At 43.8% G+C, this 72,089-nt stretch overlaps 1 protein-coding gene across 2 annotated transcripts; it reads right to left on the reverse strand.

Annotated features, from left to right (window-relative positions):
- Window positions 1-27,439: 27,439 nt before the first annotated feature.
- Window positions 27,440-56,431, reverse strand: WNT5A (Wnt family member 5A). 2 transcript variants are annotated; one of them, XM_040407576.1, is made up of 5 exons: window positions 55,770-56,431; window positions 51,358-51,491; window positions 50,585-50,832; window positions 45,112-45,404; window positions 27,440-30,144 (listed from the first exon to the last, which is right to left on the reverse strand). In XM_040407576.1, the coding sequence occupies exons 1-5, from the start codon at window positions 55,776-55,778 to the stop codon at window positions 29,686-29,688; spliced, it is 1,143 nt and encodes a 380-aa protein (XP_040263510.1). In that variant the 5' UTR covers window positions 55,779-56,431; the 3' UTR covers window positions 27,440-29,685. The 2 variants fall into 2 exon arrangements, with proteins under 2 accessions (XP_040263510.1, XP_040263511.1); XM_040407577.1 differs by lacking the exon at window positions 55,770-56,431 and adding an exon at window positions 51,672-51,755.
- Window positions 56,432-72,089: the final 15,658 nt, after the last annotated feature.

Consider the following 72,089-nt stretch of genomic DNA (forward strand, 5'->3'; position numbering starts at 1 on the left):
ACGCTTCAAGTTAGAATATACTACGAACTGTGTACATGACTGCCCCCTGCTGCCTGGCAGCACCCGATCTTTTACAGGGGGCTGTGATCAGCACAATTAACCCTTCAGGTGCCGCACCTGAAGGGGTTAATTGTGCGTATTATAGCCCCCTGTAAGAGATCAGGGGCTGCCAGGCAGCAGGGGGCAGACCCCCCTCCCTCCCCAGTTTGAATATCATTGGTGGCCAGTGCGGCCCCCCCCCAGGCCCCCCCTCTATTGTAATATCATTGGTGGCCAGTGTGCGGCCTCCGGCGGCCCCCCTCCCTCCCTTTATTGTAATATCATTGGTGCCAGTGTGCGGCCTCCGTCGCCCCCCCCTCCCTCCCTCCCTTTATTGTAATATCATTGGTGCGAGTGTGCGGCCTCCGTCGGGCCCCCCCCTCCCTCTATTGTAATAACATTGGTGGCCAGTGTGTGGCCTCCCCTCTCCCCCACCCCCCCCCCCCCCCCCCCGCCCGATCATTGGTGGCAGCGGAGAGTTCCGATCGGAGTCCCAGTTTATTCGCTGGGGCTCTGATCGGTAACCATGGCAACCAGGACGCTACTGCAGGCCTGGTTGCCATGGTTACTTAGCAATATTACAATATTAGAAGCATCATACTTACCTGCTGCGCTGTCTGTGACCGGCCGGGAGCTCCTCCTACTGGTAAGTGACAGGTCTGTGCAACGCATTGCTTAATGATCTGTCACTTACCAGTAGGAGGAGCTCCCGGCCGGTCACAGACAGCACAGCAGGTAAGTATGATGCTTCTGATATTGTAATATTGCTAAGTAACCATGGCAACCAGGCCTGCAATAGCGTCCTGGTTGCCATGGTTACCGATCGGAGCCCCAGCGAATAAACTGGGACTCCGATCGGAACTCTCCGCTGCCACCAATGATCGGGCGGGGGGGGAGGGGAGGCCGTACGCTGGCCACCAATGATATTACAATAAAGGAAGGAAGGGGGGGGGGCGACGGAGGCCGCACACTGGCCACCAATGATATTACAATAGAGGGAGGGGGGGCGGGGGAGCCGCACACTGGCCACCAATGATATTCAAACTGGGGAGGGAGGGGGGTCTGCCCCCTGCTGCCTGGCAGCCCCTGATCTCTTATAGGAGGCTATGATATGCACAATTAACCCCTGAGGGGTTAATTGTGCGGATCACAGCCCCCTGTAAGAGATCGGGTGCTGCCAAGCAGCAGGCGGCAGTCATGTACACAGTTCGTAGTATATTCTAACTAGAAGCGTCCCCATCACTATGAGAACGCCTCTGTGTTAGAATATACTGTCGGATATGAGTTTTCACGAGTTTTCATCTCTGAAAAAGCTTTTATGCAGACGGATCTTCGGATCCGTCTGTATGAAAGTAACCTACGGCCACGGATCACGGACGCGGATGCCAATCTTGTGTGCATCCGTGTTCTTTCACGGACCCATTGACTTGAATGGGTCCGTGAACCATTGTCCGTCAAAAAAATAGGACAGGTCATATTTTTCTGACGGACAGGAAACACGGATCACGGATGCGGCTGCAAAACGGTGCATTTTCCGATTTTTCCACGGACCCATTGAAAGTCAATGGGCCCGCGAAAAAAAAACGGAAAACGGCACAACGGCCACGGATGCACACAACGGTCGTGTGCATGAGGCCTTATAAAAAGATATTATATACAGAGACACTATAGAAAACGGACGGAGTAGCTTCCGAGCCTCATCTAAGAGTCCATTCACACGTCCGCAACATGTTTTGCGGATCTGCGGATCCGAAAAACACGGACAACGGCAATGTGCGTTCCGCATTTTGTGGACCGCACATTGCCGGCACTAATAGAATATGCCTATTCTTGTCCGCGATTGCGGACAAGAATAGGACATGTTCTATTTTTTTCAGGAACGGAATTGCAGACCTGGAAGTGCGGGTCCTCAATTCCGTGTCCGGGCAGCACATTGTGCTGCCCCATAGAAATGAATGGGTCCGCAATTCGGTTCCGTAAAATGCGGAACAAAATTGCGGACGTGTGAATGGACCCTAAGAGAGCGATCTTGACTAGCCAAAGGAGTTGGGGTTGCATGGGAGGAGGAGGGGGTTGCAAAGAAGTTGCTGGGGAAGGGGGGAGCCCATTCAAAACTTTGCTGTGGGGCCCAGTCATTTCTAGTTTTGCCACTGCTATGGTTGTGGAGTTTATAGACGAGTTGCTCATTACACTCTTTCAGCCTTGGGTGGTTGGGTTTCACTGAAAGGTAGGAGCATACAGCAGCTGGCTCAAGAATCCACAGCACTGCAGGGAAATTCCTCTACAAACATACTGGTTCAACCCTGCGAGCTGCCTATAGGTGGGGCAGGGAGTGGGAGCTCATAGTGTCAAGTAGGATGGGCTGATAGCCAGTAGTCAATTTAGTGAGGGTCAACTTAGTGAGACCTCTAGTGGAGGTGAGGTCCCCATCCCTGGGCTGAGGACTGTTAGGCCTCATGCACACGACCGTTTTTTTTACGGTCCGCAAAAACAGGGTCCGTAGGTCCGTGATCCGTGACCGTTTTTTCGTCCGTGGGTCTTCCTTGATTTTTGGAGGATCCACGGACAGGATCCGTTTGACGTTGACACAATATGATGCAATTGCAAACGGATCCGTCCCCCATTGACTTTCAATTTAAAGTCAGGAGTCCCTTTTATACCATCGGATCGGAGTTTTCTCCAATCCGATGGTATATTTACTTGAAGCGTCCCCATCACCATGGGAATGCCTCTATGTTAGAATATACTGTCGGATATGAGTTAGATCGTGAAACTCAAATCCGACAGTATATTCTAACACAGAGGCGTTCCCATGGTGATGGGGACGCTTCAGGTTAGAATATACTAAAAGAACTGTGTACATGACTGCCCCCTGCTGCCTGGCAGGCGCTGCCAGGCAGCAGGGGGCAGACCCACCCCCTGTTTTTAACTCATTGGTGGCCAGTGCGGCCGGCCCCCCCCTCCCCCCTGTAGTTAACTCTTTGTTGTCCAGTGCGGCCGGCCCCCCTCCCTCCCCTGTAGTTAACTCTTTGTTGTCCAGTGTGGCCGGACCCCCTCCCTCCCCTGTAGTTAACTCGTTGGTGGCCAGTGGGCCCTCCCCCCTCCCTCCCCCCTCCCTCCCCCTCCTAATTAAAATCTCCCCCCCTATCATTGGTGGCAGCGGAAAGTACCGATCGGAGTCCCAGTTTAATCGCTGGGGCTCCGATCGATAACCATGGCAACCAGGACGCTACTGCAGTCCCGGTTGCCATGGTTACTTAGCAATTTGTAGAAGCATTATACTTACCTGCGAGCTGCGATGTCTGTGTCCGGCCGGGAGCTCCTCCTACTGGTAAGTGACAGATCATTAAGCAATGCGCCGCACAGACCTGTCAATTACCAGTAGGAGGAGCTCCCGGCCGGACACAGACATCGCAGCTCGCAGGTAAGTATAATGCTTCTACAAATTGCTAAGTAACCATGGCAACCGGGACTGCAGTAGCGTCCTGGTTGCCATGGTTACCTATCGGAGCCCCAGCGATTAAACTGGGACTCCGATCAGTACTCTCCCCTGCCACCAATCATAGGGGGGGGAGATTTTAATTAGGAGGGGGAGGGAGGGCCCACTGGCCACCAACGAGTTAACTACAGGGGAGGGAGGGGGGGCCGGTCGCACTGGACAACAAAGAGTTAACTACGGGGGAGGGAGGGCCCACTGGCCACCAACGAGTTAACTACAGGGGAGGGAGGGGGGGGCCAGCCGCACTGGACAACAAAGAGTTAACTACAGGGGAGGGAGGGGGAGCCCACTGGCCACCAACGAGTTAACTACAGGGGAGGGAGGGGGGGCCGGCCGCACTGGACAACAAAGAGTTAACTACAGGGGAGGGAGGGGGGCCCACTGGCCACCAATGTGTTAACTACAGGGGGGGGCTGCCCCCTGCTGCCTGGCAGCACCTGCCAGGCAGCAGGGGGCAGTCATGTACACAGTTCTTTTAGTATATTCTAACCTGAAGCGTCCCCATCACCATGGGAACGCCTCTGTGTTAGAATATACTGTCGGATCTGAGTTTTCACGAAGTGAAAACTCAGCTCTGAAAAAGCTTTTATGCAGACGGATCCGTCTGTATGAAAGTAACCTACGGCCACAGATCACGGACACGGATGCCAATCTTGTGTGCATCCGTGTTCTTTCACGGACCCATTGACTTGAATGGGTCCGTGAACCGTTGTCCCAAAAAAATAGGACAGGTCATATTTTTTTGACGGACAGGATACACGGATCACGGTCTAGGCTGCAAAACGGTGCATTTTCCGATTTTTCCACGGACCCATTGAAAGTCAAAAACGGAAACGGAAAACGGCACAACGGCCACGGATGCACACAACGGTCGTGTGCATGAGGCCTTAAGAAAATAATTTTGTGTTTGGCTGCTCTCCAGCTCTGCTATTTCTGCACAACAAGGATTAATGACTCCAATTAAATGACATTGTCTAACGGGACATCCCCTGTCTAACCAGAGGCCCAGATGACTATGGTTATGTCCTTTACCCATGCTTTACAGTGCAGCTCTTTTAATATTGGTGTCTATGTTTGAGCACAAGAACATCAGGATGATACTGTATTTAGGGTATATTTATAATAGCATGGCGGGGATTAAAAAAAAAATACAATAAACTAGGCTACTAAAAGAAAGTAGATGCCAAACATATTCTGTGGTAAATCTCGTTAAAAAGATTTTCTGGGTCTGCAAAATGGATTGCTTATGCTCAGGATAGGTCATCATTATCTAATCGGTGGGGGTCCGACACCTAGCACTCCCACAATCGGTCATTTGAAGCGCATCCAAACAGCATCACAGCATACAAACCACAGCGCCATACTTTATTTAGTGGCTGTACTTGGTATTGCAGCTCATTTTAGGTTCACTTGAATAGGACTGAGCTGCAACTAGGAAGAGGCCGTGGCACTCATCAAAGTGATGCTGCCTTGATCGGCGGGGTTGCCAGGAGTTATACCCCCACAAATCAGATACTGATGACATATCCTGAGGATAGGTCATCTGTATAGAAGACCCGGAAAGCCCATTTAAAACAGGGGGTATACCGAAGTTCCCCTTAACCACTTCCCATCTGGGCCCTTTGCCCCCTTCCTGACCAGGCCAAATTTTGCAAAACGGACATATCTCACTTTATGTGGTAATAACTTTGGAACGCCTTTATTTATCCAAGTCATTCAGAGATTGTTTTCTCGTGACACATTGTACTTCATGATAGTCATAAATTTGAGTCAAAATATTTCACCTTTATTTATGAAAAAATCCCAAATTTACCCAAAAATTTAAAAAAAATCGCAATTTTATAAATTTCAATTTCTCTGCTTTTAAAACAGAAAGTGATACCTCATAAAATATTTATTATTTAACATTCCCCATATGTCTACTTTATGTTAGCATCATTTTGGAAATGTCATTTTATTTTTTTAGGACGTTAGAAGGCTTAGAAGTTTAGAAGCAATTCTTCAAATTTTTAAGAAAATTGCCAAAACCCACTTTATAAGGACCAGTTCAGGTCTGAAGTCACTTTGTGGGGCCTACATAGTGGATACCCCCATAAATGACCCCATTGTAGAAACTACACCCCTCAAGGTATTCAAAACCGATTTTACAAACTTTGTTAACCCTTTAGGCGTTCCACAAGAATTAAAGGAAAATGGAGATCAAATTTTTACATTTCACTTTTTTGGCAGATTTTCCATTTTAATCAATTTTTTTCTCTAACACATCGATGGTTAACAGCCAAACAAAACTCAATATTTATTACCCAGATTCTGCGGTTTACAGAAACACCCCACATGTGGTCGTAAACTGCTGTATGGGCACACGGCAGGGCGCAGAAGGAAAGGAACTCCACATGGTTTTTAGATGCCATGTCCCATTTGAAGCCCCCTGATGCACCCTTACAGTAGAAACTCCCAAGAAGTGACCCCATTTTGGAAACTAGGGGATAAGGTGCCAGTTTTATTAGTACTATTTTTGGGTACATATGATTTTTTGATCATTCAATATAACACTTTATGGGGCAAGGTGACCAAAAAATTGGTTGTTTTAGCACAGTTTCTATTTATTTATTTTTACAGCGTTCACCTTAGGGGTTCAGTCAAGTGACATTTTTATAGAGCAGATTGTTACGGACGTTGTGATACCTAATATGTATACTTTTTCTCATTTATTAAAGTTTTACACAATAATAGCATTTTTGAAACCAAAAAATTATGTTTTAATGTGTTCATGTTCTGAGAGCTATAGTTTTTTTATTTTTTGAGAGATTTTCTTATGTAGGGGCTCATTTTTTGCGGGATGAGGTGACGGTTTTATTGGTACCATTTTGTGGGACATACGCGTTTTTGATCACTTGGTGTTGCACCTTTTGTGATGCAAGGTGACAAAAATTGCTTGTTTTGACACAGTTTTTTTTTTTTTTTTTTTACGGTGTTCACCCGAGGGGTTAGCTCATGTGATATTTTTATAGAGCTGGTTTTTACGGACGCGGCAATACCTAATATGTATACTTTTTTTTATTTGTTTCACTTTAACACAATAATAGCATTTTTGAAACCAAAAAAATGATGTTTTAGTGTCTCCATGTTCTAAGAGCTATAGTTTTTTTATTTTTTGAGAGATTCTCTTATGTAGGGGCTCATTTTTTGCGGGATGAGGTGACGGTTTTATTGGTACCATTTTGTGGGACATACGCGTTTTTGATCACTTGGTGTTGCACCTTTTGTGATGCAAGGTGACAAAAATTGCTTGTTTTGACACAGTTTTTTTTATTTATTTTTTACGGTGTTCATCCGAGGGGTTAGGTCATGTGATATTTTTATAGAGCTGGTTTTTACGGACGCGGCAATACTAAATATGTCTATTTTACTTTATTTTTTCTATTTTTAATTTTTTTTTTTTATTCCTAACTTGGGAACTTTTTTTTTTTTTACATGTGAAACTTTATTTTATTTTATTTTTTCAACCCTTTATTTTTTTTATTTTTTTTTACACTTTTCGTCCCCCATAAGGTCATACAAGACCTCTGGGGGACATTTGCTTCACTTTTTCTTTTTTTTTTCACAGTTGATTTCTCCTGTAACTGGGGCTGAGATAGTAGCCCCAGTTACAGGACAAATGCACCCCTATAGAGGCTGTACAGCAGCAATCCAGCGCTGTACAGCCTCACAGCAGGGCTGATCGAGGTCTCTGAGAGACCTCACACAGCCCCTGCACTCTCCGGTCACGGCGGTCACATGACCGCCGGGCCGGAACAGGAAGCGCACAGCGCTTCCTGCTCTGCAGACACAGCGCTCGGTGAGCGCTGTGTCTGCAGCGATCGTGAAGGCAGGGACACATGGGCACTGTCCCTGCCTTGTCTTAGGGTTGCCCTGCTGTCACTGACAGCAGGCAACCCGATCAGCAGCTGCACGATTAGCGTGCAGCTGCTATTTCTGACAGGACGTTTTAAAACGTGCTGTCAGAAATAGACGTCCACCCATAGGACGTTTATATCCTATGGGCGGACGTGAGGCGGTTAAAGGGGTTGTCCCACGAAAAATATTCTACAGTTTTCAAACCAGCACCTGGATCTGAGTTCTTTTGGAATTGCATGTAATAACATTTTTTGCATAACCTCTAAGGCTACTTTCACACCTGCGTTCGGTGCGGATCCGTCTGGTATCTGCACAGACGGATCTGCACCGATAATGCAAATGCTTGTATACGTTCAGAACGGATCCATCTGCATTATTCTTAAAAAAAAAAAGTCTAAGTCAAAACGGATCCGTCCTGACTTACATTGAAAGTCAATGGGGGACGGATCCGTTTTCAATTGCACCATATTGTGTCAGTGAAAACGGATCCGTCCCCATTGACTTACATTGTAAGTCAGGACGGATCCGTTTGGCTCCGCATCGTCAGGCGGACACCAAAACGCTGTGTCCGCCTCAAAAGCGGAACAGAGACCAAACGCAGCCAAACTGATGCATTCTGAACTGATCCTTATCCATTCAGAATGCATTGGGGCTGAACTGTTCCGTTTTGGGCCACTTGTGAGAGCCTTGAAACGGATCTCACAGGCGGACCCAGAAACGGCAGTGTGAAAGTAGCCTAACATAGTAACATAGTGCATAAGGCCGAAAAAAGACATTTGTCCATCCAGTTCTGCCTGTTATCCTGCAAGTTGATCCAGAGGAAGGCAAAAAAAACCCTGTGAGGTAGAAGCCAATTTTCCTCACTTTAGGGGAATAAAAAATTCCTTCCCGACTCCAATCAGGCAATCAGAATAACTCCCTGGATCAACGACCCCTCTCTAGTAGCCATAGCCTGTAATATTATTACACTCCAGAAACACATCCAGGCCCCTCTTGATATTCAATAAAATCTATCTGTATAGCGCCACCTGCTGTTTGTCTTTTTTTCTTATTTCTTTGTCCTGCTCACTGAGATGGCCGCACATGCTCAGTTTCATCCTTCAACTGCCTCCTGAGCTGTGATAGGGAGAGCGGAGACACGCCCCCTGAGCTGCAGCAGAAAGGACACTCCCATTGAGCTGCCAGCTTGATATAAATCTATCAGAGCGAGGAATGTGGAGATCTCTGGATTCATGTGAGGTACAGGGCTGGTTCTAGCTTTGTTAGAAAGAGGTTGTCATGTTCTATATGATGTCTGTTTTTTTGTTTTTTTTTACATAAGTCATGGGATAACCCTTTTAAGCTCCTGGAAACATGCAGACATAATGAGAGAAATACAAGAGGTGTCCAAACACTTGTAAAATGCACTTAAAATACAAATTAGATGATTAACCTATATCATTTTTGCTGGGGATCGAAACCCACTATCTCAGCTGTATTGAAATCAGATCCGCTGTTCATGCTTATAGAGCAAAGTGGAAAGAAACTGTAGAATCGTGTAAAACAAAACTTGGAAAAAAGATTGTTTGCGTTAAGTATTGCAGCAACCAATATAAAACGTTTTAGTAACTGTGGCAAGATGCTATAGGATGTAGGAGCCAAGAACATTCAAGCCTAAAAATGCCTATTACATTGTGATTTGTACTGTATATTATAGAACAGAATGCAGAAAGCCAATGTCTCCAAGACGGACAAGAATGTTTCACATCATCTAAATATCGCTTCACTGTGTGAAATAGCAGCATTTTTCTCCTGAATGATAGTACAGGCAAAGAATATTTACTAGGCTATAAGGAAGAAACATGACGCCCAAGGGGGGGCGGCAAACCAAAAAAGAATCACTTAACATTATAAATGGAATGCAGAAGAGTCTATTCTCAAAATTGTTCACATTCTCCATAAAGTGGAGATTCACCTTTGAACAGCTTATAGTTTTCATCCAGAGATACCAGGTACAGTATGTTGTGGAAAGCTCTTCTAGTCTGATTTACCTATAGCGCCCCCTTGTTATAGAACTAGGCATGGAGTAAATGTACCAGTATGCAAAGAACGATTCCTTACAAACTAATTGCTTCCCATAAGGATGGAAAGGTGTCCAGTCCCGAGGCTATACTACACAATTGGTATGAGGTTCTGGTCAGAGTCCTGACCTTAAAGGGGTTATCCGAGACTAAAAAATGTCCCCTATATGCCCGGGCCCCTCACACACAATATACTTACCATTACCAGGCTCCCCGCACTGCTCCTGGTCCCCACACCGCCGTAGCTGCTTCTCCCCGTGCATGGATGAAAACCTCTAGTGTCAAAGGGGAGCAGCAAATGGCAGGCAGTGATGGGAACGAGCCCTCCTAGCATCCCCGCTGCCCCCCCCCCCCCCGACACCAGATGTTTTCATCCACGCACGGGGAGAAGCAGCTGCTGTGGTGCGGGGACCAGGAGTGGCGCAGGGAGCGGGGAGCCAGGTAAGTATATTCATTGTGAGGGGTCCGGGCATATGGGGGACATTTATTAGTCTCAGATAACCCCTGTAAGGGCTTATGCATACGGCCGTTGCCTGGCAGTTCCATGGATTGGGGACCGCAATTTTCAGTCCCCAATGCAGATGGATGCAGACCCATTCAACTTATGCTTCCATGGGGTTCTGTGCCTCCAACAGCTAGGGCCCGTATATTGCGAACCCGCAATACGAGCCCGGCCAGTACATGTTCGTATGCATGAGCACTAAAGCGTACCTGAGTTTTCAAAAAGAGATTGCATAATGTTTGTGCTTCATTGTACAATCATAACTGTGAAGGAGCACGTCTTTTTTGGGCTTCCCTTTCTCTTTTTAAGCCTAATTATTCTCCTATTGAGCTGCACAGCTAGTTGCATTTCTCTCACAAGCAGGGGGCATCTCCTTTCTGTGGAATCTGCCAGCACTGTACTGCTGTAATGTTCTTTCCATTACTTCCCACTATGTTCGCTTTCAGCTCCGGAGCACACAAAACAGATAAGGAGGGGGAAACCATAATGTGATCTTCAGAAGCTGTGTAGAAGCAGTTCTTTTATCAGGCTCAGGATCTCAGCTTGCTCTGACATGTCCACACTTCTTCCCTGCCGTCTTCTGCGTCTCTGTTACTAGGGACCAATCTTTTTTGACACCAGGCAGTGGACTGCAAATTAGGTGGCGGTGGCCGTGCTTCCACACTGTAGGAAAATACGCTGGCCTCTTTCATGGCCAGGATCATGAGACTGCTCATAGGCTGCCTCTTTTTCCTATAGTGTGCATGCATGGCCACCGCTGCTGGAGTGCAGGGTGGTCATAACCCCTTGTATAATGTGATGGAAAAACGAATCCAGCCAGCAAAGGAAGCAATATGGACAATCACAATACATTAAGTGCCTTGTAATAACTTTCTCTACATGATAAATGCCATTTGCTGAAGAGCAACAACCCCTTTTAACCTCTAGTAGGATCTAGAAGCGTCGTTTCATGCCTCTGTGCCCCATTATCTGTAACACCTACAGTATGTGTCATGTATGATACTGGAGTGTCTTGTTATGTGACAGAGGAGATTTTGGACCCCTAAGGCAGGGATGTCAAACTTGTGACTCTCCAGCTGTTGCAAAGCTGCAACTCCCAGCATACCCTGATAGCAGTAGGCTGTCCGGGCATGAAGCTGGAGGGCCATGAGTTTGACATCCTTGCCCTAAGGCAGTGTTCCTCAACTCCAGTCCTCAGGGCCCACCTACCGGTCATGATTTGAGAATATCCCACAGAATGAACACCTGTGGTAAGTCCTGATTTATTGACTCTAATTATATCACCTGCTCAATACTAAGAAAATCCTGAAAACATGACCGGCAGGTGAGGAATAGTGTTGGGCGCGAATATTTGAATCGCAAATTTTAATTGAGAATATCGCCACTTCGAGAATTTGCGAAGATTTAGAATATTCTAGATTTTTTTTTCCCATCTGAACCCATGATCCCTCCCTGCTTCTTGCTTGTGGGCCAATGAGAAGGCTGCAGTGTCTTTGTCTGAGCTTAGCAACATCCCTAGCAACCAATAGGAAAGTTGCCTGCCCCTTACTATATAAGAACCAACCCCGCAGTCGTTTTTTGCAGTTCTGAGAGAGACAGCAGTGACATGGCTGTGCTCTGTGCTCTGCTGTGTAATTACATTAGATAGTTAGCTCATATATATAATGCAGATAGTGGGAGATGGTCAGTGTAGGTTAGATGGTGATATGGTGCAGCTGATAGGTTCTGCTGTCCATACATACATGCTGCAGACATAGTGCTGTGATGTCACATGTTCACAACAATACTTACTGCACCAATCAGTAATATGTAGTCAGACCGGCTAAAATGTGAAGTTTCACGTATTGCGCCAAAATATGGGTATCATTAATTGCTGTTTAGAGCAATCCCGAATATATTAGAGCACTCTATCTGCATATAAAGCTATTATAATGTTCTGCCATGCCAACCATTTTCTCCAGTCTCAGGAAACTTCTAGCAGCTTGGAAAAAGTAGCAAAAGTGACCCACGCAAGCCTGTATTGCGCGCGCAATACGCGCATATTGCATTTCCGATTTTCGTAATCAAGAAAATAATGGCGAAGTCTCTAATTCTTAAATTTAGGACAAATATTCGCGAAATATCGCGAATTCGAATATTGCCCCTGTCGCTCATCACTAGTGAGGAACACTACACTAAGGCCTCATGCACACGACCGTATGTATTTTGCGGTCCGCAAAAAACGTATCCGCAAAAAATACGGATGACAGTTTTTTTGTGGACCCATTGAAATGAATGATTCCGTATACGGTCCGCCCCAAAAAAACGGAACGGACACAGAAAGAAAAGAAAATGAGTTTGTGTGCATGAGCCCTAAGGCAGCTGTTGCAAAACTACAACTCCCAGCATGCCCAGACTGCCTACAGCTATCAGCCTACAGCTGGGCATGGGGGGAGTTGTAGTTTTACAAAAGCTGGAGAGCCGCAGGTTGGCCATCCCTGCCCTAAGAAATCAGTGTCCTGAAGAAACTCCAACCTCTGCACCCCCTAAAGCTACGCCCCTGGCAGGATCAATGCGCAGACTAAGGCCTCATGCACACGACCGTATATTCTTTCCGTGTCCGTTACATTTTTTTTTACCGAACCATTCATTTCAATGGGTCCGCAAAAAAAAAAACAGAATGTACTCCGTGTGCTTTCCGTTTCCGTATGTCCGTATTTCCGTTCCGCAAAAAAACAGAACATGTCCTATTATTGTCCGCATTACGGATAAGGATAGGACTGTTCTATCAGGAGCCGGCTGTTCCGTTTTGCAAAAAAAGGAATGCACACGGACGTCATCCGTATTTTTTTTTTTGCGGATACGCTTTTTTGCGGACCGCAAAATACATACGTTCGTGTGCATGAGCCCTAATAAAAATGCAATATTGCTCGTATACCAAGAGTATCTCCGTCACTAGCATCACTTTTAACCCTTCACTGATTTCTTTTTTCATCAATCAATGTAATTATTTAAAAAGAAACGCTGCGAAGGTTTTTCAGCAATAATCTGATCATTACGTCCATTATTTCACCCAAACGTAGCTGTGCTCGAATCTCACAGGTCATCTCCAGGAATCTAGTCTCTGGTGGACTGATCTGTGCTCCAGATGTACATTTTAGAGAGAGCGAGTTGCACAGGAACTGGACATAGAACAGACAGAGGGAACGTAGGAATATCCGCAGAATGGAAGTACGTATGTTCTCCCCAGCACTTTACATCAGACCGCTGGGATCTGGGAATGTCATTGGAAACAAGGGAGGGTTTTTTACACAGTCAGAAGCTAAGGCTGACAGCCTGCAGATCACCTTTTTGGCAAAGCTGTGAAGAGCAGGGTTTGATTTATTTCTCTGCTTGACAAATGCTCTCTTCTGTATATATATATATATTTCGTCCTGCTTATATCGCGCCATCATATTCTGCAGCGCTGTACAGAGGTTGTCATCCTACACATTGATTTGATATACTTTATAAAGTGTACCTTATATAGTTGTTTCTCATTTCTGTTTTCACTTCCATCTTGCTGCTGATTAGTCCTTTGTATTTGAAATCATGTCCTGGTCGATTGTATCTATAGGCTACATTCAGGCGACGGATCCGCAAAACACAGATATAGGCCGTGTGTGTTCCGCATTTTGCGTAACGCACAGGGCCAGCCCTGTATAGAACTGCCTATTCTTGTCCGTGATTGCGGACAAGAATAGGACATGTTCTATATTTCTGGCGGGGCCGTGGAATGGAACTACGGATGCAGACAGCACGCAGCATATTTTGCGGCCCCATTGAAATTAATGGGTCTGCACCCGTTCTGCAAAATTGCAGAACGGATGTGGACCCAGAAATACGGTCGTCTGAATGCACCCTTAAGCTGTGAATGAGCAGGTATCTGTGCAAAATACGTAAGAGAGACTTTGGACTTTTAATTCTGCACCCACTGTCTTCTTTTATGGATTTCCAGTAAAATATTACGGACTGTAGACGCTCCGGATTTACCTTTATTTCTTTTTGCTGCGTACACTTCCTTACCAGGCCAATAGTTCAGTTTTAGCTATGGGTTTATCTAAGGCCCCTTTCACACAAGCGAGTTTTCCGTGCGGGTGCAATGCGTCACGTGAATGCATAGCACCCGTACTGAATCCTGACCTATTCATTTCAATGTGTCTGTGAACAGTGTCAGTTCTGTGTTGCGTGAAAAACGCTGCGTGTTCTATATTCTGCGTTTTTCACGCAGCCCTGGCCCCATAGAAGTGAATGGGGCTTCAGTGAAAAACGCATTGCATCCGGAAGCAAGTGCGGATGCAATGCATTTTTCACTGATGGTTGCTAAGAGATGTTGTTTGTAAACCTTCCGTTTTTTATCACGCGTGTGAAAAACGGATCAAAACGCATTGCACTCGGCGGATAAAACTGAATAACTGAACGCAATCGCAGACAGAACTGACTGAACTTGCTTGCAAAATGGTGCGAGTTTCACTGAACGCTCCCTGAACGCATCCGGAGCCAATTCATCACGCTCGTGTGAAAGAGGCCTAACTGAAAATTACTAATTACTGAGCCAACCTACATGTATTATTGTATTTGATATCACTTTTCACAGGACACCTTAGAGGGTTAGGCCTCTTTCACACGGGCGTTGCGGGAAAATGTGCGGGTGCGTTGCGGGAACACCCGCGATTTTTCCACGCGAGTGCAAAACATTGTAATGCGTTTTGCACTCGCGTGATAAAAATCATGCATGTTTGGTACCCAAACCCGAACTTCTTCACAGAAGTTCGGGCTTGGGTTAGGTGTTCTGTAGATTGTATTATTTCCCCTTATAACATAGTTATAAGGGAAAATAATAGCATTCTGAATACAGAATGCATAGTAAAATAGCGCTGGAGGGGTTAAAAAAAAAAAAAAATTATTTAACTCACCTTAGTCCACTTGATCGCGTAGCCCGGCATCTCCTTCTGTCTCCTTTACCCAACAGGACCTGTGGTGAGCATTCATTACAGGTAAAGGACCTTTGGTGACGTCACTCCAGTCATCACATGATCCATCACATGATCTTTTACCATGGTGATGGATCATGTGATGACCAGAGTGACGTCACCACAGGTCCTTGACCTGTAATGAATGCTCACCACAGGTCCTGTTCAGTAAAGGAGACAGAAGGAGATGCCGGGCTGCGATCAAGTGGATTTAGGTGAGTTTTTTTAACCCCTCTAGCGCTATTTTACAATGCATTCTGTATTCAGAATGCTATTATTTTCCCTTATAACCATGTTATAAGGGAAAATAATAATGATCGGGTCTCCATCCCGATCGTCTCCTAGCACCGTGCGTGAAAATCGCACCGCATCCGCACTTGCTTGCGGATGCTTGCGATTTTCACGCAACCCCATTCACTTCTATAGGGCCTGCGTTGCGTGAAAAACGCAGAATATAGAGCATGCTGCGATTTTCACGCAACGCACAAGTGATGCGTGAAAATCACCGCTCATGTGAACAGCCCCATAGAAATGAATGGGTCGGTATTCAGTGCGAGTGCAATGCGTTCAACTCACGCATCGCATCCTCGTGGAATACTCGCCCATGTGAAAGGGGCCTTAGGGTTTCTTTTGTTCTATTAGATGACAAATGTAATATTTTTAAAATATATTTAAAGGGGTTGTCCGCTTTATTTATATTGATGACCTATAGGTCATCATTATCAGATTGCAGAGGGTCGGGCTCCCCCCGGCAATCAGCTGTTTGAAGAGAACACCGTGCGCCACGCGAGCGCTGCCTTCTCTTAATTGGTTACCTGCTCACTATCACAACCACAGCAGTGAGCAGGTGTAATTACATCTCAGACGTCCCATTCACTTCTATGGGACAGCACCTTCCATTCAAGTGAATACTGCAGAGCCGTCCCATAGAAGTGAATGGGACGGTTTCTTGTAATTACACCTGCAACAGCGAGCAGGTAAGCAGTGAACTGAAGGCAGTGCTTCTGTAGAGCGTTGCCATCTCTTCCAACACCTGATTGGCGGGGTATCAGTCAGATCCCCCGGGCAATCTGATATTGACGACCTATCCTGAGGATAGGTCATCTGCAATATAAATAACTTGGACAAGCCCTTTAAAGAAAAACTATGAAAATGTATAATTTTCCTTTCTTCACATTTTTTTTCTGTTACAAAAGATTTCAAAATAAAATATTTCTAAATTGAATACATTTTTTAAGAAAGTGTCTACGTGTATTTTACACACAAAGTCTACTATACTATTGCTAAAACTAGTAAATATACCATATTTTTCGCCCCATAAGACGCACTTTCCCCCCCCCTAAAATGCTAGTGCGTCTTATGGGGTTAATACAGGGCAAAGAAATATAAAATGTGCGGCGCATTGCTTATGCTCGGTACATCACAGGCTGCTGTTCCTATGCAGCGCAGCCTGCGATGTCTGAGCATAAGCAATGCGCCGCACATACTGAGTTACCGGAAGAGGGAGAGCACAGCGGCCGCAGCGGATGCTTCCCGATGGGGACCGGCCGCGGCGTGTCAGGTCTGCTGTAGCTGGTGTAGGGTAAGAGACCAGCAAGCCCTGTCTGGTGCTGGTTGACAGGGACCGGCCGGCAGATTTGCAGTGAGAACGGTGATGAGAGCCTAGGGGGCTTAGAAGAGGCTAGGGGCAGATAAAAGGTTAGGGGGCTGATGAAAGGCTGGGGGCTGATTAGAGGCTGGGGGCTGGTGAGAGGCTAGGGGGCTGATGAAAGGCTGGGGGCTGATGAAAGGGTGGGGGCTGAAGAAAGGCTGGGGGCTGATGAGAGGCTGGGGCTGATGAGAGATTAGGGGGCTGATGAGAGGCTGGGGGCTGATGAAAGGCTGGGGGCTGATGAGAGGCGGGGGCTGATGAGAGGCTGGGGTTCTGGTGATAAGAGGCATGGGGTCTCATTTATTTTGGTGCTCTTATCTGAGGTCTGATTGGGGGTCATTCAGTTTGGGGTCTGAGCTGAGATCTGATTGGGGGTCTGATGTGAGGTCTTATTGGGGTCTTATTAACATTGGGGGGTCTGATTGCTGGTCTGACCTTAGGTCTAATGAAAAAAGAAAAATTCTTATTGTCCTCCTCTAAAACTTAGGTGCGTCTTATAGGCCCGTGCATCTTATATGGCAAAAAATACGGGTAGCTACATTTTTAGAAAATTGTATTTCTTTAATTTTTTTAAAACTTTTTATTAATTTATTTATTAAAAGGATTTAATTCAGAGACTGCAGACTCACAGTTAGGGCCCTTGCACACGACCGTATGCCCTCCGAGACATGCGGTCCGTGAGCGGGCCATATGTCCCGGAGCGGCATTGATCGTGTGCATAGGAGCGCATAGCACCAGGCTCTTTACTGTAATCGCAGCTGTCTAATGACAGCGCGGTCACACTGATCTGCAGCGCTACAGGGCGCTGTCAGGTCACAATGTAAACCGTTTTTATACTTCAGGTTACAGTTAAGAGCTTACCGCCACAACATAGATAGTCATGCGGCGGTAGTCAAAAGGTTAATTTATAAACATCCTACACATTAAGGGCTCATGCACACAAACGTATTTCCTTTCCGTTCCGTTTTTTTACAGGTCCGTATGCGGAACCATTCACTTCAATGGGTCTGCAAAAAAAAAAATGAAATGACTCTGTGTGCATTCCGTTTCTGTGTGTCCTCATGTTCGTTCCGCAAAATAATAGAACATATCTAGGGATGAGCGAATCAACTTCAGCTGCTTCAAGGTTTTTTACAGTAATAATTAAGTTATTACACGAACTCTAGCGAGACTTCGCGAAGTAATAACTTTGGCTTAGCGGGCCCAATACATTCTAATACTGTACAGAGCTCCCGCTCCGTACAGTATTACAACAAAGTTTTATGCAAATCGACTTCAGATGAAGCAGCTGAAGTTGATTCGCTCATCCCTAAACATGTCCTCTTCTTGTCCGTTTTGCGGACAAGGACAGGCATTGTTACAATGGATCTGCAAAAAAAAAGGATGCAATACATATGTCACACGGATGTCATCTGTTTTTTTTATTGTTTTTTGCGGCTTCGTGTTTTGTGGACTGCAAAATAAATACTGTCGTGTGCATGAGCCCTAAACCTTATGCTAGTGAGGTTCAAAACCATACAAACTCTATGCAGATGTTGTCCTTGGTCAGATTTGAACCCAGGACCCCAGCGCTACAAAGTAACAGTGGTGACTACTGAGCCACCATGCGGTATATAAATGATATCCATATCGAGTTAGCCTGTATGAAAAACAGGAAGTCCTTAAAGGGAATCTGTCAGCAGTTTTCTGCTTAACAGCTCCAGCACATGCCAACGAGTCCCAATATTCATGAGCACATGGCTCTCCCCGCCCACCTGCATCTGATTGACAGGTTTTTTCATACAAATCAGCAGCAGGTGGGTAAGAAGAGCCAGGAGCTCATGAATATGGGGACTCATTGGCATGCACAGTTACTGTTCAATACAAGATTTTGGCAACATCCAGCAAACATCCGTTTTCACATTGCCAATCACTGCCCGAAGCGGTAACCAGCTCCCCTTACGTAATAAAAAAAAGTCACTTGACAGAAGGGGATCAGATCTCCGACACAACCAGCGATTGGCTGTGGAGATGTCAGGCTGGATGCTTACAGAGAGGGAACCCAGTGGATTATCACAGGCCTGGAGGCTAGAGGAGAAGGAGCGGCAAGCTAGCGCCGGGAAGCAGGTAAGTAAGCTTCCCTTTACAGGTCCAACCAAGTGGGAGGGTTTGCCAACCAACCCCCCGCCCAGGGGCATAGCTATAGGGGGTGCAGAGGTAGAAACCGCTACCAGGCCCAGGAGCCTGAGAGGGCCCAAAGACCCTTATGCCGCATAAGAAGACACCGATATTATAGAAAGTGCATTCTGGTCAAGTTACACCTCTGGCTGGAGGGAAGGGGTTAGAAACGATCAAGAATTTGGCATGGCAAGGGGTGGGGAGTGCTTTTTCAATTTTTGCCTCCGGCAGCATAAAGGCTATGTGCTTCCCTACCCCTGGCCACAAAGCATTGAGGGAAGAAGGGCCCAAGGTGAACCCTTGCACCAGGGCCCATGAGCCTTTAGCTACACCCCTTCATTCTTGCACATCCCCTTTAAAAGATAACTGTCGTATTATTATTTTTTTTGAGTATTGGATTGTGGTGATTAATATCACCTTGGTAACCCTATTTCAACTTTTCACTGTGTATTCAATTACCCCTTAATTACACATTTATGTTCCCTGTACTGCCTATTTTTGCCTGTGCTTAAAATAGGGTTGCTAGACATGGTCCGTCTATCTGTTGAAGGACGGAGCACGCAGCGTGCACGCTCACATTACTGACAGCCAGGGACTGTAAGTAAATGATTAAAGCCAGGTCCTCCCCAGCAGCTGATAACAGTGCCTGGGCTGTGTGCACTTCTCCCTGTCCCTGCGCTTGGCAGACGCTCCCTCACTCAGCAGAGCTGGAGAAGGCAGAGTTGAAGCAGCGCAGACCAGGGAAGGGAGATCTGCCATCTGCTCAGTGTATAAATAAAAGCTTTGTGCTGCAGGAGATTAACCCTTTAGGGGGGAGGGCTCTGGTTACTGACACTTTTGGGGGGCTATTGTTACTGGCTAGTGAGGGCAGGCGGGATTAGCCTCAGGGTGAGGGCAGTGGCGGCCATCTTAACTAAATAGTGAAATTGCAGTTTTATGCAGGCTGGTTGCTAAGGGCTGAATCTTATTAAATATGGGGTAAGTCAGTCTAATAGTAACTGATTCTGGAATATCATGTTATTAGTAAATACATATATGAAAATTGAAATTGGGGTCTAAATGTGACAGTTATCCTTTAAGGTTAATATTACTTTGTTATTTACTTTATAACATTCTAAGCATTTTTAATTCAATTTACATGGACAGTCCCTTTAATGACCTATCCTAAAGATCTACTATACACCCTTTAATCTGTACACGGAGACGACTAGGAGCAGATTGACATGACTCGATAGAGTGCGAGTTTATTTGCTGTAACAGTCTCTCTTTGTCTCTTACCAATATTTCTACAGCTCGAGATGTCTTTATTCGGATCATGTATCCGTGATGTAAAATAAGTATGACAAGCAATCAGTGGGGGAAAGTTCTTCTCACATTTGGCTGCTCACAGTTGGGAAAATGCCTCCACTCTCGTTGACCCAGAGCGAGAAAAGAAACTTTGCTTCTCATTTTATTTCCCACCAGAATATGGGTAGGTGTGACCTATACCGGGGTGGTGTCTCTGATAAGTAAGATTTGACAGCTGTCGAGTGAATTCAGAAAATATGGAAGCAGTAAAACAAATTGTTTGACCATTTCATTGGAACATTCATATGCGTTGGGTCCTTTTAGCATACACTGGGATGGTATGTGCAGAACACCTTGTTCTTTCCTAGGTGGGCTAGCATAGTAGACTGTGATATTTGATGCAGAGGCATATAATAAAATTGTTTTTTTTACCAATGGGGTCCTATGAGAAACGTATGCCTTTGTATGCCTATAGGGGCAATGTGTCAAAGAGGCATGATGACAGGATGTACCAGGGCCAAGATGACGGAAATTGCTACTACTGCCAGCCTCCTGCCACTCACGCTGAATACTTTTAAAGGCTTTACATTTTAGCCTTCATACATAGGTCCGGAACAAGGGGTAGGAAGGAGAGGCAGCCACCTAGGTGGACCGTATGCCCTTCAATTCAGTCAGTAGTAGAGACACCCTACACCAGGGGTAGGCAACCTCCGGCACTCCAGCTGTTGAGAAACTACAACTCCCAGCATGCATACTTGTTCTGCTCTTCTAAGAACTCACATCGAAATGAATGGAGCATGCTGGGAATTGTAGTTTCACAACAGCTGGAGTGCCGAAGGTTGCTGATCCCTGCCCTACACCATACTTCTCCATTGCAGAGAGCAGAGATCAACGCATGATCGGTTACATGTGTGCGCCCTCTAGTGGTTGCACCTGTGAACAGAATCAGATTGACAGGTCGATATATTCTAGCATGGTTTTCATGGGGGTACTGTGGCTAATACCTTTGGGGAATGTTCGGCATTACGAATGGCACAAATGGGGTGCTGTGGCAGTTATAGAGGATAAAACAAAAGGCAATCTCCTCCACAAACCCATGGGTAAGTAGAGGAGGCGAGGCTTAAATAAAAGGTAGTGACTATGCTTGTATGGTCTTCCGTTTCACACAGAGCAATTGCTGCCACGTCGAGGTCCTCCCGGCCACAGACTGAGCATCTTTGAAGTTTGGGACAAATATCAAGCATTTTCTTCTTAATTCCGATCCACTTGTGTCTACAGCTCCTATGTAGACCCATGCATCTCCAGAGTTGAGCGAAACAGGATAAATTTGATTTGCCACAAAGCCGAAGTTCCTCATGCTTTGTGGTAACGAGTCGATTTAACCTGAAATAGTGTAAAAAACTAAATAAAATCATACTTACCTCTTGCATTTGCTTGCAACGGGCCGGGCCGCCGCCATCTTGATTGAAGATCTCAGCCGAAATCCCATGTGTGGTGACGTATGACGCCATCACGCCAGCCGGCGTGACGACGTCATCTCTGGGCAGCAAGATTTTGTGCCAGATCTTCAGGCAAGATGGTGGCGGCCGGCCCGTTGCGAGCAAATGGAGGAGGTAAGTATGATTACATTTTTCTTTTTGTTAATTTTACTCTGTATTATTACTCTCAGATGCTGCGATCATGTATGAACATGGCATCTGAGGGGGACAATGATGGGAAACAGCGCTATCGCAGCTCCCTGTCAGTAATTCTTCACGAAGCAAATTTTTTTGTCAAATTCAGCGAAGCATCTGAATCTAATTTTCCAAAATGCAGGTTTTGGAGACACAAAAGACCGCGTAGAAGTATACGGTATGTATAGAATAGTAGGGCATCTTTAACCAAGACTGTCTGCACAGTTACCATACTTAAAAATAATTGCAAATGCAAAGGCAGACCTAGTCTAAGGGTACATTCACACAACCATATTTTTGGTCTGCGTTCGATGCATATTTTTTGTGGATGGCACACGGTCCCATTTATTTCTATGGGGCTGCAAACAACGTGGACAGCACACATTACAAAACTTGTCCTATTTTTCTCTGCTTTGAAGAGAAGAATAGGCAATTCTACAATAGGGCCCACAGAAATGGCCGGTATCCACGGTTTGCAGACTGCATAACTGATGTGGTTGTGTGAATGCTCCCTTAAACGGGAGGTCTCATGAAAACCAATCCTAATAGGGGACTGTGATGTCATAAAGTGCCCACCTCTTAGGCCCCCCCTGTACAGGCCAGAACAGGTAGACACTCCTCAATCTCTAAGGCTAGTTACAAATCTGCGACAGAGCTCTGGGGGTTCTCTGCCGGACCAGCCTACAGGAATTCTCTCCAGCATTGAGGGGATACTACCGCCTGCCTGCCGGACTCCGCTGTCTATAATGGGGTGACAAGATGGCTGGACAAAAACTCCTGCACCTGGCGGTTTTTGTCCAGGTAATTCACAGCATTCTCTGCTGGAACAGCCAGCCGCATACAGTATGTGAAAGTAGCCTTAAAGGAAATGTCACCAAAAATATTATCTGCTAGTTAAAATCAGATAGTAGCACATATTTTTTTCAAATCTGATTTTTATTTTCGGATTACAGATTTTTTATTCTATTTCCAGAACATGATTATGGGGGAGGCCACCTTGTCTGAGCTGTTCTTAACAGAATTTAGATAGCGTTAAGAAAATTGCTTTACAGCATCCCCCATGTGCCATAGACACAATGGTCAAGAGAGGACCTCATTGACTTCTATGGGAGAGTTTTCTAGGCATGCTGTGTGATCTGTGCAGCGGTCATTGTACGAGGGAAGAATAGATAAGCTTTGATATCACCTATTGTGAATGGTGGATCCTGTCTTATCTGTACACATTGGTTATATATTCTTATTATTACAGGCAGGTTAGGAATGGTATATAACTGCAGTAAAGTATGGTGGCTTCCAGCTCTCGGGTCCTAGTTTGACCAAGAACATCTGCAAGGAGTTTGTATGTTCTCCCGTGTTTTCATGGGTTTCCTCCGGGCACTCCGGTTTTCCTCCCACACTCCAAATACATACTGATAGGGAACTTAGATTGTGAGCTCCACTGGGGACAGTGTGATGATAATGTCTGTAAAGCGCTGCGGAATATGTCAGTGCTATACAAGTATAAGTCTGTACAGACCAAGAAGTGGCGCCAATTATTAGGCTTGAGTGGTCATTGTGAAAACTGCTGGATTTTATGTTTTTTGTTTAAATATATGGAATACATTGGAAATTAAAAACAAAGTAATCAAAAATTCTTTAAAAAATGTTAAACATTAAAAAGTGATTTAAACAGCAGGTAATTTTCTGATGACACATTGCCTTTAACTGTTGCCGTTGCCTTTTCTGAAGTGAAGGGTTCTTACTTACTCAAGGTTATTATTCTGGTGAGAAGTCAATCTACAGGACAGGATTGCAGTTACAAATACAGGTCTAAATAGATGCTCCCTCAGAATTGCTTTATACTGAAATAAATGTAGACGTTAAAAAAATATATCTATAAGAAAATACTGTATAATTGTTTAGCCGATGGTTTCTTTCGGAAGTTACTGGTTCTCCATGAGAGGACAGGGATTCTTTAAAGGGAACCTGTCATCAACTTTATGCTGTCCATACTAACGGCAGAATAAAGTAGAGACAGGCGAGTTTATTTCAGGTCTGTCATTTAAAAGTTAAAAGTAAGTGGTTGCCGAGAACCAACATCACAATCATTGCAGACTGGGCCTGGAAAGGAGTCACGGCCAACTGAGAAGAGTCCTGGTCATTCATGAATTCCTGCTGATGACTGACAGTCTTCTACCTAGTTTTCTCTCTTTCTCTCTAGGAGAGAACTGCCAATCATCAGCAGATGGGCGAGAGAGCGGGAGATTATGGATAACCAGGACTCTTCTCAGGTAGATTTCAAGGCCTGGGCTGCAATGATTATGATGCTGGTTCTCGGCAACCACTTACTTTTAGCTCATGACTGACACACCGCTGACATCAGCATTTCTGTCACTAATTCATGCTGCCCTCAGGGAGATCAGCATAAAGTTGATGACAGGTTCCCTTTAAGGCAATACAATACTCCCTACAACACTAATGAGCGGCATTTCTTTTTTTCTTTCTGCAGGAGAGCAATTTTGCAGTCTTTGTTGGTGCAATCTTCAACGTGCCTCCATCTCTTCACTCAGAGGAAACTAGAGGAGTCGTGGTCCTGCAGACTCTGTTCATCATGGTTTCAGGTTATGAGGGAAGCTTTTGTCATTTTGTTAGACTAGTGCTGTAATATTTTCACCATCAAAATTGAGGCTTTTATTGCCAATGTGAACACAGGCTTAGAAAGGACGAGTGGGCTCTTCTGGCACGTTTAGTTTAGTAACCACTTACATTGCATGTAATAATTCTGAAGTCTCTATTCTTTTGGCTCTATGTTGTGCCATTAATCTATTATTTCTACTAGAAGATATGAACTAGTTACTAGCAGTATGCAGTGAAGGTCCAGATGGGTGTTACCAGTTGAGGGGTGTCCCTGAAGAGTCTGACAATGGCAGCCCTGATGGGATAGTGTCACACTGTGCAGGGACATGCTGACAACAAGTAACACCCATCTGGACCTTTGTTGCAAACTGATAGTAATTAATTCACAACTTCTAGCAGGAATCATACTACAGATAAGAATGAATGCTCCAGAATTGTTAATACATGGGGAATGCAAGTAGCTAGTAAAACAGACCTGTCAGGAGCGGTGACAGGTGCATTCTGTTCTAAACCAATACACGTTATGCTTTTTTGCAGGGTGAGGGCGGTGGGCATGGCTCCATGATTCTCTCAGCAGGCACCAACCCCTCCTGCCCTGGAATATTTCACATGACGTATTAGTTTTGACCAGACAGAACTGTAGAAAACAAATACATTTATTGTTGTTCCTGTTCACTTAAAAGGATATTCCCATTTCAGAAATTTTGGCATAGCCATGGGATATATCATAAACGTCTGATAATTGACAGATATGGGACCTGCATATGTCAACAATGGGAGTCTCCCATCGAGGCAGATAACGAATGGAGGGGAGACCATGGGCATGGCTCTCCCAATTCTGCTCTATGGGAGTTATAGGCTGGGTTCACACAGGCGTTGCGGGAAAATGTGCGGGTGCGTTGCGGGAACACCCGCGATTTTTTCGCGCGAGTGCAAAACATTGTAATGCGTTTTGCACTCGCGTGAGAAAAATCGCGCATGTTTGGTACCCAAACCCGAACTTCTTCACAGAAGTTCAGGCTTGGGATCGGTGTTCTGTAGATAGTTATAAGGGGAAATAATACATTCTGAATACAGAATGCATAGTAAACTAGTGCTGGAGGGTTTAAAAAAAAATATAAAAAAATTAATTCACCTTAGTCCACTTGATCGCGGCCCGGCATCTCCTTCTGTCTCCTTTGCTGAACAGGACCTGTGGTGAGCATTAATTACAGGTAAAGGACCTTTGGTGATGTCACTCCGGTCATCACATGATTCATCACCATGGTAAAAGATCATATGATGACCGGAGTGACGTCACCAAAGGTCCTTTACCTGTAATTAATGCTCACCACAGGTCCTGTTCAGCAAAGGAGACAGAAGGAGATGCCGGCAGCGCGATCAAGTGGACTAAGGCGAGTTAAATTATTTTAAAAAAAAATTTAACCCCTCCAGCGCTGGTTTACTATGCATTCTGTATTCAGAATGCTATCATTTTCTCTTATAACCATGTTATAAGGGAAAATAATAATGATCGGGTCTCCATCCCGATAGTCTCCTAGCAACCATGCGTGAAAATCGCACACCGCATCCGCACTTGCTTGCGATTTTCAAGCAACCCCATTCACTTCTATGGGGCCTGCGTTGCGTGAAAAACGCAGAATATAGAGCATGCTGCGATTTTCACGCAACGCACAAGTGATGCGTGAAAATCACCACTCATCTGAACAGCCCCATTGAAATAAATGGGTCGGGATTCAGTGCGGGTGCAATACGTTCACCTACCGCATTGCACCCGCGCGGAAATCTCGCCCGTGTTAACGCAGCCTAACTCATCAAGCGGGAAGAGAAATGATAAAAACCCACACACAACATAGGTGCAGATGCCATAAGTCCCTCATGTATCAGACATCTATGGCATATCGCGTGGATCTGATGCGGATGGGAATACCCCTTTAAGTGTGAAGTCTCCACGTAGTACATTGAACTATGTACTATTAGAATGCAAAAGGCAGGGTGCAGTAAAATAGTTTATCTGGTCATTCAGTATCCTAGATGATCTCTTGAAACGCACTTGCAATATGATCTCAGACCAACTGACTAATTCTGGAATCATCTTTAACTCTGCGTTCTGAGCTAAAGATACAAATGTTACTCATGAATAAAACACGTGAAAACCTGTATTTTCTGTCATCTTTCCATAAGAAAATATATACATTTGTTATCCTGGTATATGACATTTTAATTCTGTTAGTTTGATAGTCAAGTAAAACAAATCTAGGTATGTATTATATGGATATACACATATTAACCAAAAGTAGCTTTCTTATGTTTTCAGGGGTTTATTTTATTTTTTTCCCCCAACAAAAGTAGACTTATCTACAAAAAAAAAAAAAAAAAGACAGACAATGAAGTGAGTGGTGTGTCCTATAAGAACAAATGAAATAATTTAGGTGTGATAGAAGTTAAAATGACATTTACCATTCGGCTACCATGCTGTTCATGAAGAAATAAAAAAAATTAAAAAAAACTAAATACAGAAAATGTATCGAGGCAGACATCATTAAAAAGCATAAGCCGTTTCTGAAAAGATTTGGTTTTATAGATTATTTTACATTATTCCCTAATAATTTAGCTCATGAGTTATGAATGACCCTTGCAAAAAAAATTCAAATCCACATTATTGGACAAAACTACTACTAAGCATTTCTGTAGAAATGAAAACCATGAAACAAAAATAGTAAAACAAAAAAATAAAAAATCTAACAGAAGTATACGTTCTATTTAACAAAGACATCATTGACCATAATTACAGTCTTCCTCCAAACGATACCTCAAGCATATTCATTTGTTAGTACTTTCTGGGCACATTCCCAAAAGCAACGTTTTGTAGTTGCAATTGTATTGCAAATAGAGAAGACAAAAAGGAACAGAAACAGCAGCGTACACAATATTCTCTATACCATAATCAGAGACTTGAGCCCATATTTACACTGTATTAATGTAAAAATTAAAAAAATAAATAAGGCAATATTCCTGGGGGGGAAATATAATAAAATTATATATATATATTTTTTTTTATTCATTTTGCTTTACCAATGTGATGCATTATTCTCCTTTTCAGAGTTCTTTACATTCTTATGTTTTTATTAAATCAGTGAGTGGCTATAATCCCGTTTCAGAGATGAGTATTCCCCCAACAGCAGCAAAAATGTATGCAAACTTCATACACAAACATTTTAATTATGTACATCTGAAATAATATTGGTTCCTTGACCTTTCAAGTCAGAATGTTAGCTTTGCTTCAGATGCAGAAAAAAAAACCTTGTGTAGCCTTTTTTTTTTTTTTAAAGGTAAGGTCCAATATTATATTGTTAAATCAAAACCACTTTAAAATAAAAAGTATTAAATTCTTTTTTATTTTAGATTTTTGTCTTTCGTGGAGTTGATTGCCATGTTCCTTTTGTTGATTTTTTTTTTTTAAACCAGAGAAATATACAAATCATATAGGGCTGCAAAAATATGTACATTACATGTACAATATACAGGAAAATAGAACATAGAATTTACATTTCTCAAGGAAAAGTACATATTTTACATTAAATAATTCCAAAAATGAATAGTCTGGACTGGTAACGTTTGTTCTTTAAAAACAAAAATTACTCAAGAAACAAAAAATCTTGCAGTCAAAATATATATATAAAAATATGACTTTGCATATAAATCCAAACCACTTCATTAGTGCTTAGTGAATTTTAATGTTATTGTAGTTTCCTACATATACTATGGTAAGAATGGGTAATAAATTAAGACATTTTGAACCGCTGTAAAAAAAGAAAATGGAGACAAAAAAATTACTTTTACACTAAAATATGGAAGTCTGAACCACTCAATCAAAACAGGCACATACAAGAAAATATGCTGCTGCTTTTGTAAAAAATTATTACATTTTAATCAAAATAGATTTTTTATTGGGCTTTATTAATAAACTTTATTTTGGTATGTAATGCCCTTCCAAAAGGGAATACAAAAAAAATGGTTTCAAGTGCATTATATCTTGTGGAACCCACCCTTAGTGCTGTTCTCTCTCGCTTCTACCCTACAGCCCATAATCCATTTATCAATAGGTGTGGTAAACTACTTTGAACAAACGCCTATAAAACCTGATACCAAAGTGTTAAGATTCTGTAAAACGTATTCATACAAAATGTCAAAAAAACAGGATATTTTTTTCCCTTTAAAAAAAATTCCCCAAACTATTGATTTGAAATAAAAAATAAGGAAACATTGCCTAGGTAAATGTGTAATAAATACATACATTTAATTACTGGCAGTATTTTGGGTTATATACACATATAGTCACAAAAGCTTTGAAATAGAAGACAGCAGACCACAATTTCCCATAAATGTAACCATATTGCATGTAAAAAGTTTAGTGTATAGAAGTAATAAAAGGCATGATTTGTTCTTAAAAACTGCATATAATGACTCTGCAATAGTAAAAAGGCTGCGCTCACGAAGGACTTTAAAATGGCTAAATACAGCATGAGAAATGATTTTTTTTTCTTTTCTTCCAGTGACTGGGTCAGCATGATAAAAAAAATATATAATAATTTTGGGGGGGAAAAAGCAGATTCTAAGGTGAAATTGTAAAAAACAAATGGTCAAATTTTTCCTATTAACCAGTATATTCTTAGAAATGATGAAAGCATAACGAGTAGGATGAATAAGTCAATACGATTAAAATGCCGGAATTAAATTGGTATGTTGTCCGTTAAGGTGTATGAATATTTTAAAACTTAAACATATAGGAATTCAGGCATAATACAAAGTGCAATCCCAACATCTCCAGAGGTATCACACAACAAATAGTAGTTCCGAATATGAAAATAAAAATTGTCAGAGACCAACATAATCTCCGTATCTAACTGACAAACTGAAACTTTTTGGAGTGAATTCTCCATAAACCATTAGACACAACTTTTTTTTTTTTTTTTTCATATAAAAAAAAACAAAAAAACACAAACAGCTTGTCTTCATCCGTCTGCTCCCCTCTCATCCATATAAAACCTACTATACATGCTCTAAATTCCGAGCGCTTCAGTCTTAGGTTATCTAATTATATACTTTTTTTGTTTTTAAAAAAAAAAGTCTTTAATTTTGTAAATAAATATTTTCAGTTCTTTTTTTTCTTTATTACTTGTTCTTTTCCAAGGAGAGGCTGCGTGATATGAAGAAAAATAGATCCAGTTGCTATCTGCTTGCAACTCCTAAGTGACCTCTATAAATTAAAGCGGATATTCAATATCGTTCATAGTCATTTCCTTTCGCGTCTTACTTGCATACAAACTGATCGACGATCTCGGTACATTTCTTGCATTTGACATAACAGCACCAGTGAAACTTGCAGTGACATCTCTCAGTCTGTACTGTTTTGAACTGGTCGTATCCTCTACCACAGCACATAAGCTCACAGCCGTCCATGCCCTCTGATGTTTTATTGCACAGCCTTCCCATGGTTCCTAAAGACCCAGTGCTTTCGTTGCGTACACAATAATCCGGACTTGGATCGATGTAAACCAGATCGCTCATAGTTGGAGAGTTGAATTTGTTGTTGACTTGCACCAATTTGCCTCGACTATTAAGCTTCATGGCTGCCGCGCTGTCATACTTCTCCTTCAATAGGTCTCCAACTTTCCGGAAGTCAGCTAGTTGTAGCCAACAAGTCTTAAGACTGCAAGAACCCGACACTCCATGACATTTGCAGGCCACATCCGCCAATGTACTTACTGCCTGTAAAGAGAGACACAAAAGGTTAGTGTGGAGGCTATAGACAACTTCGGGGAAGGATACAGAGAAGACATTAGACAGACTAATTGGTCCAAAAATTTCGCAGTTGAGTTATTTCCGTCATGGAATTCATACTAGGGATAGCTAATAGGTCTATCTAAACTATTTTTAACAGAACATCTTCCCTATATTTGTTTCTATCTATCCTCATCTGCTGTGGGTCTATTACAAGCTAAATGAAAGTTTCCTTCCATGATCCTGTCTCCACAATGTCTAGCTTCAAGTTTTAACCACTCCATACTGTAGATAGATATAGCACCATACAAAAAAAAAAAAAAAAAGATACTGATCTTTCTTCATAAGACCCATCTAGGAGGGAGTCCCCATAAAAAATAAATAAATAAAAAAATTAAAAAAAAGGATTCAAAGTAGGTCTCCTCCAGAACAAAGAAACCAGCGTCTCCAGTGCTATCTATTGATGGCTGCTCTGCCAGTCAACATTTGACTCCTTAAAGAGCCTTGAGACAGGTTATCAGCCAAACCAGACACTCCTGTAGACCGCACACTTTTTGTTCCTCATCAGTACAGACTCGGGTTTTGATTGGCAGCTTAGCAACATAGTAATATAGTACCCATCTTATTCACAAGTCTATAGTACTTAAAAGGGGTAGTCCACATTTTTCAAACCAGCAACTGGATCTGAATGCTTGTATAATTGAATGTAATTAAAAATTTAGTATTGCCACAGAGTTATTCAATAAAGTGTATTTGTACAGCGCCATCTGCTGTTTGCTCTTTTCCTTATTTCTCTGTCCTCCTTAGAATCAATGCTGAAGTGGTCGTACATGCTCAGTTCCATCCTTCAACTGTCACCAGAGTATCTACTGATAGAAGCTGCAACAGTTATAGGGACAGCACTGTAGCAAAAAGGACGTGGTGCCTGAGCTGTAATAGGGAGATAGCCGCAGCATAAATAACATGTCAACTTAGCTGGGATAGGGAGAGAGCTGCAGCAGAAAGGTGACACCCCTGAGTTGTGACGGAGAACTGCAAAAAGGACACACCCTGAGCTGCCAGCTTGAAATAAATCTAGCAGAGCAATTGGAGCAATGATTGGATAAATCTCTGGATCAATATGAGGTTGAAATGTATAAATTGTAATGTACTATATGTCGTCTAATTTTTTATTTTTTACATTAATCACAGGATAATTCCTTTAAGTACCAATTCTGTTGCTTAGACCAATTGTTCACCTTCAACATCTTATACAGCAATCAAACAAGACTTTGACACTAGTGTTTTTATTTTCCGGCATAGAGTTCCGTCCTAGGGGCTCTATACTGGAAAAGAACTGATCAGGCATATCCCTATGTATTCTGAATGGAGAGCAATCCGTTCAGGATGCATCAGGATGTCTTCAGTTCAGTCTTTTTGACTGATCAGGACAGAGATAAAACTGCAGCATGCTACGGTTTTATCTCCGGCCAAAAAAACTTGCCTGAATGCCGGATCCATAGGAATGTATTCGTGCCGGATCCGGCATTCAAAATACCGGAATGCCGGATGACACCGGAAAGACGGATCCCGGCATTTCAATGCACTTGTAAGACGGATCAGGATCCTGATCAGTCTTACAAATGCCATCAGTTGGCATACATTTTGACGGATCTCAGACAGTTTCGGCGACGGAACTGCTTGCCAGATCACTCTGCCGCAAGTGTGAAAGTACCCTTAGGCCAGTATCAAACTAGACTCAGAGAAGGCAACATAAGACACCTGACAAGTCCTTGTTCAGCTAGTTTTACACTAGCGCTTAACAACTCCGGCAGGCTGTTTCGGCAGGGAGCAGCTTGCTGGAGATGTCTGGATCCGGCATTGCTGGGAGCTGCCACGAGGCCTCCCCAGCCCCATTAACCATACAGTGGTTTCTGGTCCTACCACTTCTCAGCATATTGGCCAGGTTGTGACCAGATTTCAGCCAGTCCCCATTATACTTAATGTGGCAGGCGGGCCTTCAGGCAGCTTCCAGCAGTAACAGATCTAGACATCTCCGGCAAGCTTCTCCCTGACGAAACAGCCTGCCGGAAATATCCAGCACTAAGGGTGTATTAGATTGCCAACGAGCGTTCCTATGAATGCTCCTTAGCAATCATCTTGCAGTCTAATACTGCCTCCAAAAGCCAGATGAACGGGCAATTGTAATTTTTTAAGCATGCTTAAAAATCACGATGGTGCAGGCGGCACACCGCGCTGTGCAATAGCGATCTGCCGCCGACATATGCTGCCCTGCATGGGGACAAGCGATAACGATCACTCTTCCCCATGCCATGGTGGACATCGCTGCATGTAATAGCGGCTGTGTCATCCGCTAGTTATCTGATGGTTGCCAGGAGGGAACACTTCCCTCTCGACAATCATCTGCGGCATTGGGGTGTCTAATACACCCTTTAGTGTTAACCTTACAGTTTCTTGCTGGCGATTAAACTTTTTAAGATAATGCTATGCAGATGGGTTTGCATTTCCACCCTCTACTGGACGCCATTATATTCAATGAAGTACAAAGGTACTCTATTCATGTCTGTGATGCAACAGACACGGTGCCTCCATTATTTTCCTTGTCTTGCTATTTTAACAATGGAAATAAAAGCACAAAAGTAAATAACCCTAAAAAAAATTAAAAAAAAATCTGCATGGGAACAATCTTCAGTTTGTATCCTTCTTAATTCCAATAATAAAGTCGACATAAGTGGTGTGGATATTCCTATATATTCTTGCATGTCGCTCTGCTGCTTTCCCAACCTATGATGAGGCTTTACTGCTCCTATAAAGATGAATTATTAAACTTTATGGAGGCCACTGTTTATCATCAAATAGAGGATTAGCCATGTGTTAGAGAATGGGGACAACCTATAATTTAGACCTTCATAAAAGTCAGAATAATTATGCCTAGACTTTGGTCACCCGGCAAATAGGTTATAAAGAAAATCCCTACGAGCACAATATTAAATTGAAACTAACATACAAATAATAAAGAACCAACAGTGTTGAAATCCACTCCACTTTGGCACTCCTAACTATATTGTCCGGTCATGAAATTATTTAAAGGTAGAATTCTATCAAGAAACTAAACTTTGGTGGGTATTTTTAGGCATCTTAAAAGGCGTTTTCCAGTAGTAAAATTTTGATGACTTATCTTCAGGATAGGTCATCAATATCTGATCGGTGGGGCTTTGACTTCTGGCATCCCTGCTCATCAGCTATTTGAAGAGGTCGCTGCACCCCAATGAGCTCTTCCTAGGCCAGTGATGTCACATTCATTGATCACATGGCTTAGGCACAGCTGAGTCCCGTTCAAGTGAATGGACCTGGTCTTCAATACAAATCACAACCACTATACAATGTAAAGTATGTTGCTTGGTATCCACTGAGGAGGAAGAAGCTCTCAACAGAGCACCGTGGCCTCTTCAAACATCTGATCGACAAGGGTGCCAGGAGTCGGACCCCCACCAATCAGATATTGATGGCCTATCCTAAGGATAGGCCGCCAATACTGAACTCCCAGAAAACCCCTTGAAAACCCAAGTTTTATCTCACCTGGGATCATCATTAGTTAAGATCAGCAAGGATTTCATCTTTTAACTGTAACCAACATAAATGTTCTCAATGTCTACCAGAAGGGGCAGGGAACAAAGTTGTCAAACTTCGACAATATGAAATATCTAAGAATTAGCAATGTCTGCATTTTCCTGGACAGTTCTGTAAAGATTTTTAAAGGTGCCCATAAGAGTTAAGTCAGCAAAATCCAGGAATTTCATCAGGAACGGATATCTATTTTATGTTTGTAGGAGTGCCAACTTTCATGTAGAATTTTAGTGTCCGATACTTTTGTTCTTAAGGGAGATAAGACACTGCCAGAGGAGACTGCCAACAATTTTTCTCCCCATTGTGAGCATGCATGTACATGGGGGGATGGGGGAGGGGGTGTCTGGAAAATTGAAGATGGATTAACCCTTATTCAGCCAATGTCTATTGATAGTTTAGAAGATGAGGTTGGAAACCTCTAACGACTGTCCCATCCCATTTCCTGCTTACTTCAAAGTACAAACTGTCAAATACAAGGGTGCAGCAGCAGCAGTCACACCCAGGCTCTGGTGCTTGTAGGAGCCCAAAAGACTCTGTGCTATACCAGTATTCTAAATGACACAAAGTATGTGGAATCCATGTTACAGATTTTATAGGTAAAAATTATGCTTCTGACCAAATAGCATTCCAATAGGAAAGGGAGAGACCCTCATGTCAGCTTAAAGCCTGTATGTTGATGGGTTGAAGATTACAGGAAACTTCTCTGGTGGGAGCTTACATTTAAGACAATTATCTTAAAATGATTTACGAATTAAGATCCAATTTCTTAAAGGTAGAATGGATATAAGTTGTTTGACATAGTTTTAAACATCTAACACTGTCAACCTTTCTAATGACCCATTATATGAATACAATATTAATTTTATGTTTCTTCGCTCACTGGGAAATATATAGAAATATAGAACAAAATGCAAGAATGAGTGCAACATAAAACATTTATACTAAATACTCCAATCTAAATACAGTGGTCTCTCAAGTTACAATATTAATTGGTTCCAAGACTACCATTGTAAGTTGAGTAATCTGTTCCAAAGCCCCAAAATGTCATCCAACATAAGAGAAAATTAAGATTTAAGAAAAAGAAAATAACTAATACAGATAAAAGAAGTCCTTACATACACTGCTCAAAAAAATAAAGGGAACACAAAAATAACACATCCTAGATCTGAATTAAATATTCTACTCAAATACTTTGTTCTTTACATAGTTGAATGTGCCGACAACAAAATCACACAAAAATTAAAAAATGGAAATCAAATTTTTCAACCCATGGAGGTCTGGATTTGGAGTCACACTCAAAATTAAAGTGGAAAAACACACTACAGACTGATCCAACTTTGATGTAATGTCCTTAAAACAAGTCAAAATGAGGCTCAGTAGTGTGTGTGGCCTCCACGTGCCTGTATGACCTCCCTACAACGCCTGTGCATGCTCCTGATGAGGTGGCGGACGGTCTCCTATGGGATCTCCTCCCAGACCTGGACTAAAGCATCTGCCAACTCCTGGACAGTCTGTGGTGCAACGTGACGTTGGTGGATAGAGCGAGACATGATGTCCCAGATGTGCTCAATTGGATTCAGGTCTGGGGAACGGGCGGGCCAGTCCATAGCATCAATGCCTTCGTCTTGCAGGAACTGCTGACCCACTCCAGCCACATGAGGTCTAGCATTGTCTTGCATTAGAAGGAACCCAGGGCCAACCGCACCAGCATATGGTCTCACAAGGAGTCTGAGGATCTCATCTCGGTACCTAATGGCAGTCAGGCTACCTCTGGCGAGCACATGGAGGGCTGTGCGGCACTCCAAGGAAATGCCACCCCACACCATTAATGACCCAATGCCAAACCGGTCATGCTGGAGGATGTTGCAGGCAGCAGAACATTCTCCACGGCATCTCTAGACTCTGTCACGTCTGTCACATGTGCTCAGTGTGAACCTGCTTTCATCTGTGAAGAGCACAGGGCGCCAGTGGCGAATTTGCCAATCTTGGTGTTCTCTGGCAAATGCCAAACGTCCTGCACGGTGTTGGGCTGTAAGCACAAGCCCCACCTGTGGACGTCGGGCCCTCATATCACCCTCATGGAGTCTGTTTCTGACTGTTTGAGCAGACACATGCACATTTGTGGCCTGCTGGAGGTCATTTTGCAGGGCTCTGGCAGTGCTCCTCCTGTTCCTCCTTGCACAAAGGCGGAGGTAGCGGTCCTGCTGCTGGGTTGTTGCCTTCCTACGGCCTCCTCCATGTCTCCTGATGTACTGATCTGTCTCCTGGTAGCGCCTCCATGCTCTGGACACTACGCTGACAGACACAGCAAACCTTCTTGCCACAGCTCGCATTGATGTGCCATCCTGGATAAGCTGCACTACCTGAGCCACTTGTGTGAGTTGTAGACTCCGTCTCATGCTACCACTAGAGTGAAAGCACCGCCAGCATTCAAAAGTGACCAAAACATCAGCCAGGAAGCATAGGAACTGAGAAGTGGTCTGTGATCACCACCTGCAGAACCACTCCTTTATTGGGGGTGTCTTGTTATTTGCCTATAATTTCCACCTGTTGTCTATCCCATTTGCACAACAGCATGTGAAATTGATTGTCACTCAGTGTTGCTTCCTAAGTGGACAGTTTGATTTCACAGAAGTGTGATTGACTTGGAGTTACATTGTGTTGTCAGGAATAGCTGCTAACTAGCATCTAATACAGCTATTTTACCATTGAAGGGGCCTCGTTTGGCTGGGTCTGAGTCTGACACATTGTATGTCGAGTCTGGTTTCAACTTAGGATGGGTCAGAAAAGACCACTGTATGTTGAAAATATTGTATCCTGAGGCCATTGTATCTTGAGGGATCACTGTACAATAATCATTTTTGCCAAGTACAGTCTGATTGTGCCGGGATCTAGCATTGGCGGATAAGGTGGAGGGACCTTCAGTGGACACTTAGGAATATAATGACTGACTTGGGACAACATCTGGACCTTTTGTGTCATCTCCACATTTCCTCCTACCATCTAAAAACCATACAACTGGCTTTCAATGAAAATGGATCTAGTATGTGTTGTAGGGTTGTAGAGGCCTTTCACTTTTCGAGTAATCATATTTAAAGCCAATACAGTGAAACAAAATCATAATTTATAAGGTTCATAATTCAAGAACACTGAGGAACACAAAGACCTTGAATTTCCCATAGCAGACAGATCATGAAAAGCAAAAAAATCTCTAGTTCTTATCAGCACTAACATTTAATATATTGAGGCTTATTGTAGGAGAAACCACACATTAATAGGGGAAAAAATTAATATATTAGAGTTTTCTGGTAGTTTACATAGCATAGGACAGCAATGTGTGATCAAAGATATCATTGAGACTGCTGAGTATAGGCTAAGCTGAAAGTATGGGGAGGGGGGTGGGGTCACAGGGGAGAGACGTTCAACATAATACATTGATGGCCTATAAAATTATCACCTTCTAAATGCTCATGAGAGAATGCTTAGAGTGGTAAAGTCAACACTGAATATAGTCATCCCGGCTCCCAATGATCACTAGAATATGTTTCCACTTCTCCTTACTGCATAACTGTAGTTAGGAAGAGTCTTATGTAGCAGTGTCATGCATGTGTCGTGCTGCTCCAGTCCGGGACCAAAGAAAACACCTGAGCGCTGTAATCAGATGTCTCAGTCAGCCCCATAGACAATAAATGGAGGAGCATGGCAGATGCTTGACCATTGCTCCATTTAAGAACCCTCTGTCAGCATGATCCACCCTTCTAAACCAGCCATATTTCCTGGTAAAGTTAATCATGCTGATTAAAACAATACTTTCCTTTTTAGCTTGCATCACTGCAGAGACATGAGGGCTTTTATATTTATGCAAATTTGACAGTTCGAGCACCAAGGAGATGGCAAAGCTCTTGGAGTACCGCTACGTCTCTCTGTGCTCAGAACACTCCCCCCTCCCTTTTGATTGACAGAGTTAGAAAGCCCTGTCTAATGGTGCCTGTGCTGTGGCTCACTTAAAAGGGTATTCCAATCATATACAATGGGGGCATATCGCTAGGATATGCCCCCATTGTCTGATAGGTGTAAGTCCCACCTCTGGAACCCGAACCTACAACGAGAACGGAGCTGGGAGAGCTGTGGCTGGAGGACCCCGGATTTCCCGGGGTCCGTCCACCAGCAATCGCTGCTGCCAAAGAAGTGAATGGGAGCGCACCGCGCACGTGCGGACCCTGCTCCTATTCATTTTTATGGGGCAGACGGAAATAGCCGAGCCAGAGCTCAGCTATTTTCAGCAGCCCCATAGAAATGAATGGTGGCCGGCTGCGCAGTGCGCCCTCCGTTCATTTCCCCGCTCCGTTCTCATTATAGGTGCGGGTCCCAGAGGTGGGACCCGCACCTGTCAGACAATGGGGGCATATCTTAGCGATACGCCCCATTGTCTGAGATGGCAAAACCCCTTTAAGGTCCCTTTAGATGGGACAGTTCAGCAGGCGATTGTCAGGAAGGTAGTGTTCCTTCCCGGCAGTCTCCTGATCGTCAGTGAAGGAGACTGCTGCATTTACGTGCAGAGATCTCCTCAACATTATGGGAAAAAGCAATCGCTAATGCCATCACTCATCCCCATACATGCTTTCTAAACACGCAAACAACAATGTAGGTGCGTTTTGCTCATTCATCAAGGAAATCTGCGGCACCTGCGGCACCTTTACACAGCCAGATAAATCGCTAAAAAGCCTTCCTATGAACGCCTGTAGACGATTATCTGGCTGATTCTCGGCCCATGTAAAGGGCACTTTAGTCATTGGTGGTCCAGCGTTCTTTATGCCTGAACTAGATAACAACTGAAACGGTTCTCCACGACTTCTCTATACTCACAGAGCAGATTGCAGTGGCAAGAATTGGCAGAACTGCCCTTCCAGCAGCTCTGACAGCCACATGACATGTACCTCTTCGGTGGGAGAGCCGTGCCTGGAACACCCAGCATATAAACCCTGCGCTGCAGAAGAATGGAAAGGACAGCAGTGAACCCGAGAGGCCGACACTCAGTCCCTGGTGCTGGAGGAAGGGTGGGGTGTACTGAATCCTGAGCGGCATAGCAGCAGCTCACTGCGGTCATTCAGAAGGTTATAGTGATCTGTGGAGTCCTCAACAATCAGACATTTATCGCCTGTGGAACAAGGGGTTGAGCCATGGCCTACTTTCAAGATAGACATTGAAAGTAAGGTCCGGCACGATCCTTGAATAAAACCCATGTATGTGTAATACAGAAACTAATCAATAAAATGAAGTAGACCACATGACGCCTACGTATTTCTAACAATCATAGGTTTAAAAAGCGTTATGTGGACTACTTGATTTTATTAATAGGTTTCTCTTTTACATAGATATCTAATAAAGACATGGATTTTCAAGGATTGTGCTGGACCTTTCTTTCAACGTTTGTTATCATTGCTGAAGTCAAGTGTGGGACTGAGTACTCCGAGATTACTATATGGCCTAAAGAAATAAGCTGAGCTTCCTTTCAACTGATACCATGTTCTAGGCGGTAACATTGTGCTGCATATATGGCATGTGCCATTTACTATTGATGGCCTATATTCAGGGTAGATCATCAATACCAAATTGGTGGGGGTCAATCAGCTTTCTCAGAGTAGCTCTGGCACCAGAACTACACAACTCCATCCATTGATTCACCTTAAAAAGGGGCCATCCAACCCCTATAATGAACCACCCCAATGCCTGGGCATGAGGGGCCCGGGCATTGGGGGGGGGGGGGGAAGGGGGTCATTAAAGATTATCACATCGGCATGGGTCGGAGTCCCGTCATGGGTCGAACCGCATCGCTCCTCTGAGCTCTGGTAAGTGAAGCCGGCACCTGGCACCTTTCCATTGTAAAGCAGCTGTGCTTGGTGTTGCAGCTCAGCCCCATCGAGGTGAATATGGCCATGTGACTGATGTACGGCAACGTCACATGAGCTAGCAAGACGCCCAGGACCCCCGCCAATCTAATATTGGGTAGGTCAGCAATATAATTCACCGGGATAACCCTTTAATGGGAGAAGCGTTGCAGTTACCAGCTCCGTCCACTACACAATGGACAGAGCTGTGCAGTTCCAGCGCCAGCTTACAGTGCCGCTGCTACAAAGGCAACAGCTGATTGGTGGGGGCACGGCGTGACGGACCTCCTCTGATCTGACATTGATGACCCATCCCGAGGACAGCCATCAATAGTACAATCCTGAAATTTCCCTGTAACCTGACAAAACTCTTCTCATTGATAAAATTTGGTAGAACTAAATTTAGCTGGGAGCATCCAATTTCATGTGTCTGCAATTTACATATAATATTGACAAGTGGACAAAAAATGTTATATAAAAGGAGGGGGGGTAGATACAAGCTATAGAAAATGTGGCAGTCTAGAATCAATAAACCACAAGGTTGCTGTGAACTGGATGCCTCGGCGAGATATATGTGATGTGTACCACCTCACAATGTATAATAAGTCCTTGGCATATCCTGTTTGGCACTTGAAATATTCCAATGTGCGCAATCACAGGGTCCAGTATATAGAAAGAATCGACCAGAAGGTGGCGATCTCACTGCAAAACTGCCGAATCACAGCACAATATATCATCGTCTATGTCTTTCTATGGAATGTTGCTTAGGTGAGGCACTGGATCTCCTTAAAGAGACCAGTCCCGCATGGAGACTTATGGGAAGTGTTCCATGATATGGAGACTTATTGGCAATCCTCCATGGGAAAAGAATATACAAAGAGGTATCTCCCAAGGAGAGAGAAACCTCTCACTAGCACCACCTTGTGGAAGTGACTCCCTACGAGTCAAAATCTGACTTTTTAATTAAGCCTATGGATATGACAAGGAGATATTACCAAGCATCCTTAGACAGCTGTATCGGGGTCCTTGCCCTCGTAAGTACGGAGTAAGGCTGGTTCAGTGTGATGCCTTGGATGCAACTTATGTGGAGTGCTGGATCTCCCTAAAGAGACCAGCCCTGTATGGAAATTTACTGGAAGTGCTCCATGGTATTTGCAATGGTCCATTGGAAAAGAATATGCAAACAGTTCTCTCCGAAGAAAAGAGAATCATCTTGCTAGCGCGACCTTGTGGATGAGGTTCCCTAGGAGCCAAAGCCTGAAAGTCGGATTTTGACTCCTACTGAACCACTTCCACAAGGTGCTGCTAGAGAGATAGTTCTCTTTCTTTGGAAGATACCTCTTTGCATAATCTATGAAATGTGTCATTGTAATAGGTTACAGTGGTCGTCTCATGTAGACAACCCCTATAACTTGCCCTATTAAAGCATAAAGACATTATGGAGGGGTTCCACCACTCAGGACCCCTCCCTATAAGCCAGAACCGAAAGCCGCGATAGGGGACTCAAGTCACCCTTATATTACATGACGATCATGGGGGGTCTGCATTTGGAAAGGGCATCTCTAGAATGAAACAACCTTTAACCTCTTGAGAAAGCAAACTCTCCAGACCTAGTGCTGCTTGTACAGGTGACAGTCTGTTACAGTGTATCGCGGCAGGCAGTCCACTGTGAACTAAACAATGCAAGTCTCTCTGAGGATTTGTTACAATAGGAGGGGAGGGCTTTAATTGGAATGGAAACATTGTGGCAAACACTTAGCAGTGAGAAGTATAGAGTTTTTGTTTTTTGGATTGAAACAAGAAGGTTTCTATTTATTGACAGCAAGCAAAGATCTTGAGAATGAGGAGAAACTGTCTGTTCAGTGGGTAAGCAGTGCCTACAAAAGACCTACAGCCTGTGAAGAGGGACCAGAATGATGTTTATGTATCGTATGGACCACATCTGAGGACCCTGGCATAGGTTACACCCAAGATGGGATCGGAACTAAACCACATTGCCCAGGGGCTAAGGTTGGGAGGGTGACAGCACAATACTAGCACTGTATGTAATCCTTTATTTATATTTCTAATTTAAACGAGAATGAAGAAAATGAAATTACTTAAAAGGGGTTCTGCAGTTTTTTTAAACTGATGATCTATCCTCTGGATAGATCATTAGCATCTGATCAGCGGGGGTCCGATCCCCAGGACCACTGCCAATCAGCTGTTTGAGAAGACCGCATCGCTGGCAGTAGCGGCGCGGCCTTCTCGCTGTTTACCGCAAACCCAGTGACGTCACGACTAGTATCACTGGCCTGGGTGGGGCTAAGCTCCATTCAAATGAACAGAGCTTAGCCCCGTCTAAGCCATTGATACTAGTTGTGACGTCACTGGGACTGCAGTAAACAGCGAGAAGGCCGCGCCGCTACTGCCAGCGCCGCTGACTTCTCAAACAGCTGATCTGCAGGGGTTCCCAGGTGTCGGACCCCCGCCGATCAAATGCTGATGATCAATCCAGGAGGATAGATCATCAGTTTAAAAAACTGCAGAACCCCTTTAAATATTACTTTATTATAAATATAAATAAATATATTCCAAAATACCTTTCATTAGTTAGACTGGCTCGTTTTGTCTGGGGAGCAATCATTGGGAGAAATAAGGCTACTTTCTCACTAGCGTTCGGGGCTTCCGTTTGAAGGCTCTCACAAGCGGCCCCGAACGGATCCGTCCAGCCCTAATGCATTCTGAGTGGATGCGGATCCGCTCAGAATGCCTCAGTCTGGCACAGTTTGTCCTCCGCTCCGCTCAGCAGGCGGACACCCGAACGCAGCTTGCAGCGTTCGGGTGTCCGCCTGGCCGTGCGGAGGCAAACGGATCCGTCCAGACTTAGGCTACTTTCACACTAGCGTTCGGGTGTCCGCTCGTGAGCTCCGTTTGAAGGGTCTCACGAGCGGCCCCGAACGCATCCGTACTGCCCCAATGCATTCTCAGTGGAGGCAGATCCACTGAGAATGCATCCGCCTGCCAGCGCTCAGCCTCCGCTCAGTGAGCGGACACCTGAACGCTGCTTGCAGCGTTCGGGTGTCCGCCTGGCCGTGTGGAGGTGGGCGGATCCGTCCAGACTTATAATGGAAGTCAATGGGGACGGATCCGCTTGAAGATTACACTATATGGCTCAATCTTCAAGCGGATCCGTCCCCCATTGACTTTCAATGTAAAGTCTGAACGGATCCGCTCAGGCTACTTTCAGACTTAGAAAAATTTCTAAGTTATAATGCAGACGGATCCGTTCTGAACGGATGCAAACGTCTGCATTATAGCAGCGGATCCGTCTGTGACCCGCCCTGAACGCTAGTGTGAAAGTAGCCTTACAATAAGGCTACTTTCACACTTGCGTTCAGAGCGGGTCCGTCTGGTATCTGCACAGACAGATCCGCTCCTATAATGCAAACGCTTAGATCCGCTCAGAACGGATCCGTTTGTTCATGATAATGCAAACGGATCCGTTTTGACTTTACATTGAAAGTCAATGGGGGACGGATCCGTTTGAAAATTGAGCCATATTGTGTCAACTTCAAACGGATCCGTCCCCATTGATTTACATTGTAAGTCTGGACAGATCCGTTTGCCTCCGCACGGCCAGGCGGACACCCGAACGCTGCAAGCTGCGTTCAGGTGTCCGCCTGCTGAGCGGAGGACAAACGGTGCCAGACTGATGCATTCTGAGCGGATCCGCATCCACTCAGAATGCATTAGGGCTGGACGGATCCGTTCGGGGCCGCTTGTGAGAGCCTTCAAACGGAACTCACAAGCGGAGCCCCGAACGCTAGTGTGAAAGTAGCCTAAAATGGCCACCATCCTATCAGTACACACAAAACCTGTCCCAATCACACAGGAGGACAAGTAAGGGTGCATTCACATCACCATTTAGCTTTCTGTTCTTATGATCAGACAGAAAAAGAGAGAAAAAAAATATTTTAAAAAAACAGGATACTGTAAAAAAGAAACGGATCCTGTTGCATCAGTTGTCATCCGCTTGAGCCATTTCCGTCTGAGATCCGTTTTTTCAGACGGGGAAAGTCCTGCATGTAGTACTTTTGTTTCTGTCTAAAAAAAACGGTTGACAACTGATGCAACAGGATCTGTTTTTTTTTTTTACAGGATCCCGTTAGTTTTTTTCTCTCCCTTCAGCTGACGGAAAGCTAAACAGTGATGTGAATGCACCCTTACTTCACAACACTGAGCTAAAGAGATGCCTCATCCTGCTCACTGCTTTGCTTGTCAGGGATTATTTTGCTTGTCAGGCAGAATTTTAGGAATGGAGTCTATGAGGAGACATGAAGTACAGAGAGGAGGGTGGGGATGTGGAAATGAGCAGCAGCACTTGTATGCATTCTCCATCACCACAGCCCCTGGTCTCCTCATGAGCTCCATTCCTACAGAGATTCAGGTGAAGATGTTATCATCTGTATTCAGGATCATAATCCCTGACAAGCAGAGCAGAGAGGAGAGGAGGATGAGGCAGCTCTTTAGCTCAGTGTTGTGAAGTAACTTGTCCTCCTGTGTGATTAGGACAGGTTTTAAGAGTACTAATAGGGGGGCCATTTTATTTCTCCTAATGATAAGCCATTAGAACTAACGAAATATGTTTAGGCATATATTTATAATAAAGTAATATTTAAGCATTTTTTTTCTTAATTCCCAGATAACCCCTTTAAAGAGGTTGCAACAAGTTTAAAAGCTATCCCCATCCTCAAGATAAGAGGTAACTATATGATCAGTGGGGTGCAACTGCTTGGACCCCCATAGATCCTGAGAATGGAGGCCCTATTTCCAAGTTTCAATAGAGTGGCAGCTCAAGCACATGCACCGCCAACCGGCGGTAGAGCGAACCCCTATGGAATGTATTGAATGCAACTTTACATTTTCAAAAGAGTTTTACTGGTTGATCTGAAGAGCCAGATTTTCTCTCCAAAAAATTGAAAAAAAAAATTAGAAGGAGCCCAGAGACTTAAGCTCCAGGGGGCACAGGATTTGTCTATATCGGTGGGATGAAAATATCCAGTGCCAGAAGAACAAAACGGTTATCCGGGCATAGGTATTAAAGACCTATCATCAGGATAGGTCATCAATATCAAAACAGTGGGGGTCAGACACCCAGCACCCCCCACCAAGTAGCTGTTTCATGCAGTCACCAGCACCGCAACCATTCAGTGTACAGAGCTAGAGGCGGACAGCTCGGTACACTGTGTAATAGCCATGTCAGCAGGCTGCAGATCAGTTCCCATTCAAGTAAATGGGAGCTGAATTGCAGTATACTCTCACTGGAAACTACCCTGATAATAGGTCATCAATATCTGCAGCCCTGACAACCACTTCCATTTGGCGTTATAGGAACTATATAACACAATCATGCCTATACGGTAAATATCACGTGGACTGCATTCGTTTAGCGTCTTACCCTCCTTCCGGCTTCATTGTTGTGTAAGTTCATCATGATCCTGGCGTTATCGTAGCTTCCTTTTTGGTAGATTTTCTCTCGTTCCCTTGCATCCACAAATTCCTTAGCAAATCTGTAGCCATAGTCTAGATTATCCCCGCAGCCACCCCACAACCAATCCCGGGGTAGATCCTTTGGACGGGCTGCCCTGCTGCAACCACATGTCGAGAGCTCCCCTTCTCTGCACGCCCTGCTCACAGCGTTCACTACTCCCGCGGCGCTGATTGAATAGGTAAATGCCGTCTCTCTGCTCCCTGCAGGATGCAAGAATTATTGGAAGTTAGTATGATTAGTCCTAAAACATCATAGTCTAGCACACACACACAAGACACATACGTGTAGAATAACTATACACCATCATTAAAGGGATTGTCCATTGAAGATAATGGAGCAGCAATACCACACAACCTGTGGACAGGTATGGCAGTGTTTTTTTTTTTAGAAGGGAGAAGCTATTTTTCTTCAAATCCTGAAAACCCCTTTCTGATAAAACTTCTGTAAAGAGCTCCTCTATTTCTCGGTTACCGTAATCTAACCAATTTCCAAGAGGTGGCAACCACTAAACCATTGCAGTGATCATAGCCATACCAGGCAAAGCAACATAAGCTGAGGACGACGCACAGTGAGGTCTTAATGGGACTCTTTGTCAAATGCCCAGATTTACCTTAAAAGTGGTCGTTCTTCCCTGAGGACCTTTTCTACAGACCCAGAAGTGCGGCCGGACGTGCAGTGGAAAGCATACTTACCTAATCCCAGGTTCCGGCTCCATCGCTACCCCACTGGCTCTGAAGGTCCTGATGTGTCACCCACGTGTCAAGTCACTGGGCCACCTGAGGCATCGGTAATAAGTCAGCCAAAGACTGGCCACAGTGGTCATGTGTCAAACCTGATGATGATGGGAGACCTAGGACTTGCAGAGCAGTGATAGACTCTGAACTTAGAGGCAGGGATAAGGTAAGCATGATTACCACCGCGGGTTCGGACACTCTTTTGGGTTTGTAGAAAAGTTCTGAAAGGGTCTATGAACAACCCTGTAAAGCTGACCTTGCCCATAATGGAGGTCACTCAGCTTTTCATAAAACTTGAATAACATATCTGCATGATTACATAGAATTAAATTTGCTTTACCCATAATCTGGGCCAAAATTAGAACCTTTGCAGACGTTAGGACCCACTGGGCAACTTAAGGTCATTTTATGGTTTAAGGTTCCTTCCCGACAATCTGCTGATCGCTAGCAGAGAAGACTGCTGCTGCATTTACATGCAGTGATCTCCTCCAATGTATGGGGAGGAGCGATCACTAATGCCATCATTCGTCCCCATAAGGACTCGTCGTTTGCCGGCAAGAGATGGTGTTTACACAGCACAAGCTACTGCTGGTAAACGATCATTTTTGCGTGCGCACAAACAATTGGATTACCCGATGAACAAGCGTTTGGCTTGTTCATCGGGTAATCGGCGGTACATTTACACTGCCAGATAAATCGCTAACGAGTGTTACTATGAACGCTCGTTAGCGATAATCTGTGCGATTCTCGGCCCGTGTGAAGGACCCTTTAGAATTTAGACAATACATTCTAGGCCTTTCAAGCCAAGGGAGGGTATATATAAAGTTATATATTTTTACTCCTCTCACTTTTTTAAGAGATGGAGTCCTTAAAAATAAGTGATATCGTTTTATTTAAAATGTAAACAGCGCTATTGTCACAGACATGCGGGCAGTCTCAGATTACGCCCCCTAATAGGCACCTTTTGTAAGTGCAGGTTGAAATAGTTTAGCCAATTTATCTGTTAAGCAGAAGTGGAGAAGGTAGATGGAGCGAAAGCGATTTTGGCCTTTTTCAAAACTTTCTTCCCACACTAGTTCCCATTAAATGAAAACAAGATGATTTGAGACGTTCCCTGTGCAGAGGGTTACAATAACGGCACTTAACCGACCTTCCAAAATAAATGTCAGGCAGAAATAAAAACACAAGATCCTTAAATCTGATAGCTTCTTTTTTTTTCTGTTCCTTCTTATCAAACTTTGTGCCATCTCATTCTTACATTGCATTAAAATCATCTCAGTGTTTATCGCTAAACGGTCTTTAAAAGCATTGAAATGGAGAATTTAACCCGAAAAGCTCGCAGAAGGTTTGTATTAAATTAAGAAACAAGTTCTGTTCACTTTGTGTAATCCGAGTGCTCTGTCTATATGAATGCCATATTGTCCACGCTCCTATAGAAATGCCATAGGCCATCTGAAATCCAAGGAGAACGTCATGATTCGGCAAAGAATATAAACCGCTCTAACTGATCCGACCCTATAGAATTTATAGACGTGGCGACCACAGCGTAAGACTGATACTTTTTTTTTTTTAATTATGGATTTTAAGGATGTATACTGGTTAAACACAAACCATTAGGAGAAAAAATAAAATCTAAATTATAATCTGCTAAAAATATAAAATTTAAATATGGGGGAAAAAAAAAAGTTATAGTTTAACATTTTTTCAGACTTTCAGATGGCAATGAAGGAAATTTTTCTCAGTTTTTTTGTGGGAGGGAGTATATTACTTCTCTTTTTTATTTATGTATTTCATGTTTCATTATTTTTTTCAGCAGTTTTTTCGTTTTTTTTCCTTTCACTTTTCGTATTGGTTTTGTTTTTTTGTTTTTAGGTATACTCCTCAGATTAAATCTCATTAAACAACAGACTTTCCTTGGCTCTCCAGTCCACTGTAAGGTAAGCAATTTTTTTATTGTTATTGAATTCATTTGTATTTTTTTTTTTTTTGCTGCAATGAATGGAACAGATGGAACGGAATTGAAAATCTGTTTTCTAATTTTTTACCCCATTACTATCAGAGTGTGTATATGTATATGTGTATATATATATATATATATATATATATATATATATATATATATATATATATATATTTTTTTTTTTTTATATCATCAAATTTACACAGTAGGGAAAGCACAAGATGATTTTTCTATCTGAGACAGAGGCACATAATGAAAAGTTTCATTATGCAGCATAGAGACATATTTCAAATAGGGGAAGAAAAAAAAAAAAAAAAAAAAGACTTGAGTGAAATATTATAGCATGAAATGCGCATAGCCGCGTAGGCCCTAGATGTGGCCTTCTGACAAAGAATACACAATATTATTTATCCGCACATGCACGCACTTTGGGTAGGAAAATATACAACGTACAATCTTTGATAATTGTATGAGACGTGTGGAAGCATATTGATATATGGAGTTACCAAAAAATAATAATTTCAGCAAAGTGCCTACAAAAGCACATTAATTCTGCAATGCAGATCATCTTCAAAGCCCAGCAATTTTACATTTCAGCTAATTTCCCAGAAATAAAAATCATACAACTGCCACCCCCGACTTTATGAAACTGAAATATAGTCTGAGAGTCCAGTTTCTTGCAGTGGATGAATAGCCTCTTCTCTGTCCCAGCCTGGGACGCCGCCTCCAAATACCTATTAAGCCCTCTTAGCGCAGCAGTTAGTTTAAGTGGCTAATTGCCCTTATAAATTACTTCTTGTTGAAGAAATAGGTTTATGCTGGGATATTAGGGAGATTTGAAATATAGGGAAATAGTCTGGAGTGCTCAACACCTGAAAATCCCCCGGGGATTGAGAGTGTCACAACCAGCAGGGAGGCTCCTTTAAGATCAACCCGAGTGCACAAAAAAAAAGGACTTTAAAACCCAAGTGCAAACAGAGGGGAGAGAGAAGACATGAGAGATGGGATCATGTAGCAACGCAGCTCACGCTCCCCGCAGAGATGATAGGTGTGAAACCAGGATAATAGAATAATTCCCACAATAAGGTCATTAAACTGGGGTAGGAACCGGGGATTTTGTGTCAATTTTACAGTCTAAGGGCTCATGCACCCGACCGTATGTATTTTGCGGTCAGCAAAACACGGATCAGCAGATAATATGGATCATGTGAATTCTGTATTTTGCGGAATGGAACAGCCGGCCCTTAATAGAACAGTCCTATCCTTGTCCGTAATGCGGACAATAATAGGACATGTTCTACTTTGTTGCGGAACGGACATACGGAAACGGAATGCACAGAGTAACTTCAGTTTTTTTTGCGGACCCATTAAAATGAATGGGTCCGCAAAAAAAAAAAAAAAACACGGAACAGACACGGAAAGAAAATACATTCGTGTGCATGAGCCTTTACATTGTTTCATTGTCATTCATCTATAGGGACCAAGAAAGGAACCAGAATGCGTAGAATGAGACAAACGCCTTGGGGAGCTTTCACATGTAGGTTTTTGGTGGCTTTTTTCTGCATGTTTATATTTATTTTTTTTTGGTAGCATTTTTTGCAACTTATTGTGCAGTGAAAAACGCCAGCTCCAGATGTTAGCGGGCGGCCTATGGGAAATAGGAAACACAGGATTCACATGCAAATTTTTTTCTCTACTGCCGTTTTTGATCATTAGGTGGCGTAGTTTCTCATTCTGCCTTTTTTTTTTTTTTTTTTTTAACGGAGCATGTTGTAGGTCTGGTGTTTTTTTTTTTCTTTGTTTTTTTCTTTTTCAGGCTCTTTTTACATCTCTTTTACTACTGGTAAAAAAAAAGCATATAGCCACCCCTAAGAAAAAGCTACAAAAAATATATAAAATATAAATAAGAATTTTCTGGCTTTTTTATTAATTTGCTGCCAAGTAAATGGCCAGAGTATAATTTATGTGTGTAAGGAGCCTAACGCTGCTAAACAAAGGAAACAGACGGGCAGACAGATAATAATTGTAGGCTTTTGGTGAACTACTACACACAATCCAATGTATACACGCAGTGCACATTATGGTATATTTTGCTGGTTTATTCTCTTTTGTGTTGCAGGGCATATTAGATTTTTTTATAAAGTAGATATATGGATGAGGTATTATACACCTTACGAGATAGATATTATACAGATGTGCAATATAGATATTATATGGATGTACTGTAAAATAGCTATTATATAGATGCACCATAAGGGAGGTATTATACAGATGTTTTGATAGATAGATAATGACAATAAGGGCTCATGCACGCGACCGTATGTATTTCGTAGTCTGTAAAAAATACGGATGACGTCCGTGTGCATTCCGTATTTTGCGGAACGGAACAGCTGGCCCCTAATAGAACAGTCCTATCCTTGTCCGTAATGCAGACAATATTAGGACATCTTCTATTTTTTTGCAGACCCATGCGGCCATACGGAAACGGAATGCAAACGGAGTAACTTGAGGTTTTTTTGCGGACACATTGAAACAGAACGGCAATGGAAAGAAAATACACATTCATGTACATGAGCCCTAACCCACAGTATGTAAATATACAATGTTCCATATAGATCAAATTAGTATAAAATCCCAAAAAAAATTACCATAAAAAAAAAACTTTAATCATGAAACATGTTCTTACCTATCTGCATGACTCTGCCAAACACTGAAGTGTTATCCACCGTGCTGCAGTTCCACCTCCTGTGTCTGAACTGGTACTGGCATTCTTTTATGCCAGTTTTTGCCCCCTCCCCGATGTACTGCATGTGGTCCTGGTAGAGCTGGCACAACTTCTTTTGCCCCTGCGAGAGCCCCGATAACTGGCTGCAGAGAGGCTGTGCCCCGATAATGTACACCTCTGGGAGCTGGACGGGGTTCATGGCTAGTGACCTGGACAAGCACAGCATAACGTCACTTACAGATACCATCTGATTGTTCATACAACCTACTTGAAGTGTGTAGAATCACGTGTAAGCTATGATAATACAACAACGATCTGAGTGTATATACCATGTACAACAGACTGTGTAAAATCACTGCACACTCAACAGTGACGAATGCCCGACATTGTACAACCACCACATACACAAGGACTAGTGGATGGTTCATACAATCTAGTATAAACCATAAAATAACCTAAAATAGTGCATAGAAAATGTAAAACTATTAATCTGCTGGGCTGCATCGCCCACCGGTGCCAATACAAGGATGATCTGACTGTATGTGTCATTTACAGAAAGTGCAACAAGTTGCAAAAAAATAAATTAAAAAAAATAAAATACAACGTATTTTTACATGAAAGCACAAACCACAAAATGATAAAAAATATATCCCATACCAGGCAGAGATCACACCATATATCCTAAAATATACGGTATCATGAAACACACAGCAGAGAATTAGAAATGTGCTCACCACCATGAACTGGCGTCCACCACCACCTGAGAGATGCAGGACAATGTCAGGAGAAGGACCAGAAGATAACTGGAGATCATGGCTCCTCCGGGTACCCTAAAACCTCCTGCCTTCAATAACTGTCCCAAAGATGGCTGAAAAAGAAATGGAGCAATTAAACCTAAAGGTAAAGTGTGAAACATACTATATAGTTACATAGATGGCAGATAAAACAAGTCAAAAAACAGAATCAATAAGAAGTATACCAATATACATAATATATTAAAAATAAAAATATATTATTATGATTATTCTATATAGGTTGATGTCTACACCTGCATAGTGACTGGAGGTCTATGCTCTGTATCAGTCCCTGCAGGGTCCCTGTGTGTGAGGATCTCCAGTGTCTGTGCCTGCTCTGTGAACTTGTTGGTATCATTTATATGTGCTAATAGATTTACAAAGGATGTCCAAACCCTGAGACAGGGAAGCACTAACGAATAACATTTGGATTAAGCAATCCCCCAGCTGCTAGCACCAGCCGCACATCTGCTCCGGTCCCGGCTGCTCTCACACATACTGTACATCTCCAACCCTATAGCACATGTACTGGGGGAAAAGTAACAGTTCTCGGACTCAGGAATTAAAAGGGTTAAATAAAGATAGATAGATATAGATAGATAACCTATGGCTTGATCCTAATCTCATTAAACTTCCTCACTCACTTTTTAGAGCGCCTACCCCCTCCCCAATAACCCAAAGCAGCCCCATCCTCTCCTATTATCAGCAGAATCACAAAGGGCAGTCTCTGTCCTACCTCATCTGGTTCGACTTCTCCTGGATACTCCAGCAGGAGACCTATGAAGAGGTGCAGCTACTCCCAGCAGTTCCTATCCTGGGCCCATCTTGTCTGCTGCCAGTTATTTATTACCTACCAACTCTATTTACCCGGGGTTATACATTCCCTGTCCACCCTCATCCTCACTCCTGGGCATTGTGTGGCTTAGGACTACTCACATGGTGTCTATTAACAACCCCCTCTGATGAGGAGTGTTAGTAGGAAGCCACAAAGGATAGAATACATGGTATCATGGTAGGGTGGGCACTACTCTACTAGAGTATTACATATACTATATATCATTATTGTTTCATCCAGCATACAGTTATATACAATACCAGTACTAGTATATGGCACTAACAGCGTTGTATGGCTGTATATTTTATATAGGATTTTAGACGGATTCATGCCCCATTTTATACCAGTATTTTGTATATGGTTGCAGTGTATTAAAATCTAACATATAATACCTCTAGAGCATAGTGCAAATTATGTCACGGTGCGTTCTCTTTTATAATAGTATATAGTAGTATATTACATATGATATTGTAACATTGTATTGTCATAGCATTCTATTTGTAAATACTAGGATTATACTGTTACATTGTAATCTTTTATCAGTATATTACAGTGGTATGGCATACCACATAGCTTATTCTGAATTATGCCCACCAGTATATTGTATTGTAAATTATAGCAGTAACACTATCATTCTATATAGTAGTATATTGTATAGAAAAGCATGTATAGGCATCTTGTATATATTAGTATACTGTACAGAAAGCATATATTAGTATACTGTATCGAACAGCATATAAGTATATGATTAGTTTATTATATTAGTACATTCTATAGAACAGAATTATAGCATTCTTTAATATACCATAAGAGGATATTACACAGTGTATATTGCATATATAACCAGGTTACGTTTTGGGGGATTTGTTACTGTATACTGTACAGTATATGCACACTATATATATTTTATGTATATGCACATTTTTATATTGCTTTTTTATAGCAAGAATGATATTTACTTGTCCTAAATCCTGAGCGATCATATAAATTAGGGGGATTATGTGGAGGGGTATACACAGCCAGCACCTGAAAGCACTACAGATACCAGCACTCCACACACACTACATGCACAAGCTTTACATTATTTCTCATCACTGGTTTGTACAAACGAAATAAAGAGCAAAACATAAAATAAAAAAAATAAAAAAAAATAAAAAAGAACTTGAAGGAGCAACTCCAGAATATGAGACATGGGGAGGAAATAAAGGACCCTGCACCTCCACTCACATCATGAGGCATCCATTGAATGCAGTCTGATGATTAGTTAGAAATGTCGCATTGTAATTTACCTCGGGGATTATTTTCCCCTTCCAGCCACATTCAACTCGCAGCTTTCATTACAAAACAAACTTTTTTTTTTTTTTTTTTTTTTTAAGGCTTTCTGAAGATTTTTACATGGACTTCGATCTGTAATTCCTCACCTCCCTGGTCTACAACTACAATTTTGGAACCAGATCTACCAGTCCTGATAAATCGTTGTAAACAGATTTCCCTGCTATTTTGCACATGGCATTCCGCGAAGTTCTCCCTCTCAGCCAGCGGTAATAAATTTTTTTAAAAAAGTAGCAATTAGCAAATGAAACAAATCTCATAGGTTTCTTGTCCAGATCTTATGATAACCGAGTTTCTATTAAGCCACGGAATCGACACTTCCATTCACTTACTTTCCCGACATGTCTACGGGTGTAAAAAGGAAAAAAAAAAGACCACCAGGGGGCGCTGTCTCTGCGCCAAGAAAGCTTTACAGGAGAGAAAGGTGCAATTAATTTCTGCAGTTTTTTTTTTTTTTTTGGGAGGGGGGGAGAAGGGGGTTGGGGCACTTGTCAAAGTAGCATACAGGAAATTTACGATTACAAGAAACCGGTCTGGACATCCAGCAGCTTCAGGTGGCTGAGCAAATTGGGATTAAAATGTAAAAGGCATCTACTGGGGCTGCTTGTGGCTTGGACCCTGGTGTTAACTAGTTAATCCCAGGTTGTACCAGTGCATATATTAACGATTTTGGTAGCTGCCACTGTGTTAATAACATATAGTGTGCACCATCCTCTCAGATTTGGGGGAGGGGGAGGGTTGCAAGGACCTCCAGTATTTAGATATGGTAAGTACTCCATTGACAGCATCACTGCCTTGTGTCCCTTGTCCACTTAATGAGATAAGTGTGATGTTGACCAGGGCCACAGATTAAGGAATAATCACATTGTAAGTGACACATCTCCTAATTGTTTGTGCTGGGAGCAGATTAGTTATCAATTAAAAATCATTAACAAGTTCAACTAGACCTGAGGGGATCTACAAGTCAAAGACACCTTCCATCAAGACCTTGACTCCTAAAGTAATGCCCAATTGTTACATCATATCTAGAAGGATCTATAACCCATAGCACATAAAGTCTCCTGCTATCTAAAGGGTTTAACCAGTATTAAAAAAAAAACAAAAAAAAAAAAAAAACACTGGATAATTTTAGAAGGGGAAAAAAATAAAATAAAAAAATAACAAGACTATGACCAAAAGTGAACAAAGTGGAACAATTTCCAAGAACTGCAGCTACAGCTCGTGCCAATAGGGGGCAGCAAAGGTTGCCTAGCTGCTTTACCTCTTTCTAGTTTTGCCTTCCTACTTTACACAGAGGATGCCTGATGGAAGCTTGCCTGTCATCATGGCTAAAGTCCTAGTCTTGACCACCTGCACTGAGTGGACACTTTTCAAGTTCACTGATCCTAGTTTGTTCCACACTCAGGTGTTATGGGTTCTTCTCAGAAACAACAAGTTTCTATGTGGAATTCCCAAGGCACAAATGTTCTACGTGGAGCCACAAATGGGCAACATCCACCCCCACCCTCATTCAAACATATTGAGCCATGTTGTGAGTTTTAGGAACACGTGCAATAAACCAGCCTGGTGCTATTGTCTGCTCTTAGGTAGCCTGTCTAGGAGGGAGGAGATCCTGGCTTTAGAACCTAGGTGTGAAGTGGGACCATCTTGTCTCCAAACTTCCATGTGTTCTGTAGGAACATTTGCACAGGAGACTAAAAAATAAATAAAATAAAAAAATCAACTTTCTCATGGACTCTGCTTGAACTTGTAGTGAGAAAAGTGAAGCATTGTCTAAGTTCCATAAGTGACCCCAAATACCTAGAAGAAGACTTCGGTAAGAGGTATCAAAATTGGAAGGGGGGGGGGGGTGATTTTAATTAGAACATTGTCTAAGCAACATACTTTTTTCCACCATAAGTGACCCCATATACTTAGGAGAAGACATCTGTGAGAACCTACTTCATTTCTTGAAGGTACCAAAATGGGATCGGGGGGTTATTAATTATTACTGGGTTTAGCTGGTGACATGCTGAATCCCTCACGGCTTTATCTCATTGAATGTGAAGCTGGTGAATGAAGAACCCTTGAAGGACCTTCTTGACTGAGGCAAGGCACAGTGATATCTATCCAAGAAGTCTTCAGACTTCTGGTTCGCACAGCTCTGGAAAGGATTACAAAGTAAAGAAAGTCATCTTCTGCTCACCTTCATCATGGTTCCTTCTAGCAGGACAATGTTATAATCCAAGGCAGATTAATTCCCCCCACCAAAAAAAAACCGGAATCTGAATAAATGACCCCCTTAAAGCAGAGGGAGAGGATTTGGTGTGTAATCCCCGATGAGTGAAGCCTTTCTTCAGGTTCCTCCTGGTTGCAGTTAGAGAAGCCACCCTCTTAGCTGTAACCCCCCAACTAGTAGATCCTCTTTGTTAAGGGGGTTCTGGAGCTCCTTGTCAAGGCTGACCACTTTCCTGGAGCCAGGTGGATGGGGTATTCCGCACTGTAAGTCCCAAAAACTTGACCTAAGGGCTTCCAGCAAATATCCCCCTTCCCTTTCCAGAATGAAGCCCACCTATGCAGCTCTCCACACCGGTGGTACGCTCAATGGGCACAACCTGGACCCACAGTCCATTACAATTTAGGGAATTCTCTTGAGAGACAGAATCTGGAGGTGGGTGAGGGAACCCCTAATCTCATCAGAGGGTGCACACTTGATGTCATGTCAGGCAGGGTGAGCAAAATCCTCTCCAGAGTTATAGCACCCGGTGCAGGTCCTTATCAGATGTGGGTGTCTTCCTTGGCGCGGTAGCCCGGACAATCCCTGTGTGGCACCCAGCAGCGCCCTCCGTGCGCCCGGCTCTCTCCTGTCTCCAGCCCTCACTGTGGAAAGTTCAGCAGCCGGAGCTGGGAAAACTTCAAGGCCGCGCATGCGCACTGCGCCCGCCCTATTGCAGGCTGCAGAGGCACATTGTGCTGGTAATTACCTCTCCGGCTGGAGGGAGCGGGTCCGTGCTGCTGCTGCAGCCGCCAGGGGGGAGCGTGGACCGCAGCAGACACAACCCTAACCACACACACCGCTAACCCAGGCATCCTGACGTCATGAAGCGTGACGTCATGGTTTCCTACAAAACATGTTCATTTTTTTCTCATTTGTTTTTTTTTTTTTTTTAACTGGAATCACACATGCAGGTTTTTTTGTTTTTTTGTTTTTTTTTGAGGCAGGCACAGAAGTAGATAAAAAAAAAAAAAAAAAAAAAAAAACTACCGTATCCGTTTTTCAGTCCGTGGGTTTTTACATGCATGCACTCATTTTCTGGGGTGGGGTGCGTATCGCGGAATGCATCCGCGTATGGCGGCCCCACGGTCAGTGCCCCGTGCGTTGCGGACCACAATCTGGGAATCCCGGGCGCGTGCTGTCCGTGTTCTTCATTGGCAGAGCGCGGCTGTATCTCGCCGTGCCAGACTTGGTGAACTCCGGGAAGTTAGTCCTCCGCCGGATCAGTTAAAAGGGCTCCTGCATACGAATGTATTTTCCTGTGCATGAAAGGGAAGTTACTCCGTGCGCCTTCCATTTCCGTATGTCTGTTCCGCAAAAAAATAGAGCTTGTCCTATTCTTGTTCGCATTACGGAGACAAGGATAGGACTGTTTTATTAGGGGCCGGACGTTCCGTTTTGGAAAAATGAGAAATGCACACGGACGTCATCCGTATTTTTTGAGGATCACAAAATACATACGGTCGTGTGCTTGAGCCCAAACTCGGTTGCGAATCAGCCCTTACGGTGCAAATTGTGCCAAAAAGTGGGGTTCGGGCCCGTGCCAAATTTATTGTGTCTACAGCCTCTGCTCTACAAAAGATGGGACATGTCCTATCTTTTGCCCTAAGGGTCCGCACCGCAATATGGAGTTCACATGACCGGTGGCCGTGTTTCGCAGACCCACTATTTGCGGTCCGCAACAGGGTCAGGGCGGCCATATGGTGGTCTGAATTGGCCCTAACACTGGATGAAAAAAATTCACTTTGCATCCTACGGGCCGCACCACAAAAAAGTAGTGCTTCTATCGGCTTCCGATCCGTGCCTCCGCTCCGCACCTTCCGGATTGCAGACCCATTCTCGGTGCCGAGGTGCACACACGGCCGGTGCCCATATATTGCAGACCCCTCTGTTTTCGCGGACCCGCTCCGATCGTGTGCATGGGGCCTAATAGGTGTGTACAGTTTTTACAAGTGTCTAGAAAAGGGGGTCATGGTTAAAACGATTCATATAAGGCCTCATGCACACGACCGTGGTGAGTTTTGCGGTCCGCAATCTGCGTAACGGCACGGACAGCCTTCAATATAAATGCCTATTCTTGTCCGCAAAGCGCGGACAAGAATAGGACAGGTTATATATTTTTTTTAGCGGGGCCACGGAATGGAGCAACGGATGCGGACAGCACACGGAGTGCTGTCCGCATCTTTTGCGGCCCCATTGAAGTGAATGGGTCCGCACCCGAGCCGCAAAAACGGCAGCTCGGATGCGGACCAAAACGACGGCCGTGTGCATGAGGCCTAATGCGGCAGATTTATTAATGTCAACCAAAAAACACTGATGTAAAGTATGGCCGCCAGGAGGAAAGTGTATAATGTATCCAGATGCACCACTGGCGCAGTTTCTGCCCGTCCGCTTGAGTTATATTGTGGCTACATTTGGAACAGAATTAGTCAATCGCTTTGCTGCATCCGCACACACCCACATCACTAGCCATAACGTAGAGGTAAGCCTGCGATAATGAACTCGTTGCCACCTCCTCACTCTGCCCGCTTCCACGTTCTGATGCCAAGTGTCCTGGCATGGCAGCCTTGCATACAGACAACAGGAAGCGGGGACAGCCCCTGCTGTCATGTCTCAGGCGCTACACCTTCCTGCATTATCAAAGCACAGTGAGAAAGTCAAACACTGCTGAGGAAATCTGTTCCCCTATCAATATGTGGCATGCAGTCTCCCAGGGCAAACAAAGCGCCTTCCACCGGCCCAAGCCCTGCCGTCCTGGAGCCCAGAAAGGGCACTGATAGCACAGAGCCAGTGTTTGCTTATGACACGGCCTTATATTGTACATAAAGCTTAGTAACTACCTGCTCCCTAGTCTTTTATGGTGTTCCTTACATTGGAAAGGGGTTTATCGTCCAGAAACAATCGCTAGAATTCTGCTGCCCTTACAACAGGATCTCCCCTCACAGCCAGGCCCACCAGAGGTTCCTCAGAGGCCCGCGTTCTGCCCATAATGGACCCCTAAGGGTACTTTCACACTAGCGTTATTCTTTTCCGGCACTGAGTTCCGTCCTAGGGGCTTAAAGCGAACCTGTCACCATGATTTTGTGATTAGAGCTGGGGACATGGGCTGCTAGATGGCCGCTAGCACATCCTCAATATTCAGTCCCCATAGCTCTCTGCGCTTTTATTGTGTTAAAAAACTGTTTTGAGTGATATGCAAATGACCTGATATGAGTCCTGTGTCCGGAGATGAGTCAAGCGTCAAGGAGCCCAGCACCGCCCCGCGTCCTCCGATTCTCCTCCTTGCTGGCTGACGTCACAGAGCTGGAGCGCTGAAATCTCGCGATGCGCGAGCTAGCGCATGCGTAGTTCGTTCCCTGCGCTGATGCCAGCACAGTGAATGAACATGATGCCGACACTGCGCATGCGCTAGCTCGCGCATCGCGAGATTTCGGCGCTCCAGCTCTGTGACGTCAGCCAGCAAGGAGGAGATTCGGAGGACGCGGGGCGGTGCTGGGCTCCTTTCCGCTTGACTCATCTCCGGCTACAGGACTCATATCAGGTCATTTGCATATCACTCAAAACTGTTTTTTAACACAATAAAAGCGCAGAGAGCTATGGGGACTGGGTATTGCGGATGAGCTAGCGGCCATCTAGCAGCCCATGTCCCCAGCTCTATGCACAAAATCCTGGTGACAGGTTTCCTTTAATACCGGAAAAGAACTGATCAGTTTTATCCTAATGCATTCTGAATGGAGAGCAGTCCGATCAGGAACCATCAGGATGCATCAGTTCAGTCTTTTTGCCTTTTCAGGACGGAGATAATACCGCAGCATGCTGCGGTTTTATCTCAGTCCAAAATTCCGGAACACATGCCGGATCCGGCATTTTTTCCCATTGACATGCATTAATGCCCGATCCGGCTCCGAGTGTTCTGGCAAAACGGATCCAGCATTGCGGTCTGCGCATGCACAGACCGCAAAAAATGTGAAAAAAAAAAAATGCCGGATCAGTTTTTCCGGATGACACCGGAGAAACGGATCCGGCATTTCAATGCATTTGTCAGACGGATCAGGATCCTGATCCGTCTGACAAATGCCATCAGTTTGCATGCGTTTTAACGGATCCGGCAGGCAGTTCCGGCAACGCAATCCTCTGCCGCAAGTGTGAACGTACCCTAATAAAATAGGGCCCTTAGGGTCCTATATACACAGAATCATTTCATCTAGTGGGCCCAAGGGACTTCCTTCCCACGCTGCTGCCCACAGGCACTGCTGCGAAAGCTGCTGCCCATAGACTATTTTGCCATTTGGACAGCATCATTTTGAGCATTTTTTTTAAATTCATTTTCCCTAATCATGGCAAAAATGTATGAATTCGAAAAAATGACACTGAAAAAAACTGTTGTAAAAAAAAAAAATAATAATAATTGGTGGTCTTATTTACAGGCCAAAAAAATATCAAAACCATGGAGGGGAATTTATCAAGATTGCCATTTCATACCCAAGTCTCGATCTAGCTTGGACTGGACTGGAGCTGGCCTCTAAATTAGGACTCGTGCACACCGCCGTAGTCTTGGTCCGCATCCAATCCGCATTTTTTACCGTTCAGATGCGGACCTATTCATCTCAATGGGGCACCCGTGTGTTGTCTGCATCCACAAGTCCATTCCTCTGCCCCAGTAGAACAGGTCCTTTTCTTGTCCGTTTAAGGGCATTTGTGAAGGAATAAAAAAAAAAAGGGCGGCAGGCTCTCGGACAGTATCCGTGTTTTGCAGATCTGCGATATGTGGACCGCAAAAATGGATATGGTCGTGTGCAGGAGTCTGGCTTTCCACATGCCTGAAATTAAAATCTGTACCAGCGAGGAGCTAGTGTAGATTTATGGTATAATTTACACCAGTTTGCCACGCCACCGACTGCTAAAACCTATCCATGCCAAGTGTGGCATAAAACCTCCAAAAAGTCAAAAAATTTTAAATAAAAATTGAGACTTTTTGCTGCCACTTTTTTGTTGCGCAGGGATTGATAAATCCCCCCTATGTTACTAAAGCCATGACACATCCTAGAACTTCATTTACACATATTTTTGGGAGGTGTTTTCTTAGATTTTTCTGAGAAACCAATGCTTTTACCAGCATTTTTTGTAACATTTGGAATCCCTACACACATGAATTTCGTCAGGCATACTTATACCACTAAATAAGGCCATGTTTTTTTTTTTGTATACTGCATGGGGTTTTTTGCCCTTTTCAATGGTGTTGTTTTACTAAATGATTGTGTGATTCACGTTTTATTTTTCTGGTGTTTTAGCCCTATAGAGAAGGCGATGTCAGAACGCTAGAAATAAAATGCCAAAAGCTTCAGCGTGCAGTGTTTTTTACAAAAAGCACCTAAAAACGCCAACGATTTAACAAAAACGGCAGTAGAAAAAAAAATATGCTTATGTGTCCTGTGTCATATTTCTCACAGACCTTCAGCTAACATCTGGAGCTGCAAAAAATGTGCCCAAAAAATTGCAGGTGCAAAAACGCTGCAAAAAGTGCGGAAAAACAACATTGTGAAAGCAGCCTGAAGGTTTCTTCACATCAAATTTTTTGCATGTTGAAAAAAAAAACGGATGCAGAATCTGCTTCAGGATTTCTCCTGTGTTTTTCTTTTTTTTTTATGTGATTTTTGTTCAAAGGCTACTTTCACATTAGCTTTTTTTGCGGATCCGTCATGGATCTACAAAAACGCTTCCGTTACAATAATACAACCGCACACATCCTTCATGAACGGATCCGGTTGTATTATGTCTTCTATAGCCAAAACGGATCCGTCATGAACAGCATTGAAAGTCAATGGGGGACGGATCCGTTTTCTATTGTGTCAGAGAAAACGGATCCGTCCTGACACACAATGTAAGTCAATGGGGATGGATACGTTATTCTTATTGGGAGCGCAACCAAACGGAACAGAATGCATTTCAGTGCATTCCGTTTCGTTCAGTTCAGTTTTGTCCCCATTGACAATGAATGGCGACAAAACGGAAGCGTTTTCCTCCGCTATTGAGATCCTACGACGGATTTCAATAGCGGAATTGAAAACGCAGATGTGAAAGTGGCCTAATGCGGTTTTTGATGTCTTTCTCTAATCCTGCCCATTTCAATGTGAAGTTTGGATGTCACTTATTTTTTCCTCGCGTCAATGAAGGTTTTTATGGCCAGCATACCTGAATTGGCCCCTTTAGGAAGCTGCTTGCTATTAGGTGTTAAGGGTCATTGTTGAAATGACTAGAATTAGCAGAACATAGCACAGATCTGTCAATGAGTCAACTACAGCCACAATCACCTGAAATAAAGCCTTCTATTGCCCTCGTAGCCCGCAATCCCAGGAGCTGGGGACGCAGCTGCTCAAAGCAATAATGTCATATAATGTCCTCCAATGTGTCCCAGGCAGGCTTCAAGCCAACAGGCAGGATATTAAAACCATATAAAAAGGCTAAAAAGGCATACAAGTCACCCCAAAGTACCGATACAACGTAGAGACAGAAGGCTACTATAGGGGCCAGGCGGTCAAATCCAAACCTTCCCAAAAGCTGTCTGTTGTGGAACTACAAGTCTCAGCATGCTGGTCTTAAAATTCCATTACATCTGCTGCAAATTATGGCATTTGCAGTTACACAACAGGCAGAGTATGCACGGGCTACTAAAGGATGAGAAGCCTGTAACTGGTTGGTTGCTGTGGAACTACAAGTCCCTGCAAGAAGCCATTGCTGCAGTCAATCGGGCAAACTACAGCAAGCACAATGTAGAGTATTAACATAGTCTGTAGAACTACACGTCCCTGCATGCCCTGCCAAAGCTACACGTCCCTGCAAGCCCATTTCACTGGAACTTCAGTTCAAGGATAGTAGTCCGCAGGGTTATACCTTTGGCAGTTGTAGAACTACAAGTCCCAGACATGCCAAAGAAACGGCTGCAGGTTCAGGGTGGATGGGTGACTCTATGTTTATCATGTAATATATAATGTAATATAATACGGACAGTCAACCAAAGACTTATGCTATCTCAAAGTACCCATACAATTCCCTATAGGGGGCACGACGCGCATAGTCTATGGAAAGCTCAGCTCAACAACGTTTCTTCCTATATCTTAATCTTTTACAACCTTGCAAAATCTGTAACTTTTTTATCTGCTGTAGAACTACAAGTCCCCACATGTCCTTCCAGGATAACGTGCTAAAAAACTGCAGGACTACCGCAATGTACTTAGTCAAGACAAGATGTAACATAAGAAAGCAGCGATATATAGAAGAGTCCTTGCAAGATAGAAATGTCACCATGAAGAAGAATAGTCCTGTGGTTAGAGGGAGCGGGGATGTACTTACAAGGCAGGCGGCAGGCGGCGAATGTCAGCTCTGATGTGAACGCAGCCAGTTATCTATGGGCTCTGTCCTAAAACAACTGGGCAGAGGCTCCGGGTAATTACAACATGTGGGAATAAGACCAGTGGGTAAAAATCCTCCAAGGCCTCTGAGCTGGAATTTTATTATCTTGTGAGTATTAGGCTGGAATTAAAGAGCCCTGTCATTCTGATTTAGTCAAAATCCAATCTAGCCCCCCTCTGGCCCTGTGTAAGCATTGTCATATTATCTCAACTTAAGTTAAAGTGATTTTCAGAAGAAAACCTGAAATAATGTCCCACTGTTCCCCAATCAGATATAATCACTACAGAGGGCGATACCCCATTGTATGATCAGACGGTGAAGAGAAGACAATGGGTGTCCCGGTGAAGTGGTCGGTACGTGGGCTTTATAGGTTATCTCTGTGTCATAATGGTGTGCAGGAAATGGGTCGCTCTAAAATACTAAACTCTTCATGGATAAGGATGAGATGATATTATATGGCAGGGATAACACTCAGGGTGGAGTGACCAGTGCATGTGAACGGCACAGTACCAGCCCGAGCCACCCATACAGACAAGGGGCTGCACCCCTTAAAGGGCATCTGTCAGCAGATTTGTACCTATGACACTGGCTGACCTGTTACATGTGCACTTGGCAGCTGAAGGCATCTGTGTTGGTCCCATGTTGATATGTGCCCGCATTGCTGAGAAAAATAAAGTTTTAATATATGCAAATGAGCCTCTAGGAGCAACGGGGGCGTTACCATTACACCTAGAGGCTCTGCTCTCTCTGGAACCGCCGATTCCTCTGCACGTTGATTAACAGGGACAAGCAGTGTAAACATCTTGATGCCTGGTCCTGTCAATTAAAGTGCTGAGGGCACAGTAGTTGTAGGAAAAGTGGACCCTGTAGGTGTAATGGTAACGCCCCCGTTGCTCCTAGAGGCTCATTTGCATATAATAAAACATCACTTTTCTCAGCAATGCGGGCACATAGGAACATGGGACCAACACAGATGCCCTCAGCTGCCAAGCGCACATGTAACAGGTCAGCCAGTGTCATAGGGACAAATCTGCTGACAGATGCCCTTTAAAGGGGGTACAGCGGTAGGGGTTGCAGGGTTAGACTCCCATGAGTATACATTGGTGGCCTATCCTAAGGATTGGTCATAAGTGTACACGCCCAGAAATCCCCTAAAACTAAATAATCTATGATCAGTTAACTAAAAAAACAACAATTAAAAGGGTTGTCCGGTTTCAGGAGGAAAGGAGGCAAACCCTGGGATATAAATGAAATAAAGAAGAGGTAAGTACTGCCCTCACAGATCCCGTGCCGCCACTTTGGTTCTCCCGGCAGGGGCAGGCTCTGGCTCTATTTACCTGGCTGCAGTGGTGACGTCCTGTAGACAATACGTGACTGCAGCTTCCTTACCCCCTTTTAGCGTGACATGAAGGAGTGGGGAAATTGGGGTTCGCTGCAATCCTTCCAGATTTTGCAGATTTGGAGCCTGGGTCCCTATGCACACGAATTGGCACCTGCAGTTTTTAGGGTCTGTAAAAACACCAGAATAACTGCATGCATATTTTTAGAGAAAGAGGTTATGGCAAAACAATTTAAAACCTGCCAAGAACTTCATCATTTTTGAAAAGAAGCAAGAAAGACAAAAAATGCAAATGAGCAAAAAAAAAACTGTGGCAAAAAATGCATCTGTGTCCCACATTTTATATTTCCTTCAGCTAAACATCTAGAGCTGGAGAGTTTATCGCAACAAAGGCCCCAAAAAATGCAAATGCCAGCAAAATCCTATGTGTGAAAGCAGCCTCAAATTGTAATTTTATTCTATGGCTGCAGAAAGCTGTTCTCCCTTCCAAACTCAAGGACCATTGGGGACCTGCCATAGGTTATAGTTAAAGGGGTTGACCCATCTCAGACATTCATGGCATATCGCTAGAATATTCCTTCAATGTGAGATAGGTGTGGGTCTCACCTCTGGGACCCGTTCCTATATCCACAAAGGGGCTCCTGAAGTGAAGAAGAGCACACCGCGCATGTCTGAAAAGCCATGAACGAGGCACAATTAAGCAGGTAGTCTCTCAGAATCCCATACACTGCAAAAGTATTTTACTGCAGTCTATGGAACAAGTGATCGGAAGACTGCATGCTCAAATCCCCTAAGGGGACTAAAAAGTGGGAAAAAAAGTTAAAAAGTGGAAAAAAAGTTAAATATTACAAATTCAAATCACCCCCTTTTCCAATTTTACATATAAAATAAGCAATAAATAAACATAATAGGTGTTGCCATGTCCCAGAATGCATAAACTATTGAAATATAAAAATGTTTTTCCTGTGTGGTTGCTATAACAGGAAAAAAAATATCCATGATTTGCCATTTTTTGGTGACCTTGTCCCCCTCGAAAAATGAATAAAGTTGTACATACCCCAAAATGAAACCAATAAAAACTACAGTTCGCCCCACAAAAAGCAAGACCAGTAGACAAAAATATTAAAGGGTTAAAAGGGTTGTCCAACCCCTATAATGAGCCCCCAATGTCCAGGCCCATCACACTTATACTTACCCTGCTCCCCGACACCCTCGTCGCTCTTGATCCCCACACCGCCGCTGCTTTTCACGATCCGATGCTTCCCCTTGCCTTGTGCTGAATCGTGCATTTTTGAGATCTGTTAACGTCTCTCCATGGGTAAGCTAGGCAGAGGCTTCCGCCTAGCAGTGAGCCTGGAGACGTCACCGGCACTAATGGGCGGTCTGTTTTTACAGGCTATAACATCGCTAAAGACCGCCCAACAGAGCTGGTGACGTCACCAGGAACACTGCTAGGCGGAAGCCTCTGCCTAGCACTGTTCAAATGTAAACAAACAGCCCCTTTCCCTGTGCAATCAAACACAGGACAAAGGGGAGCATTGGAGCATAAAAAGCATTTTCAGGGTGAATGAGTGCAGATGAAAAAATTAAATAGTGCCATGAAAAAATACAACTTGCTCCCCCAAACAAAATAAGCCCTCCTCTAGCTATGTGAATGGAAATTTTAAAAAGTTATGACTGTCGGGAAGAAAAATTTTAAATGCAAAAAGCAAAGGGGTTAAATGTTATGTCCTGTTTCAGCTTAGTTGGAACAAGATGTGGTGATGATGAAGGACTGATCCTCCTATTGATGACTGCCCGAGATGATAATGGGATCAGTGTTCTGACATCACCCGCTCCATATAAGGACCCGTCTATCCGTCATTCAGTGAATCATAATGTCAGGACATAACAAGACAATGAGGATACTCATCTTCCCTTTGCGGTTATACAGATCATGAATTTCATGCAAGCAAAACCATGACCTGAACTTATTAACCGGGGCCTTCAATGACATGACGGCACAGGTGCTGCAGACTGGCACACTAAGTGCCCCCTGGGCATGGTCTGGAGCTGACACAGTCAGTGCAATCACATCTGTTACACTTTCTCCATACAGTCACCAAGGGAGTCATACGTCCTTCATATCATATCTCGATTTGCTAAGTCAATCAGAAGGGAGGTTTTCATGGTTACACATAGAGCCTATGAGAGGGGTGGAGTTGGATTAGACAGGTGGAGGTTATGAGGGGCGCGGGCAGGACATCGGGTGGGCTCAGCAGCCATATTATGCTAGATTTAGTGGTTTTATTTCTGTTTTCTTATGGTGGAAACTAAAAAGCAAATGAAGATATCTATAGCGTTTGACTGTAAGTGAAAAGTCCACAGGTCATCCATCTACCTGCTTGGCGTTTAAAGGCTTTGTCCCACAAAAAATATTCGACATTTTTCAAACCACCAATAGTTTTGGAATGGCATGAAATTAAAACTTTAGTATAGAGGGTTATGCAGTAAAATCTGTATATATAGCGCCACCAGCCATTTGTAGTTTTTTTTATTTCTCTGTCCATCTCACTAAGGCCTCATGCACACGGCCGTTCCGTTTTTTGCGGTCCGCAAACCGCGGATCCGCAAAAAAACGGAATACACCTGTGTGCCTTCCGCAATTTGCGGAACGAAACGGGCGGCCCATTGTAGAAATGCCTATTCTTGTCCGCAAAAAACGGGCAAGAATAGGACATGCTATATTTTTTTTGCGGGGCCTCGGAACAAAGCAACGGATGCGGACAGCACACGGAGTGCTGTCCGCATCTTTTGCGGCCCCATTGAAGTGAATGGGTCCGCATCCGAACCGCAAAAACTGCGGCTCGGATGCGGACCATAACTACGATCGTGTGCATGAGGACTTAGGTGGTGGCACATGCTCCATTTAAATTTCCAACTGCCATCTACTGCTAGAAGCTGTGACAGTTATAGAGAGAGAGCTACAGCATAGAGGACACATCCCCTGAGCTGTGATAGGGAAATAGTTGTAACAGAAAGGACACACTTCCTTAACTGTGATAGGGAAAGAGCTGCAGCAGAGGGCACACACACCCTGAGCTGTAATAGGAAGAGAGCTGTAACAGAAAGGACACCCCCCTGAACTGTGGTAGAGAGAGAACGGCAGTAGAAAGGCGATCCCCTCCTGAAATGTGATAGGGAGAGAGCTGAAAGCAAAATAAATCTACCATAGCAAAAATGGAGGGAGTACTGATCCATGTAAGGTACAGGGCTGGTTCTTGCTTTGTTAGAATTTTTTTTACATTAAAGTGGTTATCTGAGACTAAAAAATGACCTCCATATGCCCAGGCCCCTCACACTGAATATACTTACCTGGCTCCCCACTCCCTGCACCACTCCTGGTCCCCGCACCGCCGCTGCTGATTCTCCCTGTGCGCAGATGAAAACCTCTCCTCCAGCGCGATCCTCTTCATCCTGCCACCGGCTGTGCAGTGAACCGGCGCGCACAGCGTGAGGTCATAGAGCGCTCTCACACTGTGCGCAGCCCTGCACAGCCGACAGCCAAGGACCAGGAAGCGGTGAGTACAGAGCCTTCACTGCCTCCTAGTCCTCCGGTACTAATGAGCGCTTCCAAAATGGAAGCACTTCATTAGTATTCACCCAATAAGACGCAGGGGCATTTTTCACCCACTTATGCTTCTTATGGGGCGAAAAATACGGTAAATCGAACGATGCTTAGAGCTCAGTGGTTCCCAGACAGAAAGGAGTTAATAAAGTCCTAATAAAGTGGAACAAAACAATGGAAGTTCCTGTAGCCTCCAGTCTTTGTTCCAGACCTGATTCCTATTAATAAAGTTCTGGTGCCCAGTACACACATATTGCTCCTTTTAATATATTTACAGTTGGGGCTATGATGATGTATGCATTTCCAAGGCTACATTTTATCCAGGCATTTCATAACTGAGATAAGGAACTGTTCTTGGCAGACACCGAGCATCTTTGAGATTTCTTTTACATACTCTTTGTAGGGTATCTTAATACAATTAGTAAAAGATTACTAGATCTGGATCTTGTAATCTGGAAGGGAAAGTGTTAATACAATAGGCCATTGTCAGGGGATAATCTTTTTAAAGTGTCCCTATTGATTCATCGGATGTCCAAATGTAGATAGTTCATCTATCAGGCGCTTGTCACCACCAAGTCTGATTCTCGTGTGAAGCCTTTACTGCAGGGAAATGACGTTCTAGCCACATTTCCAAACTTCTCGTCATGGTAGCCTGAAGGCAGCTAAAAGCCTGTGGAGCATAAATCATCATTTTCTGTGGGCTCGGAATTGATCTCAGACTGATCTTTGTGGTAGTCATCACCATGTATGGTCCTGTGGTGTTTTTCATACAGATGACATCCTCAGGAAATTTCCCATAACATCTTTGAGTGACTGTATAGGCTGATGATTGGGGCAATTATCGGGAAGGATAGTTCCTAGGAACACTCATTCCTGATAATTTCCCTGTGTATGGTTGCTGGCGATCCCACGACGAACTAGCCAACAGGGGTCCAACTCCTGCCACCTCTGCCGATTGGCAGTTTGAAGAGGAGGCGGCACTCTTACGAGCACTACTTCTTCTTCAAGATTACACTGCGTGTTATCTCGGAAGTCTCGTCGGCGCAAAGTAATTACAAGTGCTTGATCTTGAAGAGGAAGCAGTGCTCGTACGAGTGCCATCCTGGTTTCAAACAGCTGATCAGTGGGGGGTCATATATTAATGACCTATCCTTGGGATCAGTGGTGTACATAGAGAAGTAAGGGCCCCAGGATCAAACCCCCCCCCCCCCCCCCCACACTGGACAGAAGGGTTTCTGCCTAAACCCTTTTCAATGGCCCTGCCTCATTTGCTAAAAGTTGTTCCTTTAGAGGGTAGGTCCTGACCAAGTTTTCACCTCCAGTAGAAGACGAGATAATCCCAACTAAGACTTGGCCCCCTCTTGCCCTGGATCCCATAGCAGTCGCATGGTCTGCCGCTATGGAAGTTACGCCCCTGCTTGGGATAGGTCATCAATCTGTTACGGCTGCACAACCCCTTTAAGCTGGCCATACACTTCAGTTAGCTCGTGGCAGAATGATCATTTGTCCAACAGCAATTTCTATCGATCCCCAGTCACTTATCTCCCTTAAGAACATAAGGATCAAGCATGTCAAAATCCAACAGCTCAACCCTTCTTCACCCAACATCTGCTGTCAGTTAAAAGTCAAGACTCTCCCACAGACATTAAATGGTCGGCCGATCCTGCCAGGTTCGGCATATATTAATCTATTGTGTACGGCCACATTGGATTGGAGTTGTATTTATTATGCTTTCCTATTTTATGACATAAGAATTTTGTGATATTTTCTCCTAGGGGCAGCATAATCCTCCCCTAATTGGCCTATGAACTATAGTTGGCTGAGAATGCTGTTGACCTATAAGTAGACGTTTGCATAGGCTGACACATGTAACAGCAGTAAAAGGCTGAAATCCAATGTTCTGAAATCCTCCATTTGTTTGCTGGCAGAAGTGAGTGGAGCGGCCAGGTGACTTTGTTTCAGCCAATCTCACCAAAATCCAACGTGTTTGGTCATCCTGTGGGTTTTGTATGCCAGGTATCGAACACCGAGAAACCTCACTAGATAGGCCACTACATATCCCATCATTTTGTGTTGGCAAAACTAATGACTAAGGCCTCATACACACAACCCTATCTGTATCTTAGACAGCAAACAATGGATCTGCAAAGCACGGATACCTTCCATGTGCAATTGGTATTTTTCTCCCTCCCATCAATAGAAAGGACCATGCTGGTCTGCAATATGGACAAGAATAGGACATGTTCTATAATTTGTGGAACAGCCATAGGGTCCCACAAAAATTACAGATGTGAGCATGGTCCTGTAGAAATGAATGGTTCAGTGTGCTATCCAGAAAATATGGATAGCACATGGATTAAAAATACATTGACGAGCACAAAGGGGGTCATTTACTAATCTGAAATATACCTAAATTAGGCGTATTTTAGGTGCAGATGGCGGCGCAACTATCTGGGACTTTTCCCCACTCACGCCAGTTCTAAAAAAGTGGACGTGGTTTAGGCTTACACTTAGAACTGCCGAAGTTATGGAGAGGCCTGCGCCTCCTTCGCGGGATCCACTGCCAGCTATGGGCCTTATTAAGACCGGCGTCTAAAACGCCGGCCTTAATGAATGTGCCTTTATTGTTCTGGTTTCTAACCATTTTTGATGGAGTACATTGAAGTACGATTTTGGACACTTGACAAAATTACCAATTTTCACATGGACCCATAGGAGTGTGTTTTATGCTAAAGTCATGGATGGGTAATCTGGGGACTTTTCTTTAATATATTAAACTACATAAATGCATAAAAACTACAAATAATAGAAGATAATGTGATTTGAAATGAAATCCCGTTGATTTTTACCATGTAGATACATTTACCTTACACTATAATGTAACATCTACCCATTATGGTAAAATAACACAATGACCAAAAGTCATTGGAAGCAATGAATGTGAGCGTATTCTTACATGTGATGATATGGGAGGAGAAGAGATTTCTCATAAAAGTAGAAACTATGAAGACAGGAATTCTGCTGTCATCACGAGGCGCTCAGACAATTATCTCCGAGTATCAAACATCCATGGCTAGTTATGGTTAGCACTTGGGTGGTTGAGTCATGGAGCACTTCACTTTAATTTTTATGGGAATTACAATACATCAATGAAATGGAAGAGGCTTCATTAAACAGCAGCTCTTTCCCTTGATACTGTCAGAGCTGACTCACTGGAGCTTTGTCTTAACCCCTCCGCATCTTCAAGGAAGTTGTAGTGAAACTACTTTGAGATGTCCACCAAAAATTGTAGCAAAAAAATTATCTGGGCTAATAAGTTCCTAAAGGTGGCCACTCCACAGTAGATTAAAGGGATTGGCCACCTTTTGGTGGATATTTGGCAAACCCACCCTGGACAGACCTGCAAAGGGAAGCATACTTACCTGCTCCCTGTTGCTGGGTCCTGGCTCCTTCGCTCCCTGGTCTCGGCTGCCTCGCTTGGGTCCCCCAGTGTCAACATCCGCCTTGACACCTCTTCAGCCAGTGGCTGGCCTCAGCAGTAATCTGCTCCTTTTGCATCATGTCAATTGGTCACATACTTTTGACAAGCCAGATAACTCAATCAAAAATAAGCCACCACTAGAGGTGCCTGGCAGCAGATTACTCTCCTCTTCCTATTAAGAACACATGTATGCTCAGTTGAGCTGAGCATGCATGTATATGGGGGAGTCAGGATGACTATCTGCTAAAGGCGTATGACCACCTTAATCCAAGCATCCTTTACCCAAAATATCAAATGGCTATTATCACAATCTACTGACTATTGAAAGTATAGCATGAGGACCATTTGACTCCCCCTTTCCATGAGTAATATATGAGTCCCTCCCGTGAGGACTGAAGAAATACTACCACAGAC

The sequence above is a fragment of the Bufo bufo genome, chromosome 9 (genome assembly GCF_905171765.1).
Source record: "Bufo bufo chromosome 9, aBufBuf1.1, whole genome shotgun sequence".
Classification (NCBI taxonomy): Eukaryota; Metazoa; Chordata; class Amphibia; order Anura; family Bufonidae; genus Bufo; species Bufo bufo.

Coding starts and splice junctions, on each gene's coding strand:
- WNT5A (XM_040407576.1), bottom strand. Junction 50,833..51,357: donor GTGGACGCCAGTTCATGGTG/GTGAGCACATTT, acceptor GTGCTTGTCCAG/GTCACTAGCCATGAACCCCG. Junction 30,145..45,111: donor ACAATGAAGCCGGAAGGAGG/GTAAGACGCTAA, acceptor CTCTCTTTACAG/GCAGTAAGTACATTGGCGGA.